This window comes from Armigeres subalbatus, chromosome 2, assembly GCF_024139115.2.
Source record: "Armigeres subalbatus isolate Guangzhou_Male chromosome 2, GZ_Asu_2, whole genome shotgun sequence".
In the NCBI taxonomy this organism is placed as follows: domain Eukaryota; kingdom Metazoa; phylum Arthropoda; class Insecta; order Diptera; family Culicidae; genus Armigeres; species Armigeres subalbatus.
In genome coordinates, this window is record NC_085140.1 from 24,482,178 (window position 1) to 24,554,266 (window position 72,089).

The 72,089-nt window shown below is 38.8% G+C and overlaps 3 protein-coding genes across 5 annotated transcripts in view; 1 reads left to right on the forward strand and 2 right to left on the reverse strand.

The window, feature by feature from the left end:
- The first annotated feature begins 637 nt into the window (after positions 1-637).
- LOC134218259 (zinc transporter ZIP11) lies at positions 638-15,533 on the forward strand. 3 transcript variants are annotated; one of them, XM_062697190.1, is made up of 5 exons: positions 638-1,116; positions 2,795-2,990; positions 3,065-3,135; positions 14,006-15,060; positions 15,119-15,533. In XM_062697190.1, exons 4-5 carry the CDS (start codon positions 14,078-14,080, stop codon positions 15,195-15,197), a joined length of 1,062 nt encoding a protein of 353 aa, XP_062553174.1. In that variant the 5' UTR covers positions 638-1,116; positions 2,795-2,990; positions 3,065-3,135; positions 14,006-14,077; the 3' UTR covers positions 15,198-15,533. The 3 variants fall into 3 exon arrangements, with proteins under 3 accessions (XP_062553174.1, XP_062553172.1, XP_062553173.1); XM_062697188.1 differs by lacking the exon at positions 2,795-2,990; XM_062697189.1 differs by lacking the exons at positions 2,795-2,990; positions 3,065-3,135.
- Positions 15,534-17,091: 1,558 nt separating this feature from the next.
- Positions 17,092-43,867, reverse strand: LOC134218261 (retinol dehydrogenase 12-like). The gene is made up of 5 exons (XM_062697191.1): positions 43,426-43,867; positions 42,745-43,357; positions 17,551-17,618; positions 17,368-17,484; positions 17,092-17,307 (listed from the first exon to the last, which is right to left on the reverse strand). Exons 1-5 carry the CDS (start codon positions 43,488-43,490, stop codon positions 17,199-17,201), a joined length of 972 nt encoding a protein of 323 aa, XP_062553175.1. The 5' UTR covers positions 43,491-43,867; the 3' UTR covers positions 17,092-17,198.
- A 15,032-nt stretch (positions 43,868-58,899) lies between these two features.
- LOC134214152 (retinol dehydrogenase 12-like) overlaps positions 58,900-72,089 on the reverse strand; it is a 66,215-nt gene continuing 53,025 nt past the window's right edge. Inside the window, exons 2-5 of the mRNA XM_062693573.1 lie at positions 60,028-60,133; positions 59,795-59,955; positions 59,332-59,736; positions 58,900-59,272 (exon numbers count right to left, since the gene is read on the reverse strand). Of these exons, the coding sequence (XP_062549557.1) occupies positions 59,056-59,272; positions 59,332-59,736; positions 59,795-59,955; positions 60,028-60,133 (889 nt within the window). The 3' untranslated portion in view covers positions 58,900-59,055. The remainder of the gene's footprint in view (positions 59,273-59,331; positions 59,737-59,794; positions 59,956-60,027; positions 60,134-72,089) is intronic.

Below are 72,089 nucleotides of genomic sequence, written 5' to 3' on the forward strand. Positions count from 1 at the left end.
AGCCTGTCCACGTTAAATTTCGGACACTCATCTTCCAATGCGATTTTTAAAATAATTACAAATCACTGAGACGATCAATTTACATGGCAGCTGAATCTCTTCGTTTTATGTGACATTTTCAGCATGTTTTAGTTGTCGTCTAAATTCATAAAATGGCAATAAATCATTTGGACATTATCAGACTGTCCGAAATATAACGTGGACAAGCTTTATTGTGTCATTGATCGATTTTAACGTAGAAAACTGGATATTTCGTTACCTCTGTTCAATCTACTTTAGTTTGGAGTCCGGCAACAGTGTACGAGTATACCATGGTTTTCTCATTGCACATTGACATTTCTCTTTGACATTATATATACATACCACTTTGTTTCCAGTTGTTTGCATTAATGTCTTATTGGAAATTTTATGATTTATGTTTATTTTTGTTACCTATTTATTGGTCTTATAAGATTTAAAATAAATACATAATCATAATAAGAGAAAACATTCTAATGCACATCTATTAACAAACAGGGAAGAACTATTTCAAAGAATTAAAATTCACGTAAATAAAGCCAAAAAATCTGCTAACAAAAAAAAATATTTTGGGTAAATTTGTTTTCAATATTTTGAAATTGTTGAAAAAAAAGAAGCAGTCTTCCTATTTAAGTTTTAGTTATCCATTTGATGCCAATCATTCGGGGGTTAAAATTTTGTTTTTCTTCACAGTCGAGAATACTGATATTGATTGATGGGACAGTTCATCAATCACATATGCCATGAATGCTATTTCCACAATAAAAACAGTTTTCTTACAAGTTGTCAGATTTGTCTCACACATTCTTCATTCATTCCGGTATTCGAAACTACTCTCTGCCAAGTGTTCGTGCAATGTCCACACACTTCATCCTGAGTGTTGTTGGCTGAACATCTGTCTTCTTGATTGGTTCGTTCGACTTCAGTCGCATATCACAGGCACTGGAGGAGGCAGGAACGAACCGATTCCATCAAAAAGGGTAGTGCGCGGCTGTGTAGGAAAAATCCGTGCCCAGAAAAGAAAACGATGGATTCTTTTCCGGCAGTGTAGGACGTTTTCATTGACCGACGATTATCTTCACCGGAGTGTGGAGAGAGGTGAGTTTAATCCATATTGGCCTTTGGTCCCGTACATTCGGTGATTGGTTCTGCGGAGATATCACACATTGATGACGGTGTCAGAATCAACATCGATGTCGATGAAGACGACTCCCCGTCTTTGATTGACCACGTAATACAAACAATTATCATTTCAATCTCTATCCATCAATCACGATGCGAAAATTCCAGTGTTTTTGCTGCCTTAGTCGCGATTTTTAAATCTTCGTCTCAACTCGGCGCACTTGATCGCCTTGATTAGTGCACTGTATGTTTGTTTCAAAAATCAAAACAAGGTGTTCCTGTCGAGGAAGGTGAATGTCTTCTCGGTTTGACGGCTTTGGAAGGAATCTGAGAGTCGCACTAGCGCCCAATCCATCTGACGATGTAGTTTGGAGACACAGACAAACATCTCGATTATTGCTTTATGGTGGCTGCTGCTAGTGAGGTTGTCTAGTCTGTACCAGTGGTTTCCAAACAACTTAACTGTAATTTGTTTAGAAGGGTAAACTTGGAGATTCATTATGTTCCAGGAATAGTGACTCAGCAAAAAGCATTGCAAATTCAATGGATTGTAATAATGCTTTGGGAATACAAACAAATAAGTTTTCGTTAATAAGCTAAATCAAGTGGATTCATTTTTAATTCAGACTGCTAGGGTAGTTTGAATTCAATTCAATTTAAAAAAGCATTTATGTGAATGTTCCAGATATGTGCATAAATATACATTTAAAATCACAAAATGTTTTTTAACTATGGAGATACCAATTTTCAATAATAAGTCATGTTTGACCAACTAATTTCAATTCAGTTCTCTGGTGCTAGGGTAACATAATGTATCTAAGCACTAACTCTGTCAGGCAGATTATTATAAAAAAATACAAAGTCGTATCCAGCTGTGCAGATAAGTCAGTGTGAGTCGCCGAAGAGTTTATCGACGTCTTGTAACTCTTCATGCTTCATTTATGAAGTACTGTAACATTGACTCGTTAACAGTACTGTAACATTAACTTGTTTCAACCCACAATAAATTGTTAAGTACTTGAAAGAGTTTAAGCAATTTTAGTCAACCATAAAATTATTCAAATAAATTAAAAGTGAACAAATATTTTTTTTTATGAAAAATGTTAACTGTAAAGTGATGGAATGTGTGTCACATTTATGAGCACATATCATTATTATTGCGCTCGGTTCTTCGTGACTTTCTTTTAAATTAGTTTTTATTAGCAATAACAGTCTTAATAGTTAGCGACAGTTAGGGAAACGCTGTACTAAGCGATAAGAAAACGCTAACGACACAGCCCACCACTGCAAGATGTAGGAGTTTTATCAATTTCAGGCCACAGCTCACGTACGCTTGGTTAAATGTAATTCATTCTGAATTGCGTTTGGCCGAGGGGATCGAATGTTGTGCGCAGAGATGAAACATTTTTCGATTCTGGCGCCAATTAGTGGGATACATTCCCTGAATCCACTGTTCCGGGTGAATGATGTAAATCGATGCGGTGTTTATTAATGCAACAGCAAATTGGGCAAGGTCAGCTGAAAATAGTTTCCTCCATTTGCCGGCCCCTCGGTGGAGGCGCACTGGTGGGATTTAGCTTTAATTATATTTGTTTTCAGTGAAGAAACGGTTAAGGATTTGGTGCTGTAAATTAAATCTTAGTTTGTGTTTTAGAGCTTGAAACTGGATCTGCGCTTTGACGAATAATATGTTCACTATATAAAGATGGGTCATTTCCATTGTAAAGACTTACATGCGTCCCAGTGAGGCGCAGAGGTTACACGCTTGAATTCCTCTAGTTCAAAGATCGACATCCCTTGTCAGACTTTTATTTGGAACTATCTCTGATGAGTAATTCTATACTCCTGGGGTATGCTCAGATTATCAGTTTGTTCATTATATTTGAAAATTCTTCTCATTGTCACTATTTTTTTTCAATTTTAGGACTGCTTCAAAATACTTGGAAAACATTCAGAAGATTTCGAATATCCAACCTCATAAACCGATCATTTGACGTGAGTATTCAAAAATAGACCAAAAGTCAACCCTTACTCTTTATCCTGAAACACTTGTGTAACAACCGAATCGTTGTCACATTTTCATAGCAAAACAAGCCAAAACCGTTTAAACGATTAAATGAAGAAAGTCTATAATAGGAGAAATCACGTATGTGGAAGATGTCAATTTCAATTATTGACAGTGAAGTGTTTAAGACATATTGCGCTTGAATTTGGACAAAAAATAAAATAAAGTAGCGTAAATATGATGGATTTCTTGAAAAATGCCACTGATGGCAGAAACCGTTTTCAAACGCTGGACGACACACAATTAGGTTATAATCCCTTTTGTTTTTCTGCCTTTTTATGGTAGTCCCAACACTACTATCAAGCCTTTCCTGGGTAGGTGAAATAACGTTTATAATTGCGTGTTGTTCTTCAATGAATTTATGCTTACTTTCAACTTCTATACATTTGTGTATTTGATAGGTGACAATAATGACTTCAGGCTTCAGGTGGTATTAATATCGAGATATCGGGTGTACTATTAGCCTAGGATGTAACATTGGTTCTTCTTCTTCTTCTTCTTCTTGTTCAATGGCTCTACATTCCAACTGGAACTTGTCATGCTTTTCAACTTAGTATTCTATTAGCATTTCCACAGTTATTAATTGAAAGCTATTCTATGCCCACCATTGTATGAGTATGTATCTTGTGTGGCAAGTACAATGGAAACATTATACCCAGGGTTTCGAGAAAGTTTCCAAACCCGAAAACATCCTAGACCGGACCGAGAATCGAACACGCCATCTCCGGATTGGCAATCCTACGCCTTTGCTCGCAAGGCTACTGGAGACCCCAATGTTGGTTCATCACGCAAATAATCAATAATTTAGCGATAGTATATCGTTTTGTAGAGAGATATTACTCATTGCTGGATACACAGCATAATTTAATTACATTACGCTAGATTCATGCACTTCTTCAACTGACAAACTTGCGTAGAACATCACTTTGAGTCGATTTTTCAGCAACCTTTTTAGCATGCATGCTGTACAAGGAGTCTTGTCTTTTGCCGAATAAACTAGTTTCCTGAATAGACTTATCTATCTCGCGCTTTAGATTAACGGATGGATAACAATCACACAATTTCAGCATGTTTAATTCACATATTTAAATCGCAGTTTAGTATAGCCACACGATTAATCAAAACTTTTTGGGACAATATTAGGAGCACTTGTTGCCAAGTTCCAGCATACGATTTTCATTTTAACCAGCACATTATAATTGGCTATCTTACAGCTTTTACAGACGATTTATAGTGAATGACGCACCAACCTTTCATGGGCTGAAAAAGCATTCACCATGAGAGCTAATATTAGGAAAATTTACGAATCAATAAAGTACATTTTTAGCTTGAGTACATTTTTTGCTTGAGGCTTTTGATGGCTTAAATAAGAGATTGTGCACAATATTGCTATTTTTGACTACTTGACGTAATAACCAAAAGTAAGCGGCTGTCCGGTGACATAATTTTGATAAGTGCTTCAATACCTATATGAAGATTTACAACGATAAATCAGTCAGAAACAATATTTAAACTCTTCAACTGTCTAAGGGCCGATTTCTTCATCTACGCTTAACTCATAAGCGGTGCTTACCCATACTTTTAAACCTGGTTTAAGCCCTAAGCGGAGGTGAAGAAATCGACCCTAAGACGAGTATAGTACTATACATTTAATTCCGCTACGTTTTGTTATCTTTACATATATGAATTTCGACCTCAAATGTGAGGTCGTCTTCAGTTTTTCGTACTTGACTCTACTTCAGTCAAGTACGAGACACTGAGGTCGAAAAACGTAGTGGAATTAAAGGGAAAGCACTAAACTCGTCATAGAGAGTTGATAAATCACTATAAATCAGTACAGAATTTTCAAAACGACTTATCTGCTTTTGTAAAAAAAGATTCAAAAGTTGATTTGTCGAATCTGAGAACACTTCCACGCAAACCAACACCATCAACAGGTAGCCGAAGTCTTCACCTATGTGTTGATGGTGTTGGTTTGCGTGGGAGTTCTCTCAGATTCGACAAATCGACTTTTGAATCTTTGTTTTGTCGTTTTGAACATTTGTGTTGAAATGTGCCCTACCACAGCATAGTAGGCTAAGTTGATTTCGAGACGTTTGGAGCTCGGTGAAGACTGATCAAAAACTCAAAACATGAACACTGGTTTTATTGTCCAACTTTGATATTATGGAGGGAAAATCCGTCCACCTCATTAGAAGAACTTGATGTAAACAATTTATGTATTATTTTTCTTATCATTCTCATAGAGCTTAAAATTAAAACAATGAATATTAAAAATAAATCGTCAACCAACGAACGTATTTTGCTCACCTGGTTAAAATATATCAAATGTATGTTTGTCAATATGTCATCAGTCTGGTTTAATTTATTCATTCAGTCAAAAAACATCGGTACGGGTTTCAATCCTTTGATTAAACATCTGTCTGCGGTTGCATAGTTATTTTGATTCAGGAGGTATTGAATTACATATATCAATATTCTGACAAAATTTTCGTGATTCTAATATGTGACAGTGGCACACCCAAAGACGGAACACCCAAACGTTTCACGTTTTTATTGATATTTATTTCAACGGTTCTAAATGTTTTTCATATATTTCACACAACACCGTTTTTACGTGATGAACTTCCTGGATTGATTGGACTGCATTAAAAAAGTCCTGGATTGATGTTCACATCACAAGCGTGATATCATTTGGGACTCTGCGCTCGTGCTGAACCGTGGGGTATTTTCACGCATTAAAAGCTACGAAAATCATTTTATAATAATGAATAAAATCATCACCTGCTGAATCAAAATCCGTTCCTCGTGGATTGATTACGAATCAAAATATCAAAATTCGTAAAGCTATTATTAGACTGAATGTTTAAAAGCAGACCAATTCACTGGAACATCACTTTAATAAGTTCAATACGCACCTTGAGAAGGGATCCATTTGATATAGATTGCGCTGATCCTACTATTTTCATTACGATTTGCAGTTTAAGCACGGTCACTATGATATAATTATAGTAAATACGCAAACATATGACACAAGAAACTTTGCATTTAACGAGTATCGATTTGTTTAATTTCAAGGCCTACTTTTTACTTCAATAGCTTAAAGTTTTTGAATTAATTACTTCGAACGCCTTTACATATAGAATACATATAGAATCTATAATCTATAATCTATCTGGATGGTGGATGAATTCAGGCGTTGTACGGATTTCATTACATCACGGTACTTTCCACTTAACATTGTTTCTAAATCCAGTTATGGTCCGAATTTATATTTTTCAACTCTAGAACTGAGACATTGATGTTTAATTCAAGAATTTCAAACATCATCTATGTGCCGAAATATGTTGTGGCTGAGAAAGCCTTAAATTCAAAGGAAACCCGCGTTGTACTCCTTTCTGTTAATAACTATGCTTGAAGGAAATTCTCAAAGTACTAAAACAAGCCGCTTCGGATGGTAGTTCCAAGCTCATTATGTGCAATTGAATCACAGCTGTGTTAAGCTTGAAAATCAAGGATTTTTTTTCACAATTTTTGTTTTGAAGTTCAATACAATATCCGCCATTATGCATTTTTGTCTCTCTGAGACCAGGGAATGTACGTGTACCCCAGGGTACATGTACCCCAGGTAGAGAGGCGCTGATCTAGATAAAAGTTAGAGGAAATTGGTTGCGTATGCAAAGCTTGTTCTTTGAATTGCTCTGGTTATAGCATAATTCGTCATCTCCTAACTCACACACCAATTGTGTCGCTTATTCTGATCAGGGCTGGATTTAGCCGGAAGAGGGCCTCGGGGCCGACGGTATGTGGGGGCCCCAAAATGTACAAAAAAGGTTGGTTTTGGTACACAAGATTTGTGGGGCCCGGGGCCACGGCCCCTCCGGCACCCCCATAAATCCGGCCCTGATTCTGATGTATGCGTAATTAGTCCTACAAAGGGTTTTCAAAAATCCATCATCCGATCGAGCGATTTGAGGATTTCAAGGTTATAATTTCACCCACGGAAATCAAATTGAACATGAGTTATAAAGAAATAAACACTAAAAAACACTAATTTTTATGAACATTGAAGGTGCTCTGCCTCTCCTTTATCGAATATTTCTGTGTCATGGAGCGTGACTTGAGAAAATTTTCAATCTGTATTTGGTCGTTGTTCAGACAAAACCGCACCAAGCGACTTTTCGACTGGCTTGTGATATTTTGTTCGTGCAAAGACAGCGGAAATAGTTTCATACAAAATTATGCGTACATTTGCAGTAGGATATCCTCAGTTATGGGGTTGAGGGATATCCGATACGATTTGCGACTAATTAAATCTGCTAGACGAAAGTTTGAGCAGAAAAATGGGAAATTTTTCGTTGGCGCTTGGTGCGATTTGCATGAACCCCGACCATTTGTCGATGACACTTGATATCAGGCTTGGCATTGGTCATGACCAGGGAATCAATATTCGAACAACGCCTAACAATATACCCTTTGTCGTCAACAGACTTTGTTACTGACAAACGCACCTAGCGACAAACCTTTATCAGAACCCCAACACAATATGACAAGAATCATTTGCCTTGCATGCTCTGATATTTCCGAGAATACGATGCTAATATTGTAATCAAAGTTAGATTCTCGAATATTTCCATAAAAGCAGAAACTATGATAGCATAGAACCGAAATTTACTGTAGAGATAATGCATAATAGCGGGATGAAAAGTTAGCAACAAAATTGCCTTCTTTTCTGTTGCTGACAAAACTTTTCGGATCTTTGCCATTATCCGACAAAACAAAGCTACGTCGTTGGTTCTCTTTTGTCGCTTGTTTCGCATTCAAGAAAAATTGATTCCCTGGTCATGACAGTCATTGGTATGCTTAGTTTTTTCTTCTGTTGATCGTCGTCACCAAACGCAACGTTAGCAACCACACCTCCTACCAAAATGATTATGCAATCAAGCCATGTGGTGAATTTCAAATTCACCACACGGTTTTCTGCTCCTGTTATCAAAAGATTTAATCTAGCCTAATAATTTTCATACAATGCTGAAATTAAAGTCGATTGCTTAGCATAAGTGAGCAAACGATCTACCGATGTTTCATCCTCATAGGCGTTGTGGTTCTCTCAATTCGTGCCCTTGAAAAATCACTAGAAAAAGCACGTGTTCTCAAGATGGCCGATTTGTGGCTTTGTTGTATAACCACCTTAACATCGCGATTTCTTGGTCGCGGAATCCGGGGGAACATTGATAATTTTTTTTAATTGTTTTGTAAATATTTCCCCCGTGAATGAAATCATAGCTTTTTTCATATTTTTAAAACGAGTACTGCTACATGAAGAACGTATAAGGCTGTTATTCTTGATTATTTGATGATTTCAAACTTGTTTTAAAAATGTTTTTCGTCGAGCTTTTTGATTTTTCAATTTTTTAACTTTGATCAATCATTTATCTTAGAGAATGCGTATGCAAAGGGCTTAAGATAGGCAATTATAGTTGGAATCTCTTACGCTGAAGCGATGTGCATCGATTTCAATTTTTTGTTATTATACTTGTTTGTAGTGCTTTTTTAGCAGCTTGCTGTGAGTTCAAAAAATATTGTTGATTTTATTTTTTAATTTTGGCGAAATTTTTATATAACCTTTGGATGAATTTGCATTCAATTCATCCAAAGGTTATATCATTCAGCAGCGAATTTACTCACAATAAGTAATTGTGATAGCAGGACATAATATTTTATTCATTTTATTCACAATTTACTTACCTATGGATCCTGTACACCTCCAGTGGTGCAAAGGGCCGACTTGAAAGATCTCCATCCTGAGCGTTGTCCAACTATCGCTTTAACCTGTTGCCAGGTTAGATTTCGGTCGACTTATTTTATTTAGGCTACGCTGCCATGAGCCTCTGGGTCTGCCTATGCTGCGATGTTCCGCTAGATTCCAGTTTAATGCTTGTTTACAGATTTCGTTTCCACCCCTACGTAGAGTGTGGCCGACCCAGCCCCACTTCCCGAATTTCTGTTGCTATCGGCTTCTGGTGACAACGACGACGGAGCTCGTTGTTTGAGATCCAGTTGTGAGGCCACCAGGCCCGAATTATATACCGCAGGCATCTATTAATGAACACCTGCAGCCGTTGAGTGTTCTCCACTGATACACACCATGTTTCGCTAGCGTATAGCAGCACAGATTACACGTTAGAGTTGAAAATTCGTATTTTGGTGCGTTCACTTATTTGCCTGTTTTTCCAGATATTTCTTAAACTCGCTAAGGTAGCCCTTGCTTTCTTGATCCGTACTCCTATATCGATCATGGTACCGCCGTTTGACGCCATTTGGCTACCAAGATATTGGAAGCTTTCAACATTCTCCAATGGAGGCCCTCCTTAGCCATGCGGTAAGACGCGCGGCTACAAAGCAAGACCATGCTGAGGGTGGCTGGGTTCGATTCCCGGTGCCGGTTTAGGCAATTTTCGGTTTGGAAATTGTCTCCACTTCCCTGGGCATAAAAGTATTATCGTGTTAGCCTCATGATATACGAATGCAAAAATGGTAACTCGGCTTAGAAGTGCTTAATGAACACTAAGCTGCGATGCGGTAATGTCCCAGTGGGGGATGTAATGCCAATGAAGAAGAAAAAGAACATTCTCCAATGGTTGCCCGGCTACTGTGAAACTGGAAGGACAAGACCCCATTGTGCAACACTCTACACGAAAAGGCCTCGTACTGTGCCTCGATGAGTCTCAGGGCGCCCCACGTCGAAAGCTTTATCGTAGTCAATGAATACCAAGTAAAGGGACTCTTGGAATTCGTTGACCTGCTCCAGAATGATACGGAGCGTGACAATATGGTCCACACAGGATCTTCCGGCACGGAATCCGGCCTGCTGCCGCCGGAGAGTCGTATCGATCTTCTCCTGAATCTGGGCTAGGATAATTTTGCATAGAACTTTGAGAACGGTACACATCAACATAATGCCTCGCCAGTTATCGCATACAGTCAGGTCACTCTTTTTGGGCACCTTCACTAAGATACCTTGCATCCAGTCGACCGGGAAAGTTGCGGTGTCCCAGGTATTACGAAATGAACGATGCAGTAGTTGAGCGGATGTCATGGGGTCATCTTTGAGCATCTCGGCTTATATGCGACCGACTCCTGGGGCTTTATTCGATTTCATGTTTGGATGGCTGTTTGAATCTCTAGCAGTGATGGAGCATCGGTATTGACGTCGGATCCTAGGCAGATCATGCTGAGGTTATGGTGGCCTGGCTGGCACTTGAAAAAGTTGTTCGAAGTGCACGAACCAGCGTTTCATCTTCGTTCATCTTCGCCCCGCTTAAGCGTCGTGAGATATCGTAGAGGAGGCAAATGTCCCCGGTTGCTGCAGCTCTCTCCTTCGTCGGCCAGAGAGTCTGCCCACAATATTGAGTAAAAAATATACTGGAGGATCGAACTCACTCAGAACCAAGATGAATACACCACTAGGTGTTCCAATCTGCCAAATTGACGATTCAGCCATCTTGGATTTTAGTATGGAAGAGCCAGCCGGTTTGTTTATGTTTTGCACCGAAAATGAATTTTTCACCCCCGCCTTCTTCTCGTCCATAAACTGGGCAAATTGAAACACCTAGCTGTGTATTCATCTTGCTCAGAACCTCAAGATCCGCTGGCCTAAACGCTAGCCTTTGTACCAATTCAGTTCCTTGAAGATTGTGCACTAGAACGCTTTGATATGACAAATAAATCACAGATGCCCTTTGGTGCCTTTTTGTTACGACAACTAGTACGACAAAAAGGAATCACATCTGCAGGAAGAATTGTTTTTTTTTTCAGGATGTGGAGGGAAAGGGATGTACTAGTTGTTCATAACAGGTACAGCAAAACTTCACAAGGACGCCCTTATTCATACTAACTACTCAGGGAGTAGAAGGTCAAGAAGAGCCACCGTTGCTGACTAAAGCGTGAACCGGATACCTGGGACTCCCACAATATCCGCGGCAATAGCAGCAAACGATGCCCTGTACGTATTTAGTTCATTTTTTTGTATATATTGATGAAGCAATGAAGGAAAGAAAAGTAAAGAACTGGAACGTGCTCACCAATTTAGTTTGTCCAAAAAAGCTCCAATTTTGAATAGCAAACACCAAGGATATCCGAAGAGACCACATAATTTCCTAAAGTTTTGCATTTGTTTTTCTCCTCTGCTTCCAATGAAATCGTGGTAACCACGTGGCGGCTACGAAATTTTCATGTGGGGTTATCAGCTTCCGATAGCTGTTATTGTCCTGGCTGCTATAGTCAAGTTGATTCAGCTCAGTACCAGCTCACAATTTTGATTTAACACCTTGAAATGAGCAGATATTAGGAAACGTTCAGATTATGGAAAATTGAGTTCTTGAATCGGGTCTCAAAGCATGGGTGCGATTTGTGGAAGCACTAAATAAATTCATCATCCTTGCAGAAATCAACGGCTGTCTCTTGACGTTTAAAATTCGAAACACGCACATAATTTTCTTCTCACTAATGTTTGCTGGACAATTGTTCGGTAGTCATTACACCATGACCGCGACGTCGGATGGTAACACTATCACACATATTGGCACGGGATTAAATCGCGGAACATATCGGACAGCTGGTACCGTGGCACTATCGAGGAATGTAGATCAATTCTCAAACGGATAAGTTGGAGGCCATGTGATGATGTATTTGAATTAAATTCTACAGAAATATTTTGTAATATACAGAAACAGACTACTTCGATCTTCTAACGAATTCACTTCTTTTTTAAATAGGATATATATAAAAAAAAACTGACAGCCGAATAGAACTGCTATCGACTACGCGGCTTTGCCTACTCAGATCTCTCTTTAAACGGACTCGAAAAATGAGTTAAGAGCGGAGCAGAATGGATACGTTTGCGTGCGTTTTGACAGTTTTCCCATGGCAAAACTGTCAAAACGCACGCAAACGTATCCATTCTGCTCAGCTCTTTAGTTTTTAATGCCTAATATTCTGGGTATAACTTTTATGATCATTTTCAATACAAAATAATGGGCTGCAACTTGATACAACAAATCGGTTAAGAATGAATGTCTGTAAAATGAGAGAGTTTTTGAAACGCATTTTGCTTATAAAAACCCAAATTAAACCACCTAGTAGTGGTACTGCCTTCCTCGCATTTAGCCAAGACACCAACCTTTTTGGTTTAGTACACCATTTTCAATGCAAAACAATCGGACAGGATTCCCTGACGAACACAATTTGTTGCGAGCCAATCGGCTGATGGAAACTGATAAAGTTGGAGAGACTTTCCACGCATTTTTGGCGTAAAATGTATTTTGATTTTGATTTTTTTTTGTAGCTTCTGATCTCGTCAGCAAAGTTCTCAATGGAAAGCAATGGAACGTCGAATGCTACTTTTTGTGAGTCAATCGGTTAAAGATAAGTGCTTTAAAATTAGCTAAACTCATTTTTGTCTAGAGAAAATGTGTTTTGGAAATAACTTTTGAGCCCATAGTCCGATCTGGGCAATTGTCAGTAGAACAATGGGAAAAGATTCCCCGCCGAATGCATCTTGCGAGCAAATCGGCCTTCAATAAAAAGCATGTTTTTGGAGTGAACATATAGCCTTTACGTATACTTAGTATACGAGAAAGGCAAAAAGAAGCTTGCAAAGTAGTAAGGTCTCATATAGCATTTGTATAAGAATATAGCATTTTTGCATATTCCCAGTTCTTATACAGATTTCGGTAGTTTCTTATACAGAACAGTTAGAAAATCTAACAACCACCCGTTGGGTATGTATGAGAAGGAGGAATTCAGTGCTTAACGTGATTTACCCAAGTGTATGATGAATCGAGTGGTACTACAACAGTTCTTTGCCGATTCAAAATATTACATTCTTATTTTCTGCTTTGCTGCTGCTCATGCTGAAAAAACCAGAAAATAAGAATAAATACCCCCTGGTTTGTCATTCGAAATATGCCCTAGTCAATGTATTTACAATCGCCATATTCATATTGAAATAAAATCAAATCTCACTTTGTACGGTTTATACTTTTGTTTATAAATTTGTTCACCATTTTCCTTGAAAAGAGTGAATCGTCATAAATTACTCAAGGTACTTATTGTACCGCGCATAAGCAAATCTACTTGAGCGATTACTTTGTAACAAGGCAAAAGATAAGCGTCAGATAGGTGTTTGAGAAAAAACAAACGCGCTTAAAAATTCAACTTTGATCATTTTTGAGAACTTTGACCGCACGTGCTATTTGTACTGCTGATAAATCCTGCTTATTTATGATTTACTTTTTGCTGTTTATAAGTTTAGGAGAATATAATTTGTAATTTTAGAGATGAAAGATCTTTGATCAATGGATAGATCAATCAAGACAGCTCAGTACTTGCTTTTTGAAAGTCTGTTAAATAATTTCAAGTGTCACTAATGGACAACATACAATGACTAAGCGCAAACTACAGCTAAACAAATTAAAAGTTTATATTTTCTCATTAAACTGGTTGTGGTTCATTTTTGTACAATAGCTTCAGGGAAGCAAAACCTTCGATTTTATAAGTTATCAGCTTAGAAGAAACGAATTTCAACTTAATTTTTTAAATTAGTGTGATCCGTCTTGTCGACAGCTTTTCACATTCCACTTTATCTAAAGCAGCAGAAGCATCATTACGCCTGCGCTACGTTATTTTTTTTTCGAATCTTCCCTGGACCATCTTTGACCTACTTGATTTTCAGTAATTAGAACTAATAACGCATTTACTCATTTCACTTAGCTTACACTTTTATTTCTTTCCTTCCAGATCTGCGTACCAAATCACCGCCCTTTCCTATAAACCACAAAGCACACGCACATCCGTGTCACCGCAACCACCATGATCCAGGGTCTCGGTTCCGTGACGCAGGCCCTGCTCGGCACACTGCTGACATGGGGTCTAACGGCGCTCGGTTCCGCCATGGTCATCTTCTTGCGAGGCAACCAAAGGAAATCGCTGGATATCTCGTTGGGATTCGCTGCCGGGGTTATGGTTGCGGCCAGTTTCTGGTCCCTTCTGGCCCCAGCCATCGAGCTAGCGGAGAGTTCCAACATGTATGGCAGTAAGGGCGAGTTTGCATTTATTCCAGTTGCGATCGGATTCTTGCTGGGAGCGATCTTCGTGTACGGTACGGATAAGGTCATTTCGTTCTTGGGTATTAACAGTCCTACGATGATGATTGCGTTGACGCACGCCAACAAGGACAAGGCAGATATTGCGATTGACGATCAGGTGTCAACGTTGGAGCATGGACGCAGTTCATACGCAGGAGTACAACCGAATCCCCAGGATAACTCGTTGGCTATCGGAATGGAAAGTTTTGCCGATTGTTTGAACGCCCAGCACGGAAATGTTTCTCGCAAACGCAGAAAGGGATCAGTTAAGGAGCAATCCACATATACGAACATCAGCCAAAGTCAGATCGACGCACAATTGTCACAGTGGAAACGAATCATGCTGCTGGTGGTCGCCATCACTGTGCACAACATCCCAGAAGGGCTGGCCGTCGGTGTGAGTTTCGGTGCTATTGGAACAACAGAGTCGGCGACGTTCGAGGCGGCGCGAAATTTGGCCATCGGCATCGGTATTCAGAACTTCCCCGAGGGATTGGCGGTGAGTCTTCCGCTGCACGCTGCTGGGTTCAGTCTTGGAAAGAGCTTCTGGTACGGTCAACTGTCCGGAATGGTGGAGCCGATCTTCGGAGTCTTGGGTGCTGTAGCGGTGAGTGTGGCCAGCATTATTCTGCCGTACGCCCTGTCGTTTGCGGCCGGGGCCATGATCTACATCGTGGCTGATGACATTTTGCCGGAAGCACATGCCAGGTTTGTAGAAGCTTAAAAGTTTTGTGGGCGTCTTATTAAATTTATTTTTATTTTACAGTGGAAATGGGCTGATTGCCACCTGGGGAACGATAGCCGGTTTTGTGGTGATGATGTGCCTCGATGTTGGCCTGGGATAAGTTTCTGGACGTTGGTGCAAACACACCAACCACAAGCAACTACATTTAGAATAGAAAACTACTTTGACGCAACATACCGATGTGATCCTGTTGAAATGTACTTTAATCGACTAAGTATTAATTGTATCTGAATAGAACGTTGTGGAAAACATTGGATTTAGCAGAGAGAGTTGGTTTCTAATAGAATCCATAAGGCTAATGGGGATACCCGTTGCAGTGCTGGGTATTATCGCCTGAGCGTGAATATAACGCTGAAACATATTTTCCCCAACACTTTTATTTTTCAAAAAGTAGGATTAGTTTGTACAAATAAAAACCACTTTTAAGATTCAATTATGAACACGAAGTAAGGATTATTTCTCCGAAAGCCCTACTATTTTCCGGCTTACATCCCACAACTAACGGTTTGCGTCTTCATCGCTTCCCTCCTTGCTTAGTTTTTTGGTTGCGGCTATCCCTGGGGGCTGTCCATATACCACGTGGACAATTTAGGGAAAGGGAGGGGTGTGGCGAATGTCCACGGTTCATACAATTTTTTGAATTATTGTCCACGCTTGGGGAGGAGGGTATCAAAACCTGTCCACGTGGTATATGGACACCCCAGTGTGAAAAAGGTTTATATTAGAGATGGGCAAAACAGCTCATTTCATTATCGGTTTCACCTATCGATTCCTCCCGCTCCTGTTAAGCCTTTGCTTGCTATGTAAATCTTCACGCTTCAGCAACTCCTTTGTGGTTTCCTTACAGATTCTAGAGTTGGCACCGGTTATCACAATCACCCTAGCATCGCATTGCGATTACTTCTGAAACTAGGATGCTCTGATGGAAAAAATGAGCATGAAAATGGCTTCGCTTCAACTCTGAAGCCAAACCGGGAAAGCCAGCACACATCAAACTGAATTCACATCAATTTGAATCGAATGCATGTTCACTGATAAAACACGTTTTTCGCGTGATATAGAACACTGATGAATAATGTGGAAATAGCAATTTTCAGTCCTCACTACAATGTCAAGTAAAACTGGAATTAAATAAACACTGTATATTGTGACGAACTCTGGGATACAGTTGAAGCAGCTATTAACGACGAAGCAGAGAGAAACGTGGGTATGTGGGACGAAGTATTGGTTCGTAGAAGAGTGCAGACAGAATCTGGAGGAGAAGGACGCATCGCGGGCGGTCGCGCTGCAGCAAGAGACCCGGCAGAACGTTGAGCAAACAAAAAATGCATCGAAGACAAAGCAGGGGAGCTGCTCCTTGAATTCATACCATGTACCCAAATCAATACCATTTGAAAACAAAGAATTGGTGCGCAAATTGTTTTATTTCTCATTTTTGTGATTTTTTTCAGCAATGAACACGCCGGATAACAATAAAACACGAAACAAATTGAGCCTAAATTGCCTGTTATGCGAATGTTATTAATACAGGAGCATGTTATTAATAATGGAACAGATGCCCTACTTGCTAGTGGGTGAAAGCAGTGTCACGATAGACGGGGATATATTTTCGAGGTGGTCGATGAGTTCATTATCCAGAAGTTAGCTGAACCTGGAAGGGTACAATGAGCAGGACATGTTGCAAGAATGCCGAAAAGCAACCGTGCAAAGATGGTGTTCGCTTCCGACTCAACAGCTACAAGACGGCGTGGAGCGCAGCGAGCGTGGGGTGCGTGGGGCGCATTCGAGGATGGAGAGCTGCGGCCTCGACCCTTGTCTTGTGGCATCAAATTGTTGATTCAGTGTTATGTGTTCAAATGTAAGCTAAATAAATAAAAAATGAATGAATGTATCAAGCTGCCTAATGAATACAAATCGGTTCGATTCACAAAAGGAAGATTAAATTTTTTGAAATAGTGAGAATATTCGGATATAATAGTAGGTGTTAATAAATATCAAAGTTATTTTTTTATTCCAACAATAACATAAATAAACACACCAATAATAACTAAGAAAAGATAACTTGTATATGAATGTAATGGGTTTGGCTCACATCAAAAATTTAGGAAGATTTCCCTGAAAGGCCCACCATCTTTTCGCTGACGTTCCACAACCAACCAGCGGTGTCGTCGTCAGTTCCCTGTTTGCTTGTTTTCTGTTCGCGGCAATCTCTGCAAATATTCAGGATTTATAACAAACAGCATCATGTATTCAATCAATTAAGTACTTACGCGTAATATTTTCCACTTTGTTGTGCCAAGTCTTCATCGAGTGCTGTGTACAGGCTGGTTTGAGCCCCCGATTTGGCACTTTTGAATGTAAGACGTAAAATCGGTTTTATTAGATTTCTGTAAATGAAAGCGAAATTTATATCGACACATTGATAACAAATTGTGATAGAATAATGAACGTACTGCTCAAATAGAAAGAAAATGCTTCCCATATGTCGAGTCAGCTCGGTATGAACGGCTCCTGGGTGTACCTGAAATATAAAGCATATTATGTTATAAGGGGTTACAATAATTATGCCATTATGAATCAGACACAAATGAATTACTAAAAATCCCTGGGCAGTGAACAACTTAATGATTAGCTTAAATGCTCAAGTCTCAGAGCTTAAATGCATCTTTACGCTTCATAGAATGATGCACTAATAGCGCCAGGAGTCAATACTGCAATCGATCTTGAGAAGAATCGATTATGTATATCACAGCGTGTATATAGTTATACAATTCTTGCTTTTTCGTTTTGCTTAGATATTTAGTTGCACAAAGTATCCATATTGAAAGATTGCATTTTTTGTATCCAAACCTTGCAGAATTGTATATGTCTAAAAATTATACAAATATTGTTGATTTGTTTTTTGGTTGCATTATCTATAATATAATGTATTCTGCATTTCAAAACAAAGACCACTTTGATAAGAAAATTATTTTGAGCTTTTTAGTGGAATGTCTTCACTTGTCATAAGACGAGTTTATACCATCCCATTGAATTCCACCACTTAATTGTATCTTGACAGATACGTATTTCGACCTCAACAGTAAGGCCGTCTTCAGTGTCTCGTACTTGACTCGACTTCGAGTCAGTCGAGTCAAGTACGAGACACTGAAGACGGCCTTACTGTTGAGGTCGAAATACGTATCTGTCAAGATACAATTAAGTGGTGGAATTCAATGGGATGGTATAAACTCGTCTTATGACAAGGAAAGACCACTTTGTTTTGAAGGATACACTAAGCCGGGTTCTTTGGAAATGTTGAGCGCCAATAAATCAAAGAATCGACTGAGACAATGAAGCGAGATAAATAAATTGACGGAATAAGTCAATTAAATAATGCAATAAAGCTCTTCTGTTTTGGAGCTACATACACTATGTAAGTATGTAATGATCACTAATTCGAGAGCTAACAAAAATTCAAACGAGAACAGCTACAGACATTTCTTCAAAAAAAAGCCACATAATCTATCTTGATATTACATACTTACAACTGAATAGATGAAGCTGTCCGATCTTGCTGTTTTTTGTCATTTGACTTATTTGTCAATTGTTTAGTTGATTGCAGCATTGCAAAGTAAACCTTAGCTCATTTTAATCATATACCTAGACAAATAGATTATATGCAACAGCAACAGTTTATTCAGCCAAAATGAAACCATTTAACCATTAAACCATTTTTATTTAAATATTAAGAATCTAATGAAAAATAGTCCCAAGAAGTTGCGAGATGACAAATCTAACGAATTCAACTAAAGGACGATATGACGCTCACACATTTCTCGTTTCTATCTGGAAAAGTACATTGATTTATTTGATTATTATTGGAGAACCCCTCTATTTGTAGAGAATAATTGAGCGAGAATTCCGCAGCCTGACCCGCAGTGTCGCTATTATCAACACTTTCCCCATGTGGGATCAAAAACATCTCATTTAATCGCAAATAGCATATTCCAGAAACGGTTTCGCATGTACTTGGTTGAGCACAAAGTGTGTCCTAAATGAACGTGCTGGTAATTAGTTGATGATTGTAGATTGTTGTGTAGATTTCAATCTAGATATGTCGAAACCTTTCAGAACTGACAATTGACCTGTTCAGCGGTCATTAGTGTAGTTCCAAAACAATTTTACTTTACCCACCCAATTCTGGTTATTTAATTTTAATTGAATGAAAAGTAACAATTTCATAAAATAATATATCAGTGAAATTTTCATTACTACTTATTTTTCATGAATGATGTCTGGATGATGATGATGATAATTTGACAAAAGGGAGATGACAATAATTAGAAGTTGGTAGAGTAGTAGTAGATTAGTAGTTGGTAGTTGGTAGATTAAATTTCCATGCTTCAATGACATGGTGCGGAATGCATGCAAATTAGGTGTTTTTTAAACGCTTACATTTAGTTATTACCTGGAAGGATTTCTAACACAGCATTATAATTTTTTGCACAACGGAACTCTCATTTCCAGGCAAGCCGAGAAAGATTCCTAGACCAGAGCATCAGAATCGAATGCACAGAGCAACACATTTGCTTAGATCTGCGAAAACTAAACGAACTCAAACCCAACTTTGCTTTGATTGACGGAATAACGCTTAAGGGAACAACCGGTTGTGGTTCAAATGTTAATTGCTGCATTGTACATAACTAGGGAAAATGGTGCAAAATGCAATTATTCAACGAAATAGCCCAACTCTTAGAATCACTCGTTTTGTATTTTTGGGTTATTGTGTTTTTTTTATAATTTCAACTCTGGACACTCATTGAATCTTTTATACTACATTTTTTATTGATTACTAGCGAAAGAAACCAGACTTTGCCCAGGTGTTGAAAATGTCACAATGAACTATTTGCAGCACCGCACTCTAGATCAATTTCCGGGCGTTTGTTTCGTTTTCCTCAACAGCTGACCCAAAATAGTATTTTAATGATTTTTTACATTTTCCCGTTATATTCACCAACTTTTTATATATACAAACCTTACGGATCCCCAAACGAATCGATTAGGGAAAAAATCTTGCAAATCGTTCAAACCGTTTGCGAGTTAAATCGTCAGGAAGTAAATCTCAACTCATTTTTATTATATAGAAGAAGAAGAAGAAGAAGATTACAATTACAAATCAATATAAGTTATTCATTATAATAAATATGGGTATCATATTTCATGGTTTTTATATAATGGTCAAAAGCTTCTTTAGAGCAGGTTTCGGGTAACCCCGGTGGCGGTGGTTGGAACAGATCGAAACCATGCAAATATGGTTTACTTATTTCATTTATCAGAAAGCATAGTAGTAAAGTTGAAGTAGGGTAAGAGGCCTAATAGCGCCAGTTGAATATTTCCGAATATTTATCATAGTTGAGATTAATAATGGATGTAATAAAACTAGACCTGAAATTATGTAGCTTAGGCGAAAAAAATATCAAAATAATAGATCAGAAGTTAGGAAAATCTGAATTTTCCACATTTGGATAAAACATCTAACATATTGGCGAGGCAAAACGTGCTAGTGAGACTTCGCTACAAAGTACTATGCGCCTCCATGCACTGTCCATACTAGAAAGCTGATTAGCCGATACGTTGTTTCCTAAGAGCTGCCAGCCAAAAAGCGTTTTTCTTCATGAGTTTTCCAGCGACAGAATGTAACAACTTTCTTGAAACGTGAGTATGTATCAATTTTTTCACTCCGAATAATCAAATCCTCCGGATAATTGAATTACCAGTAAAAAAATCAAATCTGCAATTAGACAAAGAAAAACTTATGTTTTATTTTATTTGCAGTGGTGTAGTAAGAAATTATTAAGGAAAAAACATGATTAATCAACTTAGCGGTATAGGTAACTTTCTGGTATATTATGTAACTGTAGTGGTTTTGCCACAATTTTTGAGTCCATAGTTCGATCCAGCCAATTTTCAATATGGAACGATAAGACAGGATGCCCATTTGAATGCCACTTGTTGTTTGAGAATAGGTGCCAAAAAATCGCTTGGCTATTTATGGGCTTTTTGTTCAAAAAATTGTGATTTGGCCATTATTTATGAATCCAAAGTTTGATCTAGTGAATTTTCAACAGAAAGCAATGAAACTTGTCGAGTCCATTGCCCGATCCATCAATAAGCTGACAGAAAGGCTGCTTGAGAATCAAACAATTAGGCAATGATTTGCTAATTAAATAACCATTTACAACTCCTTTTAATCTCTACTTGGTGACAGTCATGTTTCCGTTTGTTGCTGAAGATTTTCCCGTGCAAATTTATAAGAACTTCCATGTAGCTTCAAAAATATTTCCGGTGGTAACTCAAATCCGCCGAAATTCAGTATATTTTTTTTAAATGCAAATACATTGTCAGTGGTAATGAACTGTAAGTACAAGTACAAAAGTACAAGAAATTCAGATGAATTTCTGGATAAGAATCTCAAGGTATTATGACTGGAAATTGAAAGGATCTTGCAGTGGAAATTCAGAAAAAAATTCCTAGCTGTTCAGATAAACTTTTCCTGAATGTTAAAACACTCAAGAAAATTTGGAAGATTTCGTCTGGTAGCTGGAAGGGGTCGCCGTGGTCAAAACCATCAGTTTGACTTTGCTAATATTGTTCATTAAAAGTGAAATCTGCTTACCTAAATGGAACGTCCATTAATTACAAAAGTGTGACAATCCATAATTGATATAAAAAGTATGACGGTGGGACGAGCAAGGGGAATTGAAAATGATAGATGTTTGCGTTCTGCAAGATAGTTTTTTTTTTCGAAAACCTGGAATTGTGAGGACATCGGTGCTGATGACGCATTTCGACTTGTTTTACACAAGGTCCTCAATGGCAATTCTTGTTATGCACCCAAACACATCGTTCTATGTTGGAGAGGTTACTTTTACGAGGTTACTTCATCTGTCGAATGAGCGATTGCTTCATCAGTTTTAGAACCATATTTGATTGATCTAAACATTTTGTCTAAACTGCAACAGCTTACTTGACAATCGGTCAAGTAGTTGCATGGAAGGAAAAGAGAGCAAACAAACTTCCATGGAAATGTTATACCGTGACATTATTTGGTGAAATGTTCAAACATTATATGTTTGAACTTTTCACCAAATAATACGATGTCCATGATAGCCAGGTTCTGATTTTTGATAAAAACTACGGTATTGGGCGATGCGCGGAATTAGGGCAGGTCACGGTATATACAAAACATCCCTACTTCAGTTCCTCCCATTCCAGCTACGTTCATATTTCTTCTAATAATCATATTTTGTATTAATATAACAGTAATATATTCATTTGAATTCATGAATTTGATATACAAGCCTATAGTCAAATTTCAATATACAAAACAACCCCTTTTTCAACCCCTCTCCCACAACCTAGATACGTCCCATATTGTTAAAATAGTTATAGTGTATATTATAATATTTAAATTAAAATTAAATTTAAAAAAATCGAAGAAAAAAATACTCCGGATAATCGAGTCTCCGGATAATCGAGTCCGACCTGTATCATCAAATTATTATGATTATCTACAATTTTTGGATGATATCAGTTCTGTATTGTTGCATGAGATAAAAATACAAATGAAATTTGTTACAACTAAGACATTAAAGCGGTTTTTTCTTAGCTAAAGCCTATTATCCCCCCTTCTCCTATTCAATACCTAATACTGAGGTATGTAACAGTCTTGCATAAGAGGTAAATATCAGTAAATAGTAACTCAACTAACCATATTGTAACAGAAAGCACATCCCATTCACAACTGGCTTTGCTTTGGATGACTACATATATCAGTAGTGATCGGCCTGTATTTTTGGCCTTTTTCAAGGGTGAAACAGTCTACCGTTTTTCGTTATTTACTTATCTACTGTTTCACCCTTGAAAAAGGTCAAAAATACAGGCCGAAACGTCGGGCAAAACAAAACTAATCGTTTTGACTAAATTAAACTGAGAAAGCCACACAATAAAACACCTTACAATAAGTTTGAAAGATGCCAGGAATGTGTAGTGATTCATGATGTTTGAAGCTACATCTGCGTCTCCACAAATCGCTACGGGTGATAATGAAGCATATGAAAGTCATGGAATAAGCTTGAAAGTATTTATAAAGAATAGTAAAAATCGTGCCGTCTTTTTATCAAAACAAAAATTATAACGAATTTTCTTGAAGAAACTACCAAACATGAAAAATAAAAGAGGAAGAGAGAAAAATGGAAGAAGATAGGGGTGAGAACACAGAGAAAGAGGAAAAATGCAAAATGAAAGAGAAATGGAAAAAGTGAGAAGAGGTAAGGGGAAAGATGAAAAGGACATGAAGAAAGAATGAATGGAAAATAGTGAAAAGTAAAGGAGAAAGGTAAAAGATGGAGGAGGAAAGAGAAAAGACGAAAAAAGAAAGAAGGAGAAAAGCGAAATAAATGAAAAATTGGAAAAATAGTGGGAAAGAGGTATGATCAGACTTGTCTTTGGTAACGGTCCATAGTCATAGTCAAGCAGTAAAGATCAAAGCTTGACTTGCAGCACAAAACAGATAGACAACATAGAACAAATTACCGTTTTCAAAATCAACTCACTGAGTATCAACAGTAGTAACAATCGACGAACGGAAGGCCCGTATACCCAAGGTGAAAGAAAACGACAGAAAAGCATGCGCTGCTGCTCTGTCTCATGCTCGTTGTTCAGTAAAGCTTGACTTCCACCAGTAGGTTCGCTAGTGTTCTAAAATCGAAGATGAACCACATTTCATAGCAATGATGCATATATGTTATGTGCTTGCAGTATCATTTAATCGCAATTGGTTCGTAAAATTATAAAACCGCGCTGTCAGGACGGGGACATAATTTGCTTGTCTCTGATTTAGCTACGTCGCAGGTCATGCGGGGTAAGACTCTCCATTGAATGAGCACGTCTCGTTACAAAATATAACGCAGGTCGTGCAGAGAATGACCCTATCTGGATAAATAAAAGACGGTGGCGGCTGCAGTGCACAGGCTACCCATAGCATGACTTATTACTTGTGATTTATTTGTTATATCATTCATGTGCACAACTTACATGAATCTAAATTAGTGCACATACTAATGTTTGAGCCAGCAGATATTGAGGTTTTGAGTTTGATTCCTTAGTATATGTTTTATTTAATTTTTTTGTTGTAATTATTTTATTTTTCTGATTGATCACTATTTTTGAAGATATTGATTAGTTTCTTGACAAGTGAAACAACCCAGGTAGCCAGTAAGCATTATATAAAGCATTTAAGTGGCATTATATGCGCCTTTACTGCAAAGCATTAAATGCCAATTAGCCCTATAGTCGCCTTTAATGTTATTTTAATGCAGGTTTTGGCTTAATATATGGCTTCTCAAGTGCTCAATCCTACTTTATCGATAAAGTAGAAATTTTGCTGAGTAGCATTTATTCAGCATCCTAAATGCTGAATAAATGCTTAATTTTAAAAACAAAAAAAAAGATTTTTTAATGACATTTTTTTTAATTCTTTCACAACTGGTGCATGCGTTCCTATTAAGGATTAATCAATTTTGAGGATAATAACAAATTTTATTGTGGTTTTCACAGTTGTTCTAAGGAGCAGGAAGTAAAACCTTTCGCTTGATATATAAAGTCCACCCACATCCCTTTTACTTATTATTTTTTTTTAAATAGTTGTTTTTATGTATGGCGACAATTGGTACACCGACCCTATATCGTTAATGTATTTTCATATTTAAATTGGAACACATTTTTTCACTTTCTTCGAGCGGGATTTGAACTCGCGCTCTTGCCACCTGACGCCGAAGTTGTCATCGCCCTTACCAGCTGCCCCATAAGAGAGAGATGGTCGTGGGAATAACTTTGCCCAACATAAACATTATGCCCCTTCAGGAACATTGAAAATTAATCTAACTTCAGTAGTGCTGCTTTAATGCATCCATCAAAAATAGTGCAATGGAATAATAAAATGTAGCTAAACTATGTAATTAGTTATAAGGTTAGGTTAACGACAAGTACTCTTGTCAATGGTCGGAGGGGAAAAAACTTTCTGCACGTACCGATTTCTATTCTCAAATGTAAGTTCATTGGACAAATAGTCCCCACTCTATGGTTCCATATTGGAAAACATTCGACGTATGAACACTACAGGCTTTAAAGTGGCCCTAATGTAGCTGTTTCGTTGCACTTAACGAAAAACAACATTGTGCTTTCAAAATGCTATTTTAAGACTAAGCCTCTCATGATTGCTTTGAGAACGCTTATTTAACAGCTAGGTTTTCGAAATGCTTATGTACAGCATGGAGCATATGCAATGCCAGTATAATGCTACTATAGTTCTTACTTTAATGCTTATTGGTTACCTGAGAAGTGCTTGCTTTAGCGTACCTATAATTTCTGATCTATCTGTCCGTCATTCCTAAAACAAAACGAAGCAGCAGAAGTGTTTACATAAGTCAGAAATAGGTTGTTGAAAGCTCGAGAACAGTTTAGTCGTGACCATCAAACCAACAACGCTCAGAGCCACTGAAGGTCAAGGAATAAAAACACTTGCTATAGTTACGTGTGGTTTCTTGGTCGCAATGTAATGGCTTATAGATTGGAGCTATGGTTGCTAATGTTGCGTTCGGTGACGACGATCTGAAGAAGAAAAAACTAAGCAAACCTACACGTACAAAAATAACCTTATATCTTAGGGCAAAAAACCATTCGAAAATACTTATCCTCTTCATTATGCCACCTAATGAATGATCCCATATCAAAAAGCTAATAACATTCATAAATTAATGAAAAGTATAAGATTTGGAATGTATGTGACTGATGCGATGTATAAGTATTTTCTTATACACATTTTTAAGCGCATGCTTTGGCAAAAAGTATAAGAAATCTTAATAATAAACAACATTAAATTTTTTTACGTGTACCACTGACTATTATGACCGATGCCAAGCCTGGATATGATGAAAGGAAAATTGATAAGTGGAAAGTGAAGAAACGAAAAAAATTGAAAGTGAACAATGATAGCGGAAACAGAAAGAGGAAGAGGAAGGGGGAGAACCAAGGAATTATATTCAATGAACAGCTACTCAGTCTTACATTCTCACGAGTTTATTTATTTATCCAACGTTTTGACGCGAGGATTGACTTTACACTCATAAGCTAGTAAATTATGTACTCAATGCTGAATAAGTCCTTTGCGAGCAAACTGAGGATTTTCCAGTGAATCCTTAAAAACTATTCATCGAACGGGTCGTTTGGCCGAAAGCCTTTTTGCAAAATAAAAAATTCCTCAGATTGCAAGTAGTGAAAAGTGATAAGTGAAAATTGCAAAGTATGAAGTGAGAAATAAGACTGACTTTTGACTTCTGACTTCAATACTATATTTTCAATATTTATTTGTTTGCTTTTGTAAACAAAAATTTGAACGTCGATTTGACAAATCTGGTATCAGTCCCATGTAAACCAACACCGTCAGCATGTAGCACAGGCTTTTAACCATGTATTAGAGGTGTTGGTTTGCGTAGGAGGGCTATCAGATTCGTCAAATCGACGTTAGAATTTTTCACTGTCATAAGACGAGTTTAGTACAATTCCATTTGATTCTACCACTTCGTATTACTTTTACATATGATATTATATCGTCTTATGACAGTGAAAACATTCCACTAATAAAGAGCTAAATAATTTTCTTTAGAATCTTTGTTAACTGAAGCAGATAAGTCGTTGCAATAGTTTGTTATTAATTTCACATGAGAAACAAGAAATCGGAATTGACAAATGGTGGGAAAGGAGTTTAAAGTGAAATGTGGGAAGTGAGAAATATGAAGTGTGAAGTGAAACGAGAATCTAGGAAGTAGAAGTGAGAAATGCACAGGGAGAAGTTAAAAATTGAGAAATAAGAAGTAAGAAGTGAGGAACAAGAATCGGGTAGTTAAAATAAAGAAATGAGAAATAAGATCTGAGAAGTGAGAAACAAGAAGTTAGAATAGTTAAATTTGAAATAGAGAATAGTGAATAATGAGAATTAAAGGAATGAGAAGTGCGAAAGGAGAATATGGAAATGAGTAAAAAGTGGGAAGAAAGAATTAAAAATCGAAGAAAACAGAAAAAAGAAGTGAGGAATTATGAGTGAAGTGTGAGTAGTTAGAAGTTATAAGTGTGGAATGAGAGAAGTGAGAAGTAGGAAATAAGAATTGAAAAATGTGAAATAAGTCCTCAATATTTTCTTTTTCATTTTTCCTTTCTCTTTCTTCATTCTTCCTTCTTCTTCCTTTTTTATGCCTTTCTCCAATCGACTCAGTTGTGTTCGCAAAACCCACTACTTTTTTGACACTCATTCTTGAACGATTTGCTTGCAACAAGTTTCATTCGAAGGGAAATTCAAAGCGGAATTTCGTTTTCCTCCATTTTTTTCTTCTTCCTTTTGCATTCTACATTTTTAAGGTTTTGGCTTTAAGTCTTGTGGGATCTAAAACAGGGTTTGGGACACATGTATTGTGCCTTTACCAAGGAGTTAACATACATAACATAGTTAACTCCTTGAAAAAGGCACAAATGTGTACGAAACGTTGGATGAAAACATAAAACCCTATTTTTGATCCCAAAAGACGGAAAGCCAAAATCTCAAATGTCGCCATATTAGTTGAATCAATTAAGAATCTACAGTTCATTCAACTTAATAAGTCTTACGTCTCACTACCCAATAATCTCTCACTTTTCACATCCCACTTCCGTTTCTCACTTCTCACCAATCAAATCTCAACACTCATTTTTCCCTTCTCACTTCGAACCTCTCACTTCCCATTTCTCACTGCTTACATCTCACCACAACTCGCTTCTCGCTTTTCATTTCTCAGTACACAGGATTTTGTTTTTACACGATTTTTTTCGCTCGTATTTTTGATCGTGTGACTTCAATTTGCCACCAAACTATTCGCAACATGCTTCAAAAAATCCAAAATAAATCAAAGAAAAATCACATGATAATTAATATACGTATTTAGGATGAGTGGAAAATTGAGAAAATGTAAATCGCGTAAAAACAAAATCCAGTGTACTCACTTCTACTTCTCACTTCATAGTCTGCATTTCCCTCTTTTTATTTCTCTATTTCTCACTACTCACTTCAAAACCCCATTTTTTCAATTCTCACTACCTCAACCATTTTAACCTTCCTAGTGCATTCGACCCAAGCACACCCAAAGCAACGCTGTAACTTTGTAACGCAACGAGATAAAAATCTGAAAAAATCTTAACTTTTGGAAACTAAGATTCCCTGAGAAAATCAGCTTCCAGCGACATCCAGGAGAAGCACCACAAAAAAAGTGACACATTGTGCATTGGAGTCTATTCTCATAACAATCACAAAAACTCAAAATTCAACCGATTTTCTATCTTTAGGCACCAAACGAAAGCTGTAGCTAGAACAATCTCGAAAAAACAATAAAGAGCAATAGAAAAATAAGAAAATTTCCATTAAGAAATATGAGAAAGCAACAAAACTGAGCATTTTTCTACAGAGGACTCCTTCTTTTAAAGTGTTTAAAGTTCAAGAAAAACTGTATCAATTTCATTGTTTTTTTTGCATTTCTCATGGAAATTTTCTTAATTTTTTTATTGTTCTTTATTCATTATTTTGTGGAACATTTCTCGCGCTTAGGGGCGTAACTGTATTGATCGATTTTTTTCTTAGATGTTTTCTTTTTATTATTGTATCGAACTGCGCTAGTTTGTCGATGATTTAATGGTTTGGTTTAATAGAGGATGATTGCATCTTGCATCAGAATCAATAATCACGGTTGTAGCTTTTGAAACAATTGAGTTATTAACATAATATAAAATAGATTAAGAGAAATCGATCAATACTCTTACGCCTCTATGAAACTAAGCGCGAGATTTTGACTTTTCATGGAAAAAAAAAATTGTGGAAAATTTTGTAATAGTTTATTGCTAATATTGATTTATTTATGGAAATTTTGTATTTTTATTCGTAAATCATTTCTTTCTTTATGGAAAAATCTTTTTTTATACAGTTAAACCTCCATGAGTCGATATTGAAGAGACCATCGACTCTTGGAAATATCAAGATGAGGAATATTACGGAGAAAAAGAAAAATTTGGATGGCTCCGCGGAAATAACGCGCAGGCGGATATTTCCGCACTGAAGAAAAGCTACACAGTATGCTATGATCATTGAGTTGTTATTAGGTATTTAAACAGCCATAGCAGCAACTGTCATACGATTATGCAAAACTTCGCTGAGTGAAACACGCGTATTTTCAATGGAACTCAACAATCATGAGGTTTTCTTTATGAAACCCGAATCTTGTAGAAAACTCAAATAAAGGAATACAAAATAAATTCGAAAGACAGAAATGGTGAAATGTTAGAAACCTTGGTCACCTCTACCAACGCTGGAGACTTTTGATGATGATGATCCAGTTCAGTTTCTAATTCCAATTGAAAATCAAGTCGTTTTCGGCCGTTGCAGTCTTGTAAAGCACACTACCATTCTAACAACAAAACAAGCTTCAAACCCTTGAAAAAGGTAAAATAAATTACCGAAACCGTCGGATGCAGAAGTAAACTTGTTTTTGCTGCTTTACAAGACTGCAACGGCCGAAAACGATTTGATTTTCAATTAAATTTTCCACAGTCGCCAGGAGTTATTTCGTTCTAATTCCAACTTTAGGGAAAGCTTTTTCTAAGAATCAAGGAAGGTTTTAAGTGTTTTACAAAAACAAATTGTGTCACGTGAAGGATATGGGTGAACAATGACTATTTCGCAAAGTTGTAGTGAGAAACAACACTTTGCCATATCTTTATGTCTTCAAATAGAAAAACGTGTTTGAAAAGGTTCTTTCCTTATTTGTTATGTATGTGAATGATAGCCTTTATTTGCATGAAACATATTTTCCACAGTCATGTAAACATACAGAGCATCGTCATGACCATTATCGAAACGTCACGAAATTTATGATCAAAACATGCTGATTTCAACAGCTGACTACGATCAGTTGCCTGGAAAATATCCAATCGAACGGCATTGAATTTTCATGTTATCCAAATTTTTCTTGCAATGCGTAATAACAAATCTTTGGAAAGATATTTGAAGGGACCATCACAGTAACCCAGATTTTTTTTTTAATGTGGCATAATTTGCTTCCATGAGTCGATGTCGAGTAATAGCACTTCGACTCATGGAGGTTAGACTGTAATTGCAATTTTTGCTTTTAAAAGTGCTAATTTATTTTTGTTTTGTGGAAAATTCTCAATTGTTTATGGAAATTTTATTTTGCTGCCCGTGTTAAAATAACTGACTCAACCACTTAGAACACAGACATCATTAGCTGCATGGAGGATGAGGTTTAACCAGCGAGTTACAACTGCAGTTATGAAACTTCTCTGTTTGATGGATTTTTTTAGAAAATCTCCTGGCATTCCTGATAAAACTTGTCATGAAGACGTTTGGTTTGAAGTTTGTCCTAAAGACGTTTTATTACGGTTTTGAAGATTGAAACTTATTGTATAAAACTGCTTGGAGACGATGATTTTTTGTTTACTTTTATGTTACTTGGAAAGGATAACTATAAGGAAACTGTAAAAGAATTCCTTATGTATAATTTTCAAAAAAAAAGATCCCTTGTAAGTCATTTTTCTTCTTCTTCAAGGACTCTACATTCTGGAACTTGGCCTGCTTTTCAACTTAGTATTTTATATAGCATTCCCTCAGTTATTAATTGAAAGCTTTTCAATGCCCGCCATTGCATGAGTATGTATCTTGTATAGCAAGTACAATGGATACACTATTCCCAGGGTGTCGAGAAAGTTTCCAACCTGTGTCCATAGAAAAAAAAAGAGGTGTGCGCCGGTCCGATATTCGTCGGCGGCGGCGTTTTCGGCGTCACGCCGAAAGCCATTTTAGCCGGCGGCGTGAATCGGCGTGGCGATTTTCTATTTTCAGTTTTTTTTGGGGATATTTTCAAGACATTAAAAGAAAAATCTTTTGAATTTCTCCAGAAAAATCTATAAGTTTTTCCAAAATTTGGAAAATGTTTTCGATCAATCTTTGGAATTATCAAGACAAGGTCTTTGTAATTCCCAAATAAAATTGTTTAGAATTTCAGCAGAAAATTTTCATGAGAAACTTCAGAATTTTCACAAAAAATGTTCTCAACTTGTTCAGTCCGCAAGACGGGCTGAAGTACGGTGAATGGTCAGATACAATCAACCAATCAGAGCGCAGTAGTCATCTCGATTCAACTATAAAACAGCGCGCTGTTCTGCAAGCGTCATTCAGTTGTTCAAACACCACGGACGAAGCAAGCCGAAGCAGCAGACCCGAAAAGGAATACAGCAACGAGCGAGAACGAGACCGACCCGACACCCGCAGCCGTGCGGTCGCGGTGATCAGCAGCTGTGCGTCGAGCTACAGCCGTAGGAGTGCGAGGGGTGGTGCAGCTGATTTTTGCTGATGCATCGTCACCGACGTCGCCCGATATCGCAAGCGTTGCGTAGTGGTAGTGGTAGCAGCGAGGCTACAAAGAAAATTTGTGTATCCCGAAGAATTTAATACATAGAATGAAGAACTAAACTGTGAAGCTTTGTGTTTTGCTCCAACGATCGGTCCCTTTTCAACACCACTCCAAGCTCCACTTCAAGCTCTTTTCAGAGCCAATCCAAAGTTAATATTAATTTTACAACTGGAAGAGTTGAATAATTTTCGACGGCCGTTTCGGCCTATCCAGACGGAGATCCATCGTCAACAGGCAGCCAGTCCCAGACATGCCACTATTGCGACGACAACCACCGGTGTTGTCCATCCCCGGTCCCACGAGGGGAATGGGCAATACACCCGACCAGCAGCGCAGCATACAGTCCACCTAGCCTTCAACACAACTTCTACAGGAAAAGCTACAGAAATTTACGAAAAGTTCCTGTTGAATTTCTGTTGAGTATTCTTCGAAATTTTCACAGAAAATTCTTGATAATTGTAGGAGAATACTGTTGGTAGAAAAAGTGTTTAGCCGTTGGCTTTCTCAGTCTAGAATAATGAAGACGGCTAGCTAGGCATGGCCAACAGTAAAACAGTAATTTCTTAAGAATTTCCGCGGGAGACTCTAAGGAGTTTACAAGAAAAATTCTCTGGAATGTTCACGAAAAATTGTCTGTAAGTTTAACGGAAACTTCTTCAGAATTTTCGCGGAGGATTGTTCAAAATGTCTCCATGAAAAATGGTTCGAAATTATTGGGTTTCTACCGGAAATTTTTTGTACATTAGACGTTCGATAACGAAAGTAATTTAACTGCAATGCTTTTAAAAACATTTCGATGGTTACATCAGTTTTGCAGTTATCGGACAGCTGTGCTTCAAAACGATGTCAATGTCGATGATAGCTGCATAGCGCTGAACAATCAGGTGCACTTCTATTCTGACGTCGTCTGAGAATTGTTTGCCGTCTTTAATGCGTCGCAGTTATCGAACGCCATTCGCTAACTGAAACAAGAACATGATGCAGTTATCGAACGACTAGTGTACTGTCCATAAGAAATTGTTGGAAAATCCCATTGGCCGCAAGCGACAGACGGCCGAACTGGTAATTTGGCCCAAATAGTTTGTTCTTACAGGTCGTTTGGCCGAATAGGTCATCAGCCCATAAATGCTGTTTGGCTGAAATGGTCGTTTGGCAGAATGGAATATTTGTTCGAAAAAATAGTTCAAGCCAACAGGTTATACGGCCAAATGTCAATACCCGAGCAGGAGCGACGACCTCGATAACAGAAATTGGTATGATTTAGCCTTGCATAAGAGGTAAAATACCAAAACATAATACCAAAAACTTATGCAGAATACTTGAGACATAGCATGCTTAGGTATTTCAATACCAAGCGAATAATAATTGGTTATGCATTTGATATTGAAATAGAATATAATAACAGAATATGTTATGGTTTAAGTATTGTGCACATTAATTTTTGGTATTATTCCTTTGGTATTTTACCTCTTATGCAGGGCTAGTTCATAACAGAGTAAGGTATCAATAACAGAATTAAGTATTATTTAGCCAATTTCTCCTGCTCGGGTAACTGAACGGGTAATTTATTCCAAAATATCCATCCATTTGGCCTAATGACATTTACGTTGAAAAGGCTAATTGTCAAACGACCCTTGAACGAAATTTCGTAACCTCTCTACTTTTTAAGTTGATACTGGCCTTTAAGCCAAAAGCCTCTAACCAAATCTCATTAAGCCGAATTGAATGTTTATCCGAAACTGTTATCAGGTCAAAAATGGTTTGACCATAAATGTAGCAAATCTGCACCTGCGGGAGCGCAAAATGTTGGCTTTGGGGAGTTGATAGTAACCAAAAGTACGCAATTGAGACCCATGTGGGCGGAAGCAGTGCGAATCCGTACATGCAGGCACACTATTTTTTGTACACACATACACGCTCACATCCACACATATAGCCTAAACAAACAATTATAAATTTTTGGATTTGTGCAAAGCTTCTTAGTTGTCGACCAATTGAGACTAAGTAGGACGGGAGGGCTGCTTTCAGCCGAACTGGTAATTTGGCCGAAAAAATCGTTTAACTGCCGTTTGGTAGGAATGGTAATTTGGCCCAAAAATGTCCTTTCTGCGTTTTGGCCGAACGGCATTTTCTGTCAAATTACCTATTCGGATAAACGTCTTTTTGGCAAAATGATCAATTCAGCCGAACAACACTTTTCAAAAGAGGTTGCAGAAAGTACATTTTTGGGTCAAATGTCTCTTTCTACAGAATGACATTTTTCATCCAAACGGCATATTCAGCCAAATAGTTAGGGTAAACAACTTTTTACAAGTCTGCCAAAATTTTCCTTTTGCCTTTGCTTTCGGCCAAACTACATTTTCGGTCAAACCAGTTTTGACCTGATAACAGTTTCCATGAAACGTTTAGTTTTGCTAAATGGTACCTGATTAGATGTCTTTTGGCCTAAAGACCCGTATTGACTTAAAAATAGAGAGGCAACGGAATTTTGTTCAATGGTCAATAGACAAAAAGACCATTTCGCCAAACAAATAGCCATTGCTGACCATATTACCCGTTCAGTACGAGGTTCAGTCATTGAAACTTGGCTGTATTACCGTTGGACTAAATGACTTTTTCGGCCAAATAGCCCATTCAGTAAAAAAACTATTTCTGCAAAATGGCATTTTTGGCCAACGATGGCCAAGAATTTCTAATCGAAAATAGAAAGAATTTTCTGAAGAAATCCAAAAACATCATCAAAAATTCCGAGCATTTTTTCGATGTGTTTAAGTTGACTAAGCCAAACTAGAACTAGAACTAGAACTTCTCCCTGCGAAAAAATCACTTTAAAAAAGGATAAAAAAAACTAAACGTCTCATATAATATAGATTGGGGAAGTCAACCTAAAGCATCTCTTTTACCAGTCACAATTTTCTGTGTGAATTTCAAAGAATACTCAACAGAACAATCAATAAGAACATTTCGTGGATATTCCGAATATTTTCCTATAGAAATTTGGAACAACTTCTCGTGAAAACTCTGAAGAGATTCTCATGTAAATTCCAAACAACTTTCTTTGGTAAATCCAAAGAGCTCCTCTTGGTAATACCAAAGAGTTATCGTGGAAAATCTGAAAACAATGTTCAAATAAATATTGTGGAAAAACTGGAAATCTTTCATTAAAATTTTGAGGCGAAATTCAAAAGATTCTCCGGTTATTGCCTTGAAAATATCCAAAATGACCAATTCAGCCGAACGACACTTTCGACCGAATGTCCTTTTCGACCAAACGACTATTTCGGCCGAAGGACATATTCACGATTTTTTTAGCCGAAGGAACTGTTCGACCAAATAACTTTAGGCTAGATATCCTAGCGAAGTCTGAAAACATAATGAGATCATATAGAAACCATATTTTGATTTTGACATCAAATTGAGTCATAATTCGTTTTCAAATATGTATAAATCATTATGATTCATTCCGTGCCGATAGTTCGAACGAGCCAGACGTGTGTGCTGTGTCTCATCGCGGATTGTGTTCGGTAGTGAAAAGGCTATTGTGTGGTGCGCTCCTACCTACGGATCCAAGGCGATCACTGTCGGCGAGTGAAGTAGCTGCTTCTGGCGACGCCAGTGAAGCAGGCTATTGTTACTGCTGCTACCTACAGCAGCAGGGGCAGATAAGTGGCAAAACTTTTTATTGTTCTCCTTCTGTTTGATACAGAGTGGGACTGCTCAGAATTAATCGAATTAGTTTTTTTAAGTTTTTTTCTAATTTACTATTAGTTCTAAGTTAGTATAAGCAAAATTATCCTTCCACCTTGCGGGTGAGAATGGAGGAGGAGACTGGAGAAGGCAATGTGCCTGCTAAAAATGGAGGGCGCACTCGATTGTACCATGCGGCTTCGCCTGGGCCTTGGGTTGTTTACTTTCGGCAGAAAGTAAAAAGCCTAGATTTTCTCGGCATTAAACGAGATTTGACGCGTCGTTTTCCGAAGCTTGATTTTAGCCAGATCAACAGGAACAAACTACGCATCACCGCACCTACATACCAGGTGGCGAATGAAATTGCTGGCGACAGGGCGTACAATGTTGAATATATGGTTTATGTCCCTTCGCGGGAGGTCGAAATTGAAGGTGTGATCAACGCAGCGAGCCTGACTTGCAAGGATGTACTTGCGGGAAAAGGCCGCCTAAAGAATGCAATGGAGTCTACCGTGGATATTCTGGACTGCAAGGAATTGCATTCAGCAGCCACGGTAGATGGAAAGAAGGTATATTCCAAGTCAGGTTCGCTTCGGGTGACGTTCGCCGGTTCGATGCTCCCAAAATATGTTGATATTGAAAACATGCTATTTCCGGTGCGTCTTTTTGTGCCAAGGGTATTTAATTGTACCAATTGCAAACAACTTGGTCACACTGCCGAGTTTTAGACAACAAACCACGTTGTGGCAAATGTTCTGAAAGGCATCGGAGGAGTCCTGCCAGCAACAGGCAACAAAATGTGCTTATTGTGGTTTGAATCCTCCCCATGGTTTGCAGGAATGCCCGGTGTACAAAAAGCGCACCCAAAAGTGAAGCGCTCGTTGGTACAGCGCTCCAAGCAGTCGTATGCGGAAATGGTTAAGTCGCAAGACACATCCGCCACAGCCACTGCATCGACTGCTATTTCAGCCACCGTTCGTGTAAGTGATTATTATGATTCCATATCCATTGATGAATTGGACTCGGACGCAGCCGATATGGATGATCCTGCGGAGGTACACGTGCCCGAAAAGAGGAAGCAACCGTCTTCCCGGGATCGCGCCGCAAGAGAACAAAAATCATCCATAAAAGCTTGGCAAAATCTGAAGGTAATGGGGTTCATTTAAAATCCTGAAGCAACCTGTCCCTACTGCTTCTTTTTGATCCTAGTTGCAGTAAGGCATTCCTGCCATTGCCAAAATCCAATGTTTCGAAGAAACATCCGGCTAGGAGAATCAACGAAAGAAAAAAAGTAATTCGCACTTCTAGTAAAAGTATTCCGTCCAAGCGAGGATTGGTCTCCTTTAAGGACCTTGTGGACCGTTTTTTGAATTTATTTAATATTCCGAATTCTTTGAAGCCTTTTTATACCAACAGTGGAAAGTTATCTGAAGCAATTGACTGTTTCATGGCCACTTCTTGCAGGAATTGTATCTTTCGATGGATAATACGGCCAATACCCAAGATACAATCACTGTGCTGCAGTGGAACTGTCATAGTCTGAAAAATAAATTAGACGTGTTCAAGTTTTTGATTCGCAATTCCGATTGCGATATATTTGCACTCTGTGAAACATGGCTTTCTTCTGAAGATGAAATCAACTTCCACGATTTTAACATTATTCGCCAAGATCGGGATGATCATTATGGTGGCGTTCTTTTGGGGATCAAAAAATGCTACTCCTTCTACAGAATTCCCATTCCGACTGTTCCCGGCTTAGAAATCGTCGCATGCCAAGTAAATGTGAAGAATAAAGATCTTTGCATAGCTTCAGTGTACATTCCTCCAAATGCCTCTATTAATCGTCGACATTTTTGGAGCGCAGTCTCCCTCCTATCATCTCCAGTATTGATATTGGGTGATATGAACGCACATGGTATTGGATGGGGCGAAACGTATGACGATTATAGAGCGCCTATTTTCTATGATTTGTGTGACGATTTCAATTTGAATATTTTGAACACTGGTGAAGTAACTCGAATAGGACCAAATGGTCAACAAAGCCGTATTGATCTGTCTTTATGTTCAAATTCACTATCATTAGATTGCACGTGGAAGGTAATTCAAGATCCCCATGGTAGTGACCATATGCCGATAGTCACCACAATTAAGAGTGGCTATCAACAATCTGAGCCAGTTAATGTTCCTTTCGATCTCACGAAGAACATTGACTGGCAAAAATTTGCATCGGCGGTAAAAATTGGTATTGACTCAACTGATACTCTTCCACCTTTGGATGAATATCGATTCCTTATTGAGTTGATTCAAAAAGCGCACTAGAAGCTCAGAAACGACGCGTTCCAAGTACATCTGTCATCAGAAGACCAGCCACTCCTGGATGGGATGATGAATGTACTAAGTTGTATTCTGAGAAATCTGATGCCTTCAAGGCCTTCCGTAAACACGGAAGGTCAGAGCTTTGAAGAGTATTTGAGGCTCGAAAGAAAACTCAAAATCTTCTCAAGGCAAAAAACGTAGCTACTGGCGACGTTTTGTCGAGGGACTATCACGAGAAACCTCAATGACAACACTTTGGAAAACGGCTCGCAACATGCGGAACCGCATTTCCACCAATGAGAGTGAAGAATACTCCAATCGATGGATATTCAACTTCGCAAAAAGGTCTGCCCAGATTCCGTACCAGCAGAACTGCTATTTCGAGAATCAGTCACTGATCCCGGTTCTTTGGGTGGACCATTCACAATGCTGGAACTTTCTATGTCTCTTCTTTCATCGAATAACTCTGCTCCGGGATGCGATAACATCAAATTCAATCTTCTTAAAACCTCCCAGATATCGCAAAAGACGATTACTTGACCTGTACAACTGCTTCATGGAGTACAACATTGTGCCACCTGAATGGCGACAGGTCAAAGTAATAGCTATTCAAAAGCCTGGGAAACCAGCGTCTAATCACAATTCATACCGACCGATTGCCATGCTATCATGCATGAGAAAATTATTGGAGAAAATGATCCTTTCAAGAGTCGACCATTGGGTCGAAGAAAATGCATTGCTTTCAAATACTCAGTTTGGATTTCGAAAAGGGAAAGGAACAAACGATTGTCTAGCGTTGCTTTCTTCAGATATACAACTGGCCTTTGCGCACAAGGAGCAATTGGCTTCAGTATTCTTGGATATTAAGGGCGCTTTTGATTCAGTTTCCATAGAAGTACTGTCAGACAATCTGCACAGTAGTGGATTACCCGTTATTTTGAACAATTTCTTGTATAATTTGTTGTCAGAAAAACAAATGAACTTTACACTCGGCACTCTGACAACTTCCAGAAATAGCTACATGGGCCTTCCCCAAGGATCATGTTTAAGTCCCTTGCTTTATAATTTCTATGTTAAAGATATTGACAGTTGTTTGGAAGGACAATGCACGCTCAGACAACTTGCAGATGATGCCGTGGTCTCTCTAAGAGGTCCATGTGCAGCTGTCTTGCAAGGACCATTGCAAAGTACCCTGGATAATCTGACTGTTTGGGCCAGACATCTAGGGATCGAGTTTTCACCGCAAAAAACTCAGTTGGTTGTGTTTACTAGGAAGCGGTACCCAGCTCAACTGAAACTAAAACTGTTGAATGATGACATCAACCAATCTTTATCTTCTAAATACCTTGGGGTCGTGTTTGATTCCAAATGTACCTGGAAACTCCACATTGAGTATTTGATACAAAAATGCCGGAAAAGGATCAATTTTCTACGTTCTATCTCCGGAACATGGTGGGTGCTCACCCGGAAGACCTCATCAAACTCTATAGAACGACTATTCTCTCTGTTTTAGAGTATGGCTCCTTCTGCTTCCTCTCAGCAGCTGATTGCCACCTGATCAAATTGGAACGAATTCAGTATCGTTGTTTGCGTATTGCCCTTGGCTGCATGCATTCAACGCATAACATGAGCCTGGAGGTGCTTGCTGGAGTCACTCCTTTAAAGCACCGTTACTGGGAGCTCTCACTTAGAATACTCATCAAATGTGGAACAAGTAACAAACTTGTTCTAGATAACTTCGATATTATGCTTGAACTAACTTGTCGTTCAAGATTCCTGAGAGTTTATCTCAACTACATATTGTCAGATCTTTGTCTTCCGTGTTATAATCCCCCTCGAGTTCACTTCACCAACGACAGTTCCTCAATTGTATACGATCTGACCATGAAACATGCTATTCAAGGAATACCAGATCATCTTCGACAAATATCTATTCCTCACTTTTTCTGAAAAATATGAACATGTCAATTGCAACAACAGATATTTCACTGATGGTTCTCGCATCAACGGATCCACTGGCTTCGGTGTCTTCAATGTAAATTCAACCACCTTCCGAAAACTTCAGGAACCGTGTTCGGTTTATGTTGCTGAGCTGGCAGCAATTAACTTCGCTTTGGGGATAATTTCCAATCAGCCCGTAGACCATTATTTCATCTTCTCGGATAGTCTTAGTTCTATCGAGGCACTCCGGTCGATGAAACCTGTTAAGCACGCATCTTACTTTCTTTCAAACATAAGAGAGCAGATGCGTGTTTTGGTCGAAAGATCATTCAAGATTACCTTTGTTTGGGTCCCATCTCACTGCTTAATCTACGGCAATGAGAAGGCAGACTCGCTTGCAAAGGTGGGCGCACAGGAAGGTGAGGTTTATGATAGACAATTCTCGAGCAACGAGTTTTTCCCATTAGTCCGTCAGAGTACTCTTCAAAGTTGGCAAAAGAATTGGACACACAATGAACTCGGACGGTGGCTATTTTCCATAGTTCCAAAAGTTTCTGGGCGAGCGTGGTTCAGAGGTGAGGACTTAAGTCGAGGCTTCATTCGCGTGATGTCGAGACTTATGTCCAATCACTATTCACTAAACGCACATCTGTACAGAATAAACCTTGTCGATAGCAACTTATGTAGGTGCGGAGCCGGTTATGATGACATCGATCACGTAGTTTGGTCCTGCTCGGAAAATGACGCCTCCAGAGAGCAATTATTGGATACCCTTGTGGCCCGAGGTAAACAACCCTTCAGGGAAGTTCGCGGTGTTTTGGGAGATCGTGATGTTGTCTATATGCAGGCCATTTATAGTTTTCTTTGTGCTTCTGACATCAAAATCTAACATTTTGTTTTTTTTTCTTTCTTTCTTTAAAGTTTTTTTTTGTTCTGTCTCTGCCTTTTTGTTCCGTAGAGCTCCATAGCTCTTGCCATCCGGAAGATGCTCCCAGTCGAACCATTCCTCGAGCACGACGACACGCCACATCGTCACTGACGCCAAATGCCCGGATGAGAAGCTGAAATTTCCTGATCCCAAATCCTAAGCCCCGTCCATCCTTAAACATTGTAAACTAACCTCGAGTCACCACGAGTACGCTGGCTTCTACCCCTCTTACTAACCGTATAATAAAATGATATTGATTGTATATATCACAAAGAACAATGGCTCCGTAAAGTGTTATACACGCCTGAGCCTACCAAATAAACGAAATTGGAAAAAAAAAAAAAAAAAAATCATTATGATTGATTGCATCTTTTGATCTCATTTTGCTGTAGATTACTAAATTGAATGATATGACATTTCGATTTTCTCTCATCGACAGCAGGAATAGTTTATGATTGAATGTCACAGTAAGATATTTCTGCTATTACGTTTTGTTATTTTAACCGTTAAAACGACCAAAAAGATATCAAATTAAGTAAACATAATCGATGATTTCACAAAATTTAAAAAAAAAGTTATCGGTTTGCTCGTACCAAATAGTCTTTTCGGTTAAACGATATATTAGGCCTAACAACTTTCAGCCTTGTGGCTTTCTGCCGAACGACTCTTTTCTGTTCAAACATTCAATTTCAATTAGTTTTTTTTAAATTTCATCGGGAACACCTTTGCAATTTTCACGCACAGTTTTTACGGAGAGCTTTTCAAAATTTCAACAAGATATTGTATGGCATTTTCCTGGAAATAAATAGTATCTTCACGAAAAATTCTCTGGAGTATCAACGTGATGTTGTAGAGATCTATCAGGAAATTATATGGAAATTGCACTGAATTTTTGGAGTTTCCACTGAAAATTTGAATCGGCGTGGAAAAATGTCGGCGGCGGCGGCGTGCCAAAAACTGTCGGCGGCGGCGGCGTGGCGCGGCGGCGCACACCTCTACTCGTGACTTTCAAACTTCGTGTATTTTGTACATACTGGTATAGAGCAAAATTGAATCATTTGCCAGCGGAAAAGTATAACTTTTAGATAAGCGGATGTTATTAATGTTTTATTGATTGTAACTACCAATGCTGAATGATTGTAAAACTTTGTCTCAAATATGGAGTCTGTTATACAATTGTCTTAAACTAGTAACACTTTCAAATTCCAGGCAGCAACCAAAACGCACCATTTTTTTTAAATCCCTTGCTTGAAAAGTTTAAATAAATCAAACTTTATTTAAAAAATGGCGAATTTTCGTTGTCAGACAGCACTAATCGATTAACATCACGTGCTACACGACAATATGTTCCATTTAATTATTTATAAACATCACTAGATGCCCCTGCAGTCTGTTGAATAAATAACACAAATGAACAACTAAACTTACGCAATTGACTTCAAAGCAATTCAATCAATCAGATCATTTTCCATATGAAAACGAGTGTTCTGAAAATGAATTTATTCGGGATTCGGTGAATGTGTTAAAAATATATTACTTTGTACTTTATGATCAATGAAGAAATAGAATGCACGTAAAGCTGCAGAAGAATGCGCAGCAAACTTTATTGTGTTTTTATAGCGGCTAACCCAAACTTTTGACCTCGAGTGTAGCTCATACATACAGTTACTGTGTCGCGTCTACCACATATCGTGTTTTTTCAATTACATAATCTCTGATTGTCACACAAAGCAGCAATAAACAGTGCACCTGGTTTTAAGTTTATAATAGCTCTTATAGGATTACCTTTTAAGGGTTGATGTGCTTATAGTAACGAATAGAGGCAAATAGTTTCAATTAGTCAATCATCTATGTCCGATAAGCCAAACCAGACTATAATGCACATAATAAAAGGATGTAAATCAACATCAATTTCATTTACGCAATATACGTAGAATAACATTAAAAGTGCATACGTAGAATTTGTGGTAAATCGGACAATCTGTTCTGTAAGTACTTTATGTCCTTCATTATTTTATTAATTAATTTAATTTAACTTATTCTGATCAAGTTCTGAATTGCAGAAAAATGCCGGAAACCCATTTAGAATACCTGTCTAGAAGACAAGTTGAAGCTTTCTAGAACAGGATGACATTTACATTGTTCACAACCTGTCTTCTCATCTTCATGAGACACTGCTATCAAATGTGTACGTGCACAGCACACATTGCACCAAATACAGTACTCACCGCGTACGCTGTCACTCCAGTTCCCTCCAATCGTTTCGCCAACTCACGAGTAAATAACACATTGGCTAACTTGCTCTGGCAGTATGCCATAACTTGGTTGTACGACTGCTCGCTATTCAAATCACGCTTGTTTATCGTTCCGTATCGATGCGCCAGGCTGGACAGATTCACCACCCGAGAAGGAGCGGACGCCTTCAACCGGTCCAACAGTAAATTCGTCAGCAGAAAGTGTCCCAAATGATTCACGCCCAATTGCTGCTCGAACCCATCTTTGGTCAACGCTTTCGGGCACGCCATCACACCGGCATTGTTAATCAGTATATCCAAACGTGGCTCTTCCTGGAGGAACTTTGTGGCAAACGTCCTCACCGATTCCAGCGAAGACAGGTCCAACTCGCGCACATGAATATCGCTTTTACCGGTTTCTGCTATCAGTTCCTCCCGGGCCTGATTAGCCTTCTCCAATGACCGGCATGCTATGTAAACCTTCCCGCCACGCTTGAGCAACTCCTTAGCGGTTTCTTTACCGATTCCAGTGTTGGCCCCGGTTATCAAAATCACCTTACCATCGCAACGCGTTCCCTTCCTAAACTGGCCTCCCTCGATGAATAATCTGCAAAAACCGAAAATGACCTCGAACTTGAACCAGCAACCGAAATTTCGACACCACCAACTCATTACCTCAACAATTTGAACCCAACGAATGCAATCGCGGAATACGCCGCGATGTGGACGATCGGAATCATGTTTCCTACTGACTAAATAATACTCTAAATGGATGGTACGATGCAAGAAAACCAAACTCGAAGCCGGCAAAGCGCAGTTAAAAACTAAACAGTGCGTTTCTTTTCGGTTGACCAGCCGGCTTGATTGCTCGTTGACGACCGCGTGGTTCGGAATGCCGGCAAGCAATGCGAGATACTATTTCACTAATTCCAACGTAAATGTAATTTGCTGGCGCTCGGCGGAAAAAAAGGAAGCCACTGCTCCGGTCGAATACTAATGGACGGATGAACCCGCTGGCGCTGAGAGCAGTTACTGTTGTGGCTGGCCGCGCTTTCTGCGCTGTGATGTAAACTACGTTGAGTTGCAAATGTTGCTTTTCATTTCGTCAGACGGCGCGGAGATAAGATTGTAAATAAACACGTACCGGTGAAGGAAGGATTGTGTGAGTGGAATCTTCTTGTAAGCTTGGATGAATCAGTTCTATATATGTAATCCGATGGGCTACCGTAACAATAATTTTAATAGAGGCTTAGGGTGAACGATTCAATAGTGAAGGGACCCATCGTTTAGCAATATTATTTTGTTATGTTCAGTTCAAAGATGTCTCGTTTTACTTACCCTCGCACTAGGACAATTTTTGTGGATTATTTGAATAACATGTTATTCAGTACGGAGCGCGAACAAACAGAGTATTTGGTGAATTTTATTTATTTAGTTTACATCTAATCAGATATCACTGAATTTAGTTAATTTTATACTAATAGTTGTCATGTTGTTAGTTTGGGACCTTCTTTAGCCTAGCAGTGGAATGCGCGGCTATATGCTGAAGGTGCCGGGTTCGATTCTGAACATTTTTCGAGTTAAAAAAATCCAATTGTCTGAGTATAATGGTATCATTGTGTTAGCTTCTAGAGCTTTCGGACTGTGTACGTTGATGTTGAAGAGCAAATCCCATGAATCCATCCATTGGTTCCCTGTGCAATTACGATTGTTCTGTTCAATCATGCAGTAGCAACCACGAAATACACGGTCATCATGCTCTTACTCATGCTCATCATAAGGATATCATTGTGTTAGCTTCATGATATATAGAAATGGCATGCAAAAATGGAAAATCTTGGAGAAAAAGTGAAAAGTGAGTTTTCAGCGAAGTGAGTAGTGAGAAGCAATAAATGAGATGTTTGAAGTGATGATTGGGTAACGATAGGTGAGAAATGAGAAGTGAGATATGTGAAGGATCTCAAGTTGGCTTTGCGAGCATAGGCGTAGGATTTCCAATCCACAAGATGGCAAGATTGGTTATCGGTCCGGTCTAGGATGTTTGCGGGTGGGAAACATTCTGGACTCCCTGGGCATAATATATCCATTGTACCTTCAACACAAGATATGAACATATGAACATATTGCAAATTTTGCGCCGTGTTCGACTCCCATGCAAAAAATATTGTCCCACCAAAATATGTTCCCACCAGTTTCTCCATATATGGATGACGTCTCCACTGCAAGAAATAGCTGTTTGGGGCGTGAGATAAGGTGCAAGAATGATGTTTTGGATTGTGCTTTCGCTAATTTCTATACAATTGGACGTGTGAGCATTTGTTTTGGTACTTCGACAAATTTGCACGGTAGTCTATTCTTCGGTGAGAAAAGCAATATGAGCATATGAACAAAAACGGAGAGCCGCCAACATATCAATCAAAGCAATCGTGGTACTTCGCCAGTGGTCGAAGACATGCGGTCAACCATCAGAGTGACAGTTTTCCAGCAGGCTTCTGCTCTCCTAGCAGCTTGATAATCTCCACAATTCCCATCAGCATTTGGGAACGACTGTCATCAGAATCCGAGAAGCATTTTCAGTGTAATCACTGAAGAATTCTTTTCAGAATCATCGAAGTATTCCAACCGGATTCCAGAGTCGATTCAAGTACGAGACACTGAAGACGGCCTTACTGTTGAGGTCGAAATACGTATCTGTCAAGATACAATTAAGTGGTGGAATTCAATGGGATTGTATTAACTCGTCTTATGACAAGTGAAGACATTCCACTGAAAAGCTCAAAATAATTTTCTTAACCAGAAGATTTCACATCGGGTTTCTTTAAGTATCCTTGAGTGATACACAAGTCGTACCGATTTGGTGGTTGCAACTAAAATGTAATCGAGTTCAGTTGCATATATGTTACAGAATCCATTACACAGCATGTGTGCTACTCGGATACCGTTCATAATCATGGAGGATTTTTTTCAGAACCTCTCGTTGATTTGCTTAGGAATTTCTCTGGAATCGTTCAGAGATTTGCTTCGGATTTCCTTAACGATTTATTTCAGAATACTTCAACGATTTGCTCTGGAATCCTTCGACAAATTACTTCGGAATCATTCGAAGATTTCCCTCTAAATCTCTCGAAGATTTGCTCCGGAATCCCTTAACGATTTGCTTCAATATTCCTGGAGTTTTCTCTGCGGAGTCCCGGCGGAATCCATGAAGAAATGTTGCATTATTTTTCTCATCTTTCATCGATTCCAATAAGTTTGATATCGTCCGCAAAGCCCAGGAGCATATGCGACCGTGTGATGATGGTGCCATTACTCTGCACGCCAGATCTCCTAATAGCGCCCTCGAATGCAATTTTGAACAATAAATTCGAAAGCGCATCACCCTGCGTCAATCCGTCTAAGATCACAAAGAGGTTGACATTTCGTCTGCAATCCGGATACTTGATTTCGAGCCACCCAGCGTTGCACGTATCAGTCTAACCAGTTTCAAGGAAAACCATGTTCGGACATTATCTGTCACAGCTCATTTCATTTCACTGCATCGTACACCGCGTTGGAATCAATGCACAGATGATGCGTCTGCAAGTTGTACTCCCAGAATTTATCAAAAATCATTCGCAGGCTAAACATCTGATCCGTCGATTATCGGCCCTCACGAAAACCTGCCTGGTATTCGCCAACGAAGGACTCCTCAAGCGGTCTCAGTCTGTTAAACAGGATACGCGACATGGTTTTGTACGCCGAGTTCAGAAGGGTTGGCACACTCTAGTCTGTGCCCTTTCTTATAGTTTGGGCAATGGGCATATGAAGCCATCCAACCAGCCGGCAGGCAGTTCTTCATCCTCCCATATTTTCCTTCCGTGTTTGAGAAGCTCGACCGCGATTTCGTCCTTCCCAGCAGCTTTGCTGTTTTTCAGCTCATTTAGAGCCTTCTTTACCTCTTACCTCCGTCGTTGGAGGTTCCACAGCTTGACCGTTGCCGACTATGTCCATCATGCTCCTTAATACACCTTCATTTTCACCATTCAACAAATCTTCGAAGTGCTCCTTCCTCCTGGCTGCCACCAGTATTGTCTGTCAGCCAATTCCCTCTCGGTCATTGCACATGGCGGGTACTGGCGCAGTCTAATGCAGCGTGCCATTGAGAGTTGCGTAAAATCTCAGCATATCGTTACAATCCATGTTCTCCTGCGCTTCACACACTGTAATCATGTTGCATATATTTTTCGGCAATGGATTCGTTTCTCTTCTGTCCTTGCTGCACTGTACTGCTCTCTATTGCAACGGGTATGAACCACTAGCATTCGACTCCTAGCAACATTTTTCTCGTCCATCACTCGCTGGCACTCCTCATCAAACCAACCATTTCACAACTTCGTGGATATTTTTACACAATCTCTTGGCGTCACCAGATCCGATGGCATCTCCTATCCGCTCGTCCAGCTTTCTGTGGTACTGTTCAGCAACCCCTTCAACTGCCAAGGGATAGATATTGAAACGTATCGTTCCGTTATTTCATAAATTCGTGACGCCCGAGAATGTCGTCCGTCGACCAGCACGTGGTCTATCTGTGAGCAAGTTTCTCCACTCGGATGTTGCCAGGTGTGTTGACGAAAGTTCTTACGTTCGAAGTATGTACTGCTTATTGCCATCCCTCTAGCAGCAGTAAAGGTTACAGGTCGCAGACCATTATCGTTGGTACAGGAATGAAGGCTTTCCGTACCAATGACAGGACGAAAGAAACTTTCTCTTCCAATCTGCGCATTTGCATCTCCGATGACAATCTTTACATCGTGTGTTGGGCACTCTCCGTAGGCCCTATCAAGGCTCTCATAGAACTCATCCTTCACGTCATCAGGATTATCGTTCGTTGGGGCATAGATGCTGATCAGGCTATAGTTGAAGAATTTGCCCTTCATTCTCAACACGCAAATGCTTAAATGGTCGCTTATCGGCTTCCACCGGATAATACGCTTCATCTGCTTCCCGATCACCATGAAGCCAACTCCTCGTTCTGCTCTGTCACTGCCGCTATAGTAGATGTGGTACTTCAATGAAGTGTTCGCGATGTGATCCACCGCCCGGAATTCACGTTCTCCAGTTCTGGGCCACCGTATTTCCTGGATTGCTGCCACACTCACGCCGACCTTCTGCAGCTCACGAGCTACGTGTTAGTTCACGTTCCAAGATCCGACTTTCCAATCGTTGTCCTTTATTCGTTTCCGGGTCTGTTGCCGTTGAATCAATCCGTTTGCTCTACTTTTGCCTTTCTTGGTAACTGTAGAATCTTTGGTAGGCTACCTTACCATGGTTGCGCTACCTACATCGCGTTGAAGGGGCTGCCTTCTCGATGCTGACACGATGCAACATCGTGTGCACAGTGTAGTTTAGAATCATCGCTAGTACTTGGACGATGATCAGCCGCTCCTAGGATGGAGAACAGACGCTGCTGTGAGCCGCTCCTAACATGGAGAACAGACACTCGATCAGATTTGCACCTCCGGAGAGAAGCAAATCCCCCCTTCCCTGTCAGCATACGACCACAGTTCCCACCGGAGTTGATTACCCGATCGTCCCTAAAGTTGCTCGTATCCCGGTCAGCGCCACTAGGAGGTAGGAATAGGAGTGGCTGGGTAAGAGGCTAAGGACCGTAAAATGGGGTCTAAAATACCTGTTATTTAAATTAACAATATTTTGATATTTTCTAAATCAAATTTTAACAATATATCCTGCTCCATTTTTCTTGACCCCTGAGCAGTGTTGAGAATTAGTTTTCGGTGTCATAGAACTAATGTGTTAAAAACTTTTTCAAAATTATCTCCAATTCATGATTTTGATACACTCCAGTCGCTTTACTTCTCAATATATCTAAATTTCAGAGAATTTCGAACTACTATTCTTTGAGTTACATATACAATTGGGCATTGTTTGAGTAACTGCATATTCATTTTTTTAGGGAATTTGTAGTGCTACTTTGCCCACAAATCTCAATAGATGAACAACATAACCGAAAATGAATACTAGCTGAGTATGGCCGGGGCATTATGACCAACCAAATTGAATATTTCTCCTGAAATTTGGTTAAATATGCCAAAATATTCAAGTTGGTGTTCCTGAAGCAATGTCAGGAAGAAACCAAGATTTTGTTTTTTTAACTTACAGGCAATTTTATTAGGAATTCCTTTGTAAAATTCTATGAGAATTTCTGCAGAAATTCATATATGTATTCTTCCTAAAATCCATCCAAGTTCTCTTTAGGAAATTCCTTTAGTAAAACAATACAATATTCCTGCAGGAATTTATTCGGAACAATAATGAACTCGTTTCCGATTGATATCCTGAAAGATTTTTTTAAAGGAATTTTCGAGGGAATTCCTGAAGTAATGTCAGAAAGAGTTTATGAAGGCATTTTCGGTAAAATATTTGAAGGAATTTCCGGAAGAACTTTGGGAACTGCAGAAATTCTCGAAGAAAAATCAGTAGGAACCTTTTAGGAAATTTCAAACAGAAATTTCCTAACAGAATTTCCGAATGCATCCCAAAAGCAATTTGAGAAGGAATTTTTAAGGAGTTTTGAATGAATTTCTGAAGAGATCCCAAACAAAATCAAAAGAAATGGAAAATGTTGTGAAAGAATTCCAGAGGGAAATGGCCAACATTTTCTTCCTAAAGTTACCTATACCTATACCTACGATGGTAGTACCACAGACAAACAGACGTAACAGTTTGAACATTTGTTTAAATAATCCATCGCTCAACTCATCTACCACCATCTTGCGAGCATGTTACACGAAACACTATTTCGTATGACATTGTCACCAGAAGGCGCTGTAGTGAAATGTCAAACTCGAAGGATTACGATGATAGCGCCTCTAGTTGTGAAACGCGCAATCAGTCAAATTCAAATTGATCGTTGAAGTCATGGTCGATGGCAATTTCTCTAGTGTTACGTCTGTTTGTCTGTGGTCGTACACTCCGTGTTGGCCGGAGCAAAACTGAATGTAATTTCCTATTCCAGGTCGCTCTTTCTTGTGCCGCCAGTCGCCAGTACCAGGACCAGGGACACCGGCTGCACGCGCATCTTCCTCGATTGCACACAGCCAACGAGTGCGGGGTCTACCCCGGAGCCAACGTCCCCTTCCAGGTTCTCTGGTGTCTCTTCCGGCATACGCACTACATGTTCAGCCCACTGTAATCTGCCCTATTTTATCAGCCGGCCTATGTCTGCATTTTTGAACACTTGGTACAACTCGTGATACATTCATTCGTGTACGCCATTTACCATTTTCTACCACGCCGCCTAGTATTGAGTGCTGTATTTTCCGCTCAAACACTCCGAGAATTCGATAGTCTGCATCTTTTAACGTTCATGCTACAGGGCGACTGGACGAATCAACGATGTGTACAGAGTTAGTTTTGCAGGGTCTGTAGGTAGCTTATTTAAGTTACCATTTACTGGATTTAATTGTTACTGGAGGAATTTTCAAAGGATTACCCGGAAAAATTCTCAAGAAATTGCTTGATGTAGTTTTGAAAGAATTCCTATGGGAATTTCAGGTAAAATTGTCAAGGAACTTGCCCTGCGCTCAAAACTATCCGTCATTAACAATGTTCGGTACCGACGACCGCCGCGGTACGACCTAGAGCGACTGAAGCAACCTGATGTCGCCATTGCATACGCGCAGCATCTCGAGGCAGCGTTGCCGGAAGAGGGTGAGCTCGATGGGGCCCCTCTTGTGGACTGCTGGAATACAGTTAAAGCAGCCATTAATGACGCAGCGGAGAACAACGTCGGGTATGTGGGACGAAGTCGACGGAACGATTGGTTCGACGAAGAGTCCAGACAGATTCTGGAGGAGAAGGACGCAGCGCGGGCGGTCGCGCTGCAGCAAGGTACCCGGCAGAACGTGGAACGTGGAGACAGCAGACCCGCATTTTTCAGGAGAAAAAACGCCGCCTGTAAGAAGCGGAGTGCGAGGAGATGGAACAGCTGTGCCGTTCTCAAGAAACACGCAAGTTCTACCAGAAGCTCAACGCATTCCGCGAAGGCTCCATATCGCAAGCCGATATGTGCAGGGATAATGATGGGAGCATCTTGGCGGACGAACGTGTCGAAAGGTGGAAGCAGTACAGCCAGTGAAAGTCAAGGCAGCGGAGGAGATGACTACGTCAGTTCGACGGTGGAAGCCAACCAGCCCCCACCTTGAGGGAAGTTAAGGATGCCATCCAACAGCTAAAGACCAATAAAGCAGCTGGTAAGGATGGTATCGGAGCTGAGCTCATTAAGATGGGCCCGGAAAAGCTAGCCACTTGCCTGCACAAATTGATAGTCCGAATCTGGGAAACTGAACAGCTACCGGAGGAGTGGAAGGAAGGGGTTATATGCCCCATCTACAAGAAAGGCGACAAGCTGGAATATGATAACTTTCGAGCGATCACCATCCTTAATGCCGCCTACAAAGTGATATCCCAGATCATCTTCCGTCGTCTGTCACCATTAGTGAACGAGTTCGTGGGAAGTTATCAAGCTTGCTTCGTTGACGGCCGGTCGACAACGGACCAAATCTTTACTGTACGGCAAATCCTTCAACAATGCCGTGAATACCAGGTCCCAACGCACCATCTGTTCGTTGATTTTAAGGCGGCATACGACAGTATAGACCGCGTAGAGCTATGGAAATTATGGACGAGAACAGCTTCCTGGGAAGCTTACCAGACTGATCAAAGCAACGGTGGATGGTGTGCAAAACTGTGTGAAGATTTCGGGCGAACACTCTACTTCGTTCGAATCGCGCCGAGGACTAAGACAAGGTGATGGACTTTCGTGCCTGTTGTTCAACATTGCGCTAGAAGGTGTCATGCGGAGAGCCGGGTGTAACAGCCGTGATTTTCAACAGATCCAGTCAATTCATTTGTTTCGCGGATGACATGGACATTGTCGGCCGAACATTTGCAAAGGTGGCAGAACTATACACCCGCCTGAAACGTGAAGCAACAAAAGCTGGACTGGTGGTGAATGCGTCAAAGACAAAGTACATGCTTGTGGGTGGAACCGAGCGCGACAGGGCCCGCCTGGGAAGCAGTGTTACGATAGACGGGGATACCTTCGAGGTGGTCGAGGAATTCGTCTACCTCGGATCCTTGCTAACGGCTGATAACAATGTTAGTCGTGAAATACGAAAGCGCATCATCTGTGGAAGTTGGGCCTACTACGGGCTCCAGAAGAAAATTCGCCACCGCACCAAATGTGTCATGTACAAGACGCTAATAAGACCGGTTGTCCTCTACGGACATGAAACATGGACAATGCTCGAGGAGGACTTGCAAGCACTCGGAGTATTCGAGAGACAGGTGCTTAGGACCATCTTTGGCGGTGTGCAAGAAGACGGTGTGTGGCGGTTAAGAATGAACCACGAGCTCGCCCAACTCTACGGCGAACCCAGTATCCAGAAGGTAGCTAAAGCCGGAAGGGTAAGATGGGCAGGACATGTTGCAAAAATGCTGGACACCAAGCCTGCAAAGATGGTGTTTGCCTCCGATCCGGCAGACCAGGTACAAAACGACTTGGCGAGCGCGGGACGTATTTGAGGACGGAGAGATGCGGCCTCGAACCGTGTATTGTGGCGTCAAATAGTTGATTCAATGTTATCTGTTTAGATGTAGACTAAGTAAATGAATGAAATGAATGAATGTGCTGATTTTCAACAGTTTTGACAGAAATCTCGGCAAGAAACATGTTTGCCGAGACACGGCAACATTTTGCTGAGATCACGATAAAAAAAAATTAAGTTTGTAAGAATTTCTGAAGGAATTTCCACATGAATTTTTGTAGGAATATCCGGAAGCATTCCTTTTTAAAAAAGCACAGTTTTAAAGTGTTCGTAAAGAAATTTAGAAATAAATTCCTGAAAAAAATCCAAGGAATTCCTGAATCATTTTCCCAAAGTATTTCCAATAGAAGCATAAGTACTACAACGCTAGTGGTGCTGTAGACATGAAAAACATTTTGTCAAGCCTATCTTGCCGTTTGTTGACCATCGTGTTGTAGTGCAAATTTGGTTTCATCGCCTTTACATTTATGGCATCGATAATTTGGCTGCTGGTTCCAAGCAAACTAGACGCGAGCGGGAGCGACATTAGCAATCTTATACTTTTGCATCAACTGTATTCTCGAACGAGTTTCTAAAGAAATGTTCAAAGGATCTTCTGAAGGAGTTTTCAAAGGAATCCCTTGAAACATTCCCGAATGAATTTAAAAAACAAATTATGGACCCCCTAAAGGAATCCCCAGATGGTTTTCTGAAGGAATTCCCGAAAAAAGTAATTACCGAAATAAGAAATTTCGAAAAAAAATCTTAAATTTATTTCCGAAGAAATATCTAAACGACGGAATTTCTCAATTGATTTCTGGAAGATTTTTCAATTAGAGCAATTTTTGAAGAAATACCAGAAGGAATTTCAGAAGGAGTTTTTTTGATTAACAGCTCAAGCTATTTCTGGATGTACTTGCTAAGGAAATCCAGGAGCTATTTATCAAAGAATTTCTTTAGTAATTTATGAGAAAAAATATTTTTTGCAATATTTACTTTTTGAATTGATTATTTTGCAGCAAAAATCTATATATGGCACGTTTGAATTTATCTGGTAACTAATGTAAAGCCCCTAGAAATAACCTGGAAAAATCATGAAATTTTGTTTGTAGACCAGACTCCCTGCATGCAAAGTAAAGCTTCAAAAGTATGTGGCTCAGGCCGGACTCGATTATCCGGAGTGTTAAAAAAAAATCACTCCGGATAATCGAACCCTCCGGAAAATCGAGCCATTTTTTGTTGCCGCTGAAAATTTACTTTTTGCTCAAATAATCTTTATTCTAGTTATATAAAATCTAATAAAATATCCCGTTGGTCCGTTCATGGGTTCTAACCAGTGTTGTAAAATGTCATTTGCATTCGTTTGTAAAATTTTCCCTGATCTTTTAACAGAAGTTAGCTATTAATTCTTGATGTATGACGAACTTATAGCGCTCAAATGTGCCTACAACTTTGTCGAACAAGACATTGCTGTAAATATGTAATCTGGGATGTGGGAGGCAAAATGTCATTCAAATGACGTTATGTCAAATGACACGTGATATTTTGGAGAGTTTTCACTCTCCAGCCTTAGATGTTATATTTAGGGAAATGTACCCTAGAACAAAAATATAGCCCTACTCAAGCATTATGGGTACATCTAAAATTATGATGTGAATTTTACTTCTGAAGAATGTTATGAACAAATTAAGCGGGCTTGTTCGTCATATGGCTACTGCTTCTGCCTCATACGCAGGAGGTCGTGGGTTCAATCCCAGGTCCGTTCCATTTTCCTACACTTTGTATCTTTCTATATATTTCTCATGTTCTAGCAATCGCTAGAACTGGAAATGGACTTCCATACCGTTTCCCTTACTATTCCTATACCTTCTTCAACTTGAGTATTCTAACAGTAATCTGCTAGAATTGGAAATGAACTATAGAGCTCGTTTCCAACATCCAATTAGAAATTCCATCAGTTGCTTTCTCCTATCTATCACATTGGCAGCTCGTTAACCAAAACGGACCTCGAACTCTCGAACCTAACCCAAAAATTCCAACAAACTCCGCATGGACTCGTGGCAAGTGCAGAGGTATATTCGGCTTACAGTGGGCGAGTGATTGCATCATCATTTCCTCCATCTTCCCTACATTGACTTGCATTCTGACGTGGCAGGCGCCAGTATGACCTAAAAAAAGAGATCACCAGTACTTGTACATAGAAGATGTGTGCTAATCCCAAGCAAACATCTGTTGGTTCCCTGTGCAAGAACAGCTGATCTGGTCATAATGGAGTAGCAACTACGGGCAGTCAATCAAGCTCAAGCTCAAGCACAAGAATGTTATGAACAAAAATTAGTCAAATGACATGCAGATGACATTTTACAAGTCTGGTTCTAACTACCGTTAGATGTCAGCGCCGATCCGAAAATCGTCGGTGGCGGCGTTTGTCATAATTTTAGTCGGTGATGGCTTGGCGATTTATTTATTACGTTCGTAACGTAATTATTTTTAAGACATTAACGGGAGAATCTTTTTATTTCGCCGGAAACATCTAATGAACTGTCCCAGGAGATTCTTACAAGTTTTTCGAATTTTCAACAGGAAATGCTCTACAGTTTTCACCGGAATTTGAAATTTTCACGGGAATTTTTTTAGAAGTTTGCCAATTCCACTGGGCATGCATGCTTTGATTTTTATCTTTTCAAAAGACGAAAGGTCGTTTGGTTGAAAATCATTCAGTGAAAAGTCATTTGACCGAATACTTGGCCGAATAATACGTTAAGCCGAAAGCTATCTAGCCGAATTCCATTTGTTCGATACGATTATGATGTGGAAAACGGTTTGACGGTACTACCAAACTCGTCATTTGCCTAGGAAAGCCATATGCTCGAACAGGTCGTTTTGTCGAATAGGCCTTGTCGTCGAAAATTCCATTTGACCGAAACGGTAGTTTAGCAGGAAGGGCAAGTTGACCGAAAATGTTATTCGGCTTATCGGATTATATGGCGAAAAATGTCGACCCGTTCGGCCGAACGCCACTTTTCAACAAATGAGCTGTCGGAGTAAACGTCTTTTTCGGCCAAAATCCTTTCTTTTCAATTCTACATACAGATCTTCCAAATTTTTAAGGAAATTTACTTAGAATTTCAACGGTATTCAAAGGAAATTCTTCGGAATTTTTAATGAAAGTTCTTAGTTTTCCAAAAAGTTTTTTTGATTTCTCAACGAATAATTGTATGGAATTTTCAAGAAAAATAGCTTTTTTCACAAGAAATCCTCTAGAGTTTCAATGGGATTGCCATAAACTGTCGGCGGCGACGGCACACACTTCTAACCACCGTGTGGAGGAACTCAAAAAAATGAAAACTTCTAAATGTTATCGTTAAGCACCAAGATTTTTCAGATGCAGTTGATGTTGTGGCTTATACATGTCGGGACCTTCCGAAAATTCAGGAACATTCATGAAATAGAACAAAAAATAATGAATTTCATCGCATTGCACCATTTTACATTCTTATATCGGAATTTATTGCTTTTGTTTTATTCAATCTAAGGCCTCTGCAATACATAACATTCAGCTACATTCAGCTCGGTCTGTAGTTGCACGTCGTTAACTTTGTAGTCCACGAAGGGACCTCAAATCGATCCACCTTGCTCTTTGCGCACCTCGCCTTCTTGTCCTCTGCGGATCCCTATCAGGAACCATTTTCACCGGGTTATGCCCGACATTCTGAGCATGGCATTGTGTATGGATCACCTTAGACACCGAGGCAGTGGCGTAGCCAGGGGGGTGGTTTTGGGCATAAAACCCCCCCCAAAGACAAAATTTTTAGAAGAAATTATTTTTCGAAAAAAAAAATATTCAGAAAACCCCCCCCAGACCAATTTTCTGGCTACGCCACTGCACCGAGGTATGAGGTATCTAAAAAAATTGTATGGATTGTTACACTTCAGGAAACCCCCTCCCCCTCTAAGCTTTACGTAATTTACGGATGTTCCCTAAACACAAGGATTTTTCAGCGCCATTTGTTGTTACTATGAATATAGAACTGGTGTTCTATACATGGACCACCGTTGGTGAAATAATTATTTTTCATATAAATATTGAGGCTGTTCACAAATTACGTAACGCTGGAGGGAGAGGGAGGGGGTCACGGCCGTGCGTTACGATTCATACAAACCAATTAAATCTTCCATATAAAAAGCGTTACGAGGGGGAGAATGGAGGTCTAAAATCTTCAAATTTAGCGTTACGTTATTTGTGAATGAATCCATTCCGGATATTCCGAAGGACCATTTGGTGGCATGAATCACAATGTCAATGCTGTACTCAGAATGTACATACGAATGATTAAAAAAATATCGGAGATTTGAATTGAAATTCATAAAATGACCAATTATGAATGTTCTTGATTTCTGTTCCCTTAGGGTTCTTTCACAAAATCCGTAACGTTGAATTTGATAATTTTGATACCCCACCCTCCCTCTCGTAACTTACGGAAGGTTTTTTTTTTGTGTGGATCGAACCCTTGGTCTGACTTCCTTATTTCCCCTAAAACGTTACGTAATTTGTGAACAGTCCCTTAGGGGAGATCCATTAATTACGTAATGCAAAAATTGGCCATTTTCAACCCCCCTCCCGCTATGTCACACTTTTTGTATGAATCATTGCAAATTTTTGTATGGATTGTCACACTTCGGGCAAACCCCGCTCCCCCCTCTTAGCGTTACATAATTTATGGATGCTCCCTTACGAAAGCGAGAAAGTCACTATCATGTCTTGCACATATTGGATACTTTACGGGTACACAAAGATAATATTTCAATTTTTGTAAGATGGGTAAAAATATTACTCCGGATAATCGAGCCATTTTCTCCGGTTAATCGAGCCTCCGGTTAATCAAGCCTCCGGATAATCGAGTCCGGCCTGTTTATCTAAAAAATACATATTTTAGTTTCTGATTAGTGGTGATCCACAGATTTTCATAATACAACAAACCCAACAAAAAAATACGTCAGTTTAGGGCCTTTAGGCTTCTTGAAATGTAAACTTATCTATCTTTGGAATGCTTCAAAACAACAACACAGCTCGGCGCGATTAAATCGGTAAACCAACAAAACCGTTATGTCATGCCGATGAAACTGCATGTGATATAGATAAGATTGATAACAAACTCGATAAGTGAAATTTTGGATGCAATAATTTATATCACTTATGAAATAAACATAGATATGAAAGTTTAGAAAGATACCAGAAAGCGATTCTAATTTACTTTGGTTTTACCGCAACGATAAAATTATGAAATTCCTTTAGTGGAATGTCTTCACCTGTCATTAGACGAGTTTAGTACTATTCCATTTAATTCCGCCACGTTGTTTTACTATCTAAGCTCGCTTTACAAGCAACCGAGATGTAAAGCTTGTAGATGTAGAGTTGACCTTGTAGTATGAAAAACAGTAAGTGGACACTTTATTATGTCGGCCAGTGTATGTTTTTAGATTTTACAAATTTGTTACTGTAGTTTTACACAAAATTTGATTGATTTAAACAATTGAGCAAATAGAACTGACCCCGACAAACCTTACTACAATCAAGGACATTTTTTCTTTTCTTTTGTGCTCGTGCCTTTATAGTGCAAGAGAAAGGAACCAATTCCGCTATGATAATGTCGTTTATGTACAGAAATCTGTATGATGGACTTTTTTGAGAAAATAAACCATACATGGAGACGCAGAAAAAGCAATAACTCTATAGATCGTTAAATCGTTTTTTTTTTTCAAAAATAAAAATGAGATACGAATTTTCAAGTATCATATCACATTGATTCTCAAAATGTTCCGCTGCTCAAGCTGCTTTGAGTCTTCGAAGGCAAACATTGCCACACGTCACGGTTAAAAAAATGTTCGGTAGACAATGAGCTTATTACGGATTATATCCATCATTGCAAGCATAGGTATTGAATTTCATATTTCTCATCGATCGTCCCACCGTAGAACGATATTTGGAAGTTCTTTGCACCTTCGCTTTCAGCAAACCATTCAACCTGTCATGTCATGTCCCCAGTAGTGGAAGAATCGATAACACCAGGTCTACAGCTTAAAAAGTAAAGTTATTATGCCATCCATCGTCGTCATCGTTGCGCGATTTGGTTGTAAGCATGACTTCGCAAAATGCGTACGTGTGTTTGCTACATAGATAGAAGCAGGTTGACAAATACATGAATCTCATTCTTGCTTATATCATTTTTTTTTTCAAAAAATAATGAAAGCTATGTAGATCTCACGGTGGAAACATTTACCATTGCAAGTTTAAACATTTGTTTGAAGAACTACCAACAATGCACCATCATTTAGTTTGTGGTTCACGACTTATAAATCGAACTATCTTTATTCATCTATGATTGATTTGTGGCTTCGTGCATGCATGTGAATTTCCAGGGACATCAAAGCATGCTATAAGTCTTTTACAGTGACAATCAGCCTGCTTTGATAGATTTATTGCTAAGTGGTGCTAAACGACCTACCTTCTAAGGCAGATGATGTTGGTGTTAGGGCTGTAAAGGTGTACAGAATTTTAATTTCACCCGATTATAAATAAATTTGCTCATGGCAAAATGTTTATCGCTTTATTGAATAATTTATACAAGTTTAAATAATCTAGACCTAGAACAGAGCCTCCGCACAGCGGACGCGTTTGTGAAGATCAATTTCAGTAGTTTGGGGGGTAGCAACCCAGTTATCGATTAAGTCCAGTCAATTTTTCACTGATGTTCCACAACCACTCGGCCATTGCATCATCCTTTGCCTGGGGCTCCGGTTCTTTGAGCTTACAGTCGCTGTAATACTTTCCGGTGTCTCCTGCAATCCTGGGCTCCATTGCACAGTATAACGTGGTTTGGGCTCCTGACTTCGCCGATTTGAAGAAAACCCATAGAAGCGGTTTCGCGGCAATCCTGAAAGATGAATGACCGTTTTATAATCAATTTATGAGCGACTTCTGAACAAATCTTACATCATGCATCGATTCAAATATCTCGTCAGTTCCGTGTTGATTGTCCCCGGGTGAAGGCAAAACGTATGGATTCCAGTCCCCCGTAATCTCTTCGCCAGATGCCGTGAAAACAAAATATTACACAGTTTGCTCTGCATGAAAGCGTCCCATTCCCGATACCCTTTCTCGCTATTGATATCATCCTTATCTATTCGACCCCACTTGTGAGCCATACTCGATACCGTTACAATTCGGCTAGGCGCCGATCGTTTCAACACATCCAACAGTAAATTCGTTAGCAGAAAATGTCCTAAATGGTTTACGCCAAAGTGCATTTCAAATCCTTCCTTGGTGTACTCTTTAGGGCAGGCCATCACTCCGGCATTGTTGATGAGCACATGCAACCGTCGCTCCATGCTCAGAAATCTAGAATTAAAATTTAATCCGTTAACAGACACACAAACTTTCGTTTTCGATCACCTACGTTCGCACAAAATGTCTAATGGAATCGAACGAAGCTAGATCCAACTCCAAACCGAACACGTTCTGACTGCCGGATTTGTCCAGAATTTCCTGGCGGGCTTTTTCCATGCGGTTTGCATCTCGGCAGCCCATGTAGACGCGGGCTCCCCGTTTGGCACATTCCTGTGAATGATGATTGGATCAGTGTTAATTTGGGGAAAAAATATCTATTCACATGAATGAGAGCGTATTTACTATAGCAGCCTCTTTTCCTATACCGGAGTTAGCGCCGGTTATGATCACGACTTTAGCGTCCAGTCGAATGTCCTTATTTTTGAATTGGCCTCCTTGGAAGAATTTCCTGTGAACCGAAGAAATAACAATGAAGCACACATTAAAACATAGAGTCATTCGTAGAATAAATTCGTTGTGCGTAGAAAAAACGTTTTTTAATGCAATGTCTTCACTCGACGTCGAGTCAAGTATGAGACACTGAAGACGACCTTACTGTTGAGGTCGAAATACGTATCTGTCAAGATACAATCAAGTGGTTAAAATAAATGGAAAGGTACAAACTCGTCTTATGACAAGTGAAATGTTTTTATCAAACGAAAATTTTGGCCGAATAGCATTTTCAGCCTAATGATCTTTTTCGGACAAATTTACAGTTTGACCGTATTTCCCTTTCGGCCGTATGTTGCCTTCAGACAAATGACATTTTCAGCATTTTCAAGTTGGTCGAAAGTCTTCGGTCGAAAATCATTCAGCCGGAAGTTACATGAACGACAGTTGTTTGGCCAAATATGCCATTATTATTATTATTTAAAATTTTATTAAAGTGTTTTTTAATTCTAGATTAAGTTCAACATTAAATATGTCATAAGACCGAATAAACCATATTAGGTAGAAACAAATCTGGCCGAAAATGTCGTTTGGTTGAATCACAACTGGTCATTTACCTGAAAAAATCATTTGACCAAGAAGGTCATTTGGCCGAAAATGTCGTTTGGGTGATTGGCCGAAAAAGTTGTTTGGCAGAAATTGTCTTTCGGGAGAACGGGCCATTTGGCCGAACGAGTCTACAATTTTGATCATAGTACCCGTTCAGCAAATTACATTTCTGACCGTTTTATGAGGCATTATGTATATGTATACGCCCGAAAAATGTACTCAAATGAAACACATTTTGAAAATTTTAAATAGGACTGTACCTTTATGATTTCATAACCAAATTGTGCCAAATCAAAACTAACAGCTTCAATACTTTACCATTTACCAATTGAAAATAACAACAAAACAATTAAACAAAGGGTTAAAGGTTTAAGCGAACCTCACGGGTTAAATATGTGAACTTTTCGTCATGGAGTGTAAGCCTCGAACCACATGCAGCTTCTCGATTGGAAAAAAAATTTCTTGGTTTTATAGCACGATTTTACTGAAAATGCCCATCAGGCTACACATTCTATTCTGTGAAATAAATATTTTTTTCGATCCAAAATGAGTTTACATTCAATATACTTCTTATATTGTATTAGCTAACTTTACAGACCTTGTCCTGTAATTTGTTTAAGAATGTGAATTCTTTGCACAGTCCACGCGAAAGTCACATACTAATCGTAATTTTAATTTCTCGCATTTTTCGGATTTTACTCTTGATTTCATAAAGTGAAAATTATCAAAAGTGTGCCGGAGATTATGTGAAACTTGCAAAAGAGTTTCGTGTGAAGCTTCAGACGAATTTTCTGAATAAAAATCTGAAAAAAATAATAAAAAGTAAAGTAAAATATGTAGATCGAAAAATGTATTGGAAGCAGACCTATGCGCCGATTGAAAAAAATTTGTCGGTGGCGGCGTGATATATAATTTTCAGCCAGCGGCGGTGGCGTGGCGGCAAATATAGTATATTAACAATATAGTCCACTTCGTGAATCCCCATATATTAGGCAACAGACAGCACAATCACACCATTTTGCGTCGCAAAAGGTACCAACGCCTGAATACTGAATACTCTGAAGTAGTGCGTAACGGTGTAAATCCGGTAATATCGCCAGGCTCGGTACAACACTGAAGCTGACAATATGACGTCCATAACTCCGAATCCCAAGGTGTCAGGCGACCCGTGCCGAGGGGATGAATGCCCTGGGGGGTGAAACAATTAGCCAGGCAGTTAACGGCTCCTGTAATGCTGGGTAGACACTTTTTCGTGATGCATTACGGAATAAGATTTACCACACTGTGCTGTAGTTCTTACTATTCTTGTTAATACTTATGAGTGATGGTCGGAAGAGTATGGAACGACTATAATTTGCTTTTAGATGACCCATTTTTTCCTCTCTGGATGGAGTCAATGGAGTAAATTATAAAAAAACGCAACTCAATCTTAGGCTGGTTTCGAAGCCAACGACATGAATCTTCAAGCTCCAGAGCGCTGATTACTTAGGAAAGAAGCGGATAGATTTGGTGGATCTGCTGAACCCTCTGACTGATTAGAGCTCTGTGTAAAGGTGAGATTCAGAAATGCTCGAACGCAATGAAATCAGATCTCTGTACAAAACGATGCATGACCAAAATCAGTATTATCCCACTTATTGTTGAGCCGAAACTGACTGAGAGGCGCGCCTTTGAGAGTTGGTATATGCCATTTCTCGAAGGGTATAAATAGCGGTACCTTAATCTTAAGAGGCCTGACATTAAGCTTGAGAAATATATGAATAAAAACGACTACTCCATTTCTTCTCAATAGAAATGGAGTAGAAAGACATGCACTAAACAAATTACACGGGTATACTACAAAAGTTCAATTAAATGGACGCAGTGGTTCATCCCTGAACCAAAAAAACGTCTGAAAACGATAGCCAAGGGTGCGATAATTGCAAAAATTACATTACAATTTACAATTAAAAAAATTTGAATCACATTTCTCAAAGTTTTATTTATAAACCCAGATATCAAAATGGGGTCATGGTATGATTTCTAGCATATTATTTCGAAATGTTATACTGCATATTGAATTATATGTTTAAGCACCCCTCGGAATGTGTCTTCACTACATTGCTTGCCTTTTGTGACACCGTGGCGCTACTGCGTTGTCTCTTCAAATCAGCCAGAGTGGACTATATTGATAATATAGTATATTTGGTGGCGGCGTCACGCCGTTGGTAATCGGCGGCGGCAGCGTGGCGGCGTGGGTCGGCGTGAGCTTATTTCAAGCAATAGAAATATTTCGAAATTCTTCCACAAATTCCTCCGTAAAGTTCCTTCCAGAATTTCTCACGAAGTTCCTCCAAGAATTCCACCGAAAGTTCCTCTAGGAATTCTACCGAAAGTTCCTCCAGCAATTCTTACGGAAGTTCTTCCAGGAATTCCTCCGGAAGTTTCTCCAAGAATTCCTCCGGAAGTTCTTCCAGGAATTCCTCCGGAAGTTCCACCAAGAATTCCTCCGGAAGTTTCACCAAGAATTCCTCCGGAAGTTCCTCCAAGGATTCCTCCGGAAATTCCTCTCGGAATTCCACCGGAAGTTCCTCCAGGAATTCCTTTGCAAGTTCCACCAGGAATTCCTTCGGAAGCTCCACTATGAATTCCTCCGGAAGCTACGCCACGAACTTCCTCTAGCAGCTCCACTGGAAGTTCCTCAAAGAGTTTCTTTGAAAGTTCTTCCAGAAGTTCGTACGGAAGTTCTTCCGAAAGTTTCTCCAAGAATTCCTCCGAAAGTTCCTCCAGGATTTTCTCAGGTAGTTCTTCCAAGAATTCCTCTGGAATTTCCCGGAATTTCCTCCGGAAGCTCCTCCAGGAGTTACTCTGGAAGTTCTTCCAAGAGTTCCTTCGGAGGTTCCTCCGAAAGTTTCTCAAGGAGTTACTCAGGAAGTTCATGCAGGAGTTCCTCCGGAAGTTCCTCTAGCAGCTCCACTGGAAATCCCTCTAGGACTTCCTTTGGGGTTCCTCTGGAAGTTCCTCCAGGAATTCCTCAGAAAGTTTCTGCAGGGATTCCTTCAGAAGTTCCTCCAGGAAGTGCTCTGGAAGTTCTTCCAGGAATTCCTCCGGAAGTTCCTTCAGGAGTTCCTCCATCAATTCGTCCGGAAGTTCCTCCAGAAATTTCTCCGGAAGCACCTCCAGGATTTTTTCCGGTAATTCCTTTAAAAAAAATCAGGAATTCTTCCGGAAATTCTTATATGAATGCTATAGGATGTTTGCTCAAGAAATCTCTGAGAAGTCCTGAAACTTCTTAAATAACAACTCATAGTATTTCTCCTGATATTCTCCCTGGAGTTCCTCATAAAACTCCTCCAAGAACACTTTTCAAATTACTTCGCAAACTCTAGATAAATTACCACAAGGGCTCTTCAGATATTTCTTCTGAATTCCTTCTGAAATTCAGAAAATTGTCCAGGAATTCTTGAAGAACTTCTTATGGAAATTAGATTGTGAAATCTAGATCTAGAAAATCTTACGCGCATTCTTCTGGGAAAACCAGAAATTCAAACAATTTATTCTGGAAATTAGATCTCCAGATATTTGCTTAGGAATTCTTCCGAATTTTTTTCCAAGAACTCATCACACAAATTCCTTCAAGAGTCATCCAGGCAATTCCCTCGGAAACTTCTCTTTATCCAAGAATTCTCCCAGAAAACCTACCGTGATGAGCCTACCAAATAAACGAAAGATTAAAAAAAAAAAACCAACCGTGAAATTCATTTGATACTCTTCTGAAATACCATGAGGAAGATACTCCGAAAATTATCCCGCTTCTTATTCAGACTTCTTTAGAAATTCTCATAGAATTCTCTCAAAAATATCTACAAGAATATCCGCGAAAACTCCTTCAAAAACTCTTCCAAAAATATCTCTATATGTTCTCTTGGAAATTTCTCTAATTAATAAACTATTTTCTCTAGAACACGTCCACAAACTTCTGGCTTGAAGTACTTTCCCATGGAAGTCTGTTTCCGCTTTTTCCCTCCATGCAATTACTTGATCGATTGTCAAGTAAGCTGTTGCATTTGAGACAACATCTTCAGATTTGTTATTTATAGCAATTCAATGTGGTTCCAAAATTGATGAAGCAGTTGCTCATTCGACACATGAAAACGTAACCTCGCCGCCATAGTTTGGGTGCATAACAAGGATGGCAGAATTTGCTCCTAATTTATATTAACGACGATAGACAAGAAGCCTAAAGTTTTTTCGATCATAACAAGACATGAAAAAAATTGCTCATCACCTGATACAAATGCGAAAAAAGGGCAGAGAAATATTTCCCCCAACGACGTTGTGATAAAACGGTTCGTTCTAGTACAATTGCCATTGAGGACCATGTGTAAAACAAGTAGAAATGCGTCATATCCTTACAATTGGAGGTTTTGTAAAGGAATTTATCTGACAGAAAAACCCCCTATAATCGGTTAATTTCGTAACGCAAAAATCGACCATTTTCAACCCCCTCCTCCAACCTTCCCGTCAATCTTTTTATAACAATAATTTTAAAATTGTGCATTTATGTAATTTATGGACGTCCATTTAGGTAAGCAGAGTTTAGGTTTAGTTAACAACTTCCGCAAAACCAGATTGATAGTTTTGACCACGGCGACCACTTCCAGCTTCCTTAGGAAATTATTTTTAAATTATCTGTTATTATTAAATTATCTTTTATTATTAAATTATCTGTTATTATTAAAATAACATTCAGATAATTTTAAATTTTCAACATTTGTTACATTATTATTATATACCTATGGTCGGCGAATTAAGATGATGTCTTTGTTTTCGACTGCTCAAAATCTAACCCATTTTGCGGTACTTATCCTTGCTTCCAACTGGTTGCATTTAATGGGAAATACTGTTTCCCATTGAAGCATTGTTTCGTATTGAAAATTTCATGGATTGGACAACAATTCAAAAGAAATAAGACAAATACTATTTTTGTACAAAAAACTTAAATAGTCTAGCTATTTTATTGACACCTATTTTTCAACCATCAAGTTGCATTCAAATGGGAATCTTGTCTTATCATTTCATATTGAAAATTGGCTGAATCGTATGGGCTCAAAAGTTTTGGCAAAAATATTATTTTTCCATATTACACCAGAAAGTCGCCGATACCGATAGCTGGATTAATCAATGTTTTCATTAAATAAATTCTGACTACACCACTGCAAATAAAATAAAACATAAGTTCTTTATTAGTTAAATGCAGATTTGATTTTTTTTTGTGGTGATTCGATTATCCAGAGTGAAAATAAAATCGATACTCCGGATAATCGAGTCCGACCTGTATTGCAGCTTATTTAATTTCCTGCCCACAAGATCAATATGAGGCTGTTATAAATAGCAAAAACAAGTTAAACCTCTTCTCCTTACTTTCTTATTTTTAATTTCATTAATACAGTGAACTCTATGTTCTGTAACTCGATATTTTCCCTTACTCGATGAAATTCAAAGTCCTATAGAACCTTGTAAAGTAAGTAAAAAGTAAGAAGTAAGAAAAGAGAAGTAAAATGTGAGAAGTGTGTAGTGAGAAGTGAGAAGTGAGAAGTTAGAAGCTCTCTAGAGAATAATGAAATGTGAGAAGTGACGACTGAGAAGGAAGAAGAGAGAAGTGTGAAGTGAGAGAAAAAAGTAAGCAGTAAGAAATTACAAGTAAGAAATGATAAAAATAATTGGGAAGTGAGAAAATACCACTACCCACTTTTCATATGTTTCTGCACACATCTCCCTACTCAGTCAAACCTCCATTTCCCAGCACTCACTTCCGACTACTCCCTACTCACTTCGAATATCTCTTTTCTTACTTTTCACTATGCACTTTTTACATCCCACATTCAAATTCACTTAATAAGGAAACGAATGTTAACTATTCAGTCAAACGGCATTTGGCCAAGGGATAGTTCACTGTATTCAAAAAAACCGGTTAACAAAAGCCAAAACATCCATAAATAGACCATTAATGTTGGAACAAAATAAATATACACAGATATTGCAGAACTATTAAAAGATTCAACTGAGGTAACAACAAATAGTATAAACCTTTGCTTTTGTGCTGCATTCATAAAAAAATAGTGAAGAAATGTGAACAGGTTTGAACAGATTGCTGAATGCGTCGTGTAGCATGTGCAGATCCTAATTAGTCCCGTGGGATGATAAATGTGGTGCTCATCCTGAACGTAAGTTAAAAAATTGTACCCAATTTACCTTTCCCGTCAAAAAAAATATATTCGCTTAATCGATTCTCTATTTTATTTAAGGCCAACATTCCCAACCATATTTTTTGACGCCTCTAAGTATTTTTGAATTTTAAAACAAAAAATCAAAAAAGTGCTGTTTTTTAAGATTGGCCTAACATTGGCCCCGATTTTGAAAAAAAACGTCTGGTTTGTTTATTTGTTTATATGGTACATCAACAGGCTGTATTGGCCCCAATGATGCTTACTTATAATTAATTACAAAATGCGAAATTACATTATATGGTCAAGTATCATTATCAACTATTCCTAAAAAAAAACAGAACCTTTCGCGAATTAGTTGACGGGACAATTTAAAATCAAAAAGAGATGCAACTCTGTTGAATAGTCTTTGAAGACTGCCGATAGCACCGAACATACCGTAGTTCGTTCGATGCATAGGAGCCCTGAACATCGAACTATTCCTAAGGGATCAGGGTTGCACGTGGTAGTTAATTTGTTCCAGAAGAGAAGGGCAGTCGAGTCGTCCTTGTAGTAGATCTGCTATCAGTAATGCCCTCGTTGTGCTTCGGCGGAACGGAAAGGGAACTCAGATCAATCAAACGGCAACGGCTTTCATAGCTTGGAAGACGGAAGGGGTTTTGCCACGGTAATCTGCGCAATGCGAATATCAGAAAACGACGCTGGACGGATTTAATTCTTTCGGCGCCATTATTATAGTATGGAGACCAGACGACCGAGCAGTACTCCAGAACGGAACGAGTCAGGCAACAGTACAACGACTTTAGACAATAAATGTCCGTGAATTCTTTGGCAATTCTGAAGATGAAACCTAAAACCTTTGATGCTTTGCTGACAACGTAGGAAACATGCTGCTTAAAGGTGAGTTTTGAGTCTAGAATAGCTCCCAGATCCTTAACTTGATTGACTCGTTCAAGTTCTGTGTCATACAAGACATACTTGTGAATTATTGTTTCCCTGTTCCGCGAGAAAGAGATTACCGAACATTTAGATGGGTTAACATCCATTCGGTTAAGCACGCACCAACTTACAAAGATATCCAGTTGGCGTTGGAGAGAGTGACAGTCTTCAATGGAACAAATTCGGAGATGAATTGGTGAATTTAACAGGTCGGTTCACACGTGCAGCACTTTTTCGGATTTTGTTTTGAATTATTAAAATAGTTAGAGGCTTAAAAAATATGGGTTCCTCGGGAAAATTGATCTTAAATAAGCCAAAGAATCGACTGAGACAACAATCGAGGTACTTACAATTTTTGACGGGAAAGGTCAATTGTCTTCGTGAAGTTGACTTTCGAAGATGCTTTGAAAAGTAGAAGCCTTTGCTCAGGAAAGCAAATATCAATGAAAGCCTAGTTGTTGCATGAAGGTATATTCCCCAGCCAATTAGTTTTTAACAAGTATTGTTGGGACAGACGAGAGCAAGTATGAACTATAAATCTATAAAAGCAGCACAAGCCAGACTGAAATGGTTCCATCAACTTTATCGTGACTGAATCCAGTTACATAGGAGTAACAGTAACCCATGTGCAACATGTGTGGGTGGCAAACACCTCGTTATTATGAAGCTTAGCGACAATAGCAAAAAAAATAAATTCAAGCAACCGCTAAGCTTGAAGGTGGATCTTTCATGGAACGGAGATAGAAATATTGACAGAATCGATGATAAAGTAATTGGAGAGTTCAAATGGTAGTTTTACTTGCGAATATGAACCAGCAACGATCAAATGGATGCACATCAAGTTGCATCTGTGCATCGATTTATCTTTCGATAATCTTTCTACTTATGTGCGTTAGGTATTGCAATAAGACATTTGAATTGCATAATTAACTTTTCAATCCCGAGCAAAGCCGGCTACCTAAAGCTAGTACAACATAAATAGGAGAAAAAATCCATCGATGCACAACCGGGGTGCCCAACGTACGGCCCGCGGGCAGGATGCGGCCCTCGGCTTAATTTTTTGTGGCCCGTGGAATGGAGGAAAAAACTTCATAATCGGCCCTAAAGCTTTTCTAACTAGCCGAGAAGCCTTCTTCTTTCTATATATATAAACCAAAGTTGACATTTGTACGACCGCGCATTACTCAAGAATAGACAGCCCAACAATTGCTAATTTATATTCGTTTCCTTCTTTTATTTACGAGGAAAAATGTAATGATGAAACTGGAATACTTTAAAGATCATTGTTCAATCTTTTCGATGAAATGATTTTTCGTACAATTTTCATGAAATTTTTCAATTTTGATCATCTATTCTTATTCTTCGTCTATATATCTTTTATATATATATATATATATATATATATATATATATATATATATATATATATATATATATATATATATATATATATATATATATATATATATATATATATATATATATATATATATATATATATATATATATATATATATATATATATATATATATATATATATATATATATATATATATATATCTATATATACATACATATATATATATATTAAGGTGGCTTAAAAAAAACTTTTTTCAATTTTTCTGATGGGCCGCCCTCTTATTCGGTTCTATTTGATGCCCTGATGCTCTGGACAAAATTTCAGCCAAATCGGTTATATGCAAAAATGTATGCAGAAACATCCAAGAACAGTGAATTACAGTTAGACGGCACAACTTACGATGAAGAACTATGATACTCATTCAGATCTTGAAGAATTTAATACAGAATGTTATGCAGAAAACCGCGAGAAGATTAGAGTTTATTAGGCAAAGATATTAGTATTTTACTGGAGTGTTGTAGAGGTGAATTTATTTCTTTTCAAAAGTAAAAGAAACGAAATTTGCTCAAGCCCCAGAGAAATGCTAATAACTTTGCTGGACAAACTCTAATCTTCTCGCGGTTTTCTGCATAACATTCTGTATTAAATTCTTTAAATTCTTCAAAGTAATTTGTGCCGTCTAACTGCAATTTACTGTTTTTGGATGTTTCTGCATACATTATTGCATATAAACTTCCAACGAGTTTAGCACCGCCCAAACGTTGACCGATTTGGCTGAAATATTGTCCAGAGCATCAGGGCATCAAATAGAACCGAATAAGAAGGCGGCCCATCAGAAAAATTCAAAAAAGTTTTTTTCATACTAATATGAGCCACCCTAATATTATATATATATAAAACAAAGTTGGCATTTGCACGACCGCGCATCAGGCACTGCACGGAAACATCTCTTTCTTATAGATAGTGAAATATATAGATGAGCGAAGATAAATCCTCTGTCTCCAAACGAACTGTCAAACGTGTCTCCAAACGAGCATGACGTCACGATTTCAATGGAAACGTTAAGGGCTGTGACGTCATATGCGCGTGTGCACGGGCAAAAAATTTCGCTCATCTATAGATTCTACTATCTATACTCTTTCTCTTTCGTTCCTCATAAATTTTGACGTTTACTGGCCTTGTTGTTTTCTTTGCAGCGAGAAAGAGACAAAGCAGTCCGTGCAGTGCCCTATAGACAGCCCAATTTTTGCTAATTCATATTCGTTCCCTTCTTCTATTTACGATGAACCTGAAAAAAATTGAAAAACTTAACCCAATCTCTTTGGTGAAATTGTTTTTCCTACATTTTGTATTGGAATTTCAAATCTCGATTACCTGTATAAATAATAAACTGTAAAACAATAAGAAAATTTGTTTTCTAAATAAATTGCGTACGCGAAAAATTGTGTCAAAAATTGATAAATTTTTGGCGAGACAAAGTTCGAAGGGTCAGTTATTTACTAATAATTTACTGCCGTTCTACGCATGCTTGTACCAAATTCAAAAAACGACAAATGAGAAAATGGCATTTGAAATTGAACACTAATTTTCATTGCTGGTATATAACCATAATGCAATATAAGATTATAACATCACAGAACTACTCAGAAGACTTAATTTCATTGAAATCATTCTTATTTTTCACTCACAAATAGAATTTGCGACAACGATCGTGAAAATGTTATGCCGAGAAATAGAGCACTTGTTTTATTGTTTCTACGCATATCAGCCCAGTTCAATGCATGATTTCGTGAATGACTACTGCGATTGACATATGTCTCCACATGCTTTCTCTATGGAAGTGAACCTTCCACGTGGTTGAAGTGATTATGTCGCTTAGGATGAGTATTGTACTACAGTCCCATCCCGATTTTGGCAACACCCGTTTTTGTCTACCCCCGATTTTGGCAACACCCGTTTTTGGCAACATTTTCTTTCCGATTTTGGCAACAACCTCGAAAATATTTTTTTTATTACTTTTTAGAGCTAAAACCTTTTTATAAATATGTAATAGGATAAACGAAACCAAAAGCGAATGTCATTAAGGTTTATATGCGTATTATGGGCTTTATACGAATAATGGGCACTTTCACTGAAATAATGAACCTCCACCGTATTACCGCTCATTGCAAATAATTTCTATTGGAACTTTTCTAATCTTTTTATTCACGTTTTCCATGCCCTTATTCACACTATCCTAATCTAACCAGCCCACCGTAGAATGTCTTATTTTTGGCATTCGCATTGATTTTGTCATCGACAAGCTGACTCACACCGTTGTACATAGTATAACACCTATTGAACGAAGCCCGCTGTTTACATCACAATGCAAGCGATACTGCATGAGTGATTCAGGACCAAGTACACTAACCCCACAATCATGGGTCACACACTAATATGGGTAATTTCCATTTGATCAACATGCAAAATTGAGTGAATAATAGTTGTTACAAAGTGACCCATCCCGAGTAGACGAAAACAGCTCTTTAATATCAAATGTGGATAAGATAGCAAAATAAGATGTGGACATGATTGATATAAGAGATAAAAGATCAGACGATAATATCAATATTTTGCACTAAAATATCATTAGGAGATCAAGTTATGCTATTTGTAATAAGTGATCAATATCATGTGCCATTAATTTGTTCTTATCCATAGCATATCTTGATATTTAAATGATATTTCGGTGTAAAATTTTGATATTGTTGCCTGTTCTTTTATCTCTTATATCAATCAAGTCCATATCATGTTTTGTTATTTTGTTCATGGCTTCTGCCCGGGATATATGGGATCAGTGTAAGCCCCAGTAGGTTTAATT

Coding starts and splice junctions, on each gene's coding strand:
- LOC134218259 (XM_062697190.1), top strand. CDS start 14,078: ATGATCCAGGGTCTCGGTTCCGTGACGCAGGCCCTGCTCGGCACACTG. Junction 15,061..15,118: donor TTGCCGGAAGCACATGCCAG/GTTTGTAGAAGC, acceptor TTTATTTTACAG/TGGAAATGGGCTGATTGCCA.
- LOC134218261 (XM_062697191.1), bottom strand. CDS start 43,490: ATGATTCCGATCGTCCACATCGCGGCGTATTCCGCGATTGCATTCGTT. Junction 17,619..42,744: donor CTGGAGTGACAGCGTACGCG/GTGAGTACTGTA, acceptor TTTATATTTCAG/GTACACCCAGGAGCCGTTCA. Junction 17,485..17,550: donor ATTTTCTTTCTATTTGAGCA/GTACGTTCATTA, acceptor TTTCATTTACAG/AAATCTAATAAAACCGATTT.